Below are 72,089 nucleotides of genomic sequence, written 5' to 3'. Positions count from 1 at the left end.
TAACAAAGAGGCAGATATATGAGCAGCATAAAACAAATTTTCTACTCAAAGTATCATTACAAAAAAAATTAGAATTAGTTACGAACGTCGTCGCTAATCTGTCGCTAAAACGCTCGTAGCTTGCAGAATTTTTTAATAATCTGTCGCTAAATGAGATTAGTGACGAATTTTTTTGTTTAGCTACAGAATTTATCCGTCGCTAAAACCTGATTTTTTAGTAGTGTGTGCGGTGTGTTTACTGCAACTCCAGGCTCTTGAGATCCGCTGGTCGGAATTCTGGATTTTTCTGCATAACTTTTTATGTTAATTATGTACTTAGTACAACAATAACAAATCCGATATAATCCCACGAGTGGGATCTGAGGAGGGTAGTGTATACGCAGACCTTACCCCTACCTTTGAGAGTAGAGAGCCTGTTTCAGATAGACCCTCGACTCAAGGAAAAAAAAAAAAGCAGTAACAACAGCAATACCAACAACAAGATAATAAGAAACAAGCAATAACCATAACAGGATAATAAGAGAGAGCGCATTATCAACAACAATATAATAAGAAAACATGTAGTAACCAAGGCCGTCAATAACCGAAAAACAAGGATGACTAACTACTACTACCGGTATGGGGAAGACACACACTCAACTACATACTAACATTCTACCTTAATTCTCGAACTTCACAACTTCCTATCAAGGATCATGTTACTCATGTCCTCAGTGAGCTGAAGCAACGCCAAATCCTGTCTAATAACCTCTCCCCAGTACTTCTTTGGCCTACCTCTACCCCCCTTCAGACCACCCAAGGCCAACCTCTCACACCTCGTCACTAGAGCATTTGTGTTTCTCCTCTTCACATGCCCAAATCACCTAAGCCTTATTTTTCGCATCTTGCCCTCCACCGAGGCTACTCCTACCTTATCCCGAATATCTTCATTTCTAATCTTATTAATCCTGGTGTGTTCGCACATCCATATCAATATCTTTATTTCCGTCACCTTCATCTGAGAAGAGAGTTTTTCACTAGGCAACATCTGTTCCGTACAACATGGTAGGTCTGACAACCACTCTGTAATACTTACCCTTAAGTTTAGGTGACACATTTTTATCACATAAAACACCGGATGCACGTCTCCAATTCATCCACCCCGCTCCAATATGATGAGGAACATCCTCACCAATCTCCTCATTTCCTTGGATAATAGACCCAAGGTACTTGAAACTAGCTCTCTTATGGATGCCTTGCGTATCAAGCCTCACTTCCACATCCGCATCCTCAGTTTTGTCACTGAACTTACACTCCAAGTACTTAGTCTTGGTCTTACTCAACTTGAAACCTTTGGACTCTAAGGTTTGTCTCCAAACCTCCAGTCTCGTGTTAACTCCGCCTCGCGTCAATCAAAACAATACCATCCGCAAATAACATACACCAAGGTGCATACCCTTGAATGTGACTCGTTAGTGTGTCCAATGCCAAGGCAAATAAGAATGGGCTAAGAGCCGATCCCTGGTGTAACCCCGTCACAACTGAAAAGTGGTCGTAACCCCCCCTCCCCCCACAATCCTCACTCGTGTCTTGGCTCTATCATACATGTCCTTAATAACTCTAGTATAAGTCACAAGAACACCCCAAGCCTCCAAACGCCTTTATAGGATCTCCCTCGGGACTTTGTTGTATGCTTTCTCTAGATCAATGAACACCATATGTAAGTCTCTCTTCCTTTCCTTATACTGCTCCACCAACCTCCTTATAAGGTAAATAGCTTCCGTAGTCGAACATCCCAACATGAATATGAACTGGTTTCAGAAATAGCCATGCTCTTCCTCACCCTCACTTCCACCACTATCTCCCATACTTTCATAGTGTGGCTCAGCAGCTTGATACCCCTATAATTGTTACAATTTTAGATATCTCCCTTGTTCTCATATACCAGAATTATCGTACTCCACCTCCATTCCTTAGGCATTCTCTTTGTCCTAAAGATGGTGTTAAACAACCCCGTGAGCCATTCCAAGCCAGCTCTACGTACGCTCTTTTAAAATTCTACCGGAATTTCATCTGGCACAGTCGCTCTTCCCCTACACATCTTATGCATAGCCTTCTCGACCTCTCCCATTTTGATACGCCTACAAAAAGCAAAGTCACGACAACTCTCGGAGTGCTCCAATTCATCTAACACAATACTCATATCCCTCTCTTCATTTGGGAGTTTATAGAAGTATGACTGCAATCTACGTCTAATATGCGCATCATCCATCAACACTCTGTCATCCTCATCTTTGATGTACTTCACCTGATTTAAGTCACGGGCTTTCCTTTCTCTCACCTTGGCTAACCTGTACAGCTTCTTATCTCCACCCTTGTCACTAAGTTCCTCTTACAAACGTCCAAATGTTGTCATTTTAGCCGCTGTAACCGCTAACTTCGCCTCTTTCTTTGGCATCCTATACCACTCCTTGTTCGTCCTCTTCTCCTCTTCGTCCTTTCTCTCCACTAGTTTCAAGTACGCTACTTTCTTGGCTTCTACCTTTTCTTGGACCTCGACATTCCACCACCAATCCCCCTTGTGCCCTCCAAAGTAACATTTCGAGACCCCTAGCACCCATCTAGCAGTTTTCCTAATGCAGTTCGATGTCCAAGTCCACATACCACTCGCGTCCCCACTACTCCTCCATGCCCCCCATAGCCTCCAACTTCTCCACTAGCACCCGAGTTGTGTTCTTAGTCAAGGCTCCCCACTTGATCTTGGGTAGACCGAACTCAATCCTCTTCTTCCTCTTCCTCCCGATCTCCAAATTCATCACCAAGAGCCTATGTTGCGTTGAGAGATTCTCGCTTGGAATAACCTTGCAATCTGTGCAAAGACCTCTATTGCACCTTCTAAGGAGTAGGTAGTCAATCTGGGTCCTGGCAACGGTACTCTGAATGTCACCAAATGTTCCTCCTTCTTCCGAAAACCTGAGTGCCACATATTGGTTGAGAAAATGAATTATTTTCTTCTCTCTATATAATTTTAGACAATTTTTGAGTTATTTGTGGGAGTGTTAGAATGTCCAAAGGAATAAATTGTTATCTCGATATACAATAATCTTTGACAATTCTCGCCACATAAACCATCTTTTAAGGTTGAGTTTGTTAGAGAATATAATAATAATTGAAAGAATATTTAGCTTGAAGCATATTAAGGAATAATTCAGCAATTTCCTATCCTATAGTTATAAACTGGCTACAAAAACAGCAGAATATTAAGAAACAAAACCCAGCTAAAAGAGAATACACTAAACGAAACTGTGTTTTCAATTTATTTAATTTAAAGAATTTTACAAACTTGGTTGACACAAATATCACATGCAGATTCTCCGTATCATATTTTAATTTCCAGTAAAGGTTCCGCAATGTTTGAATTCTAAAGTTACTTGATAAAAACTGTGTGAAGGAATCCTTAGAATATAAAGCGACTAGCTTATGTAAAAAATTATTCTCGTATTTTTTTTTTCACTACAGATTCTTAATGAAGCATGCATATATTAACAAAGCTAGTGAAAAAGACGGTGTCTAATCTTGTTGGGCAGCAACTTTCGAAGAGATTTTACTTTGCCAACTGTTTGATTTTCAGATTGGATATTGAACCTATTGCAATGGCCGTTGCAAATAAGTGTCGGCCGTGCTATTTGGCATTGCGGCCGCTGATTAATTATCATTCGTTATGTCTCAATTTATGTAGCACCCACGGCCAAATTTTCTTAATTTTGATTGAATTGAGACTTAATTTTTTTTTTTAAATAAAATTTATATATTTAAAAACAATCATCAATAATTCAAAATTATAAAAGGCATATGAAAGGGTGAAAATAAATTGAGATGAGAGAGTATTACTTCTAGTTCATGTTATCCGTCTTTTAAAGTTTCTGTATCTCTCTTAATAAAGATATTTTATAAATTTAATTATAACTAAATGTCTCATTTTGTTAACACTCTACTAATTAAATAACGTATGCATGTGAATTTGAAGGGAAAAAGTCCTATTTTTCTAAAAGATCAAATATGTATGCAAATTAAGTTTATCAAAATGATTAATATTTGGGACCAAAACGATTAACATTTTTTAGTTAAGTCAAGAAGGAGTTATTATCTGAAAAGGTTTGTTCCCGTTTGAACATGTCACTAAGATTATTAAACGTTGATTTAGAGTTACAACTTACAAAGCTTTGACTTAACTTGATTACTTCTTTTAAGTCAATCAAATTGACAAAAATATTTCGGAGCCTCTTTAATCAAAAAAACCTACAGGCCAGTCCCAGATCATAAGAAAGACTGTCCCTTTTAATTCTTTTTTCTTATTCTATTTTCTTCTTCGCTAATGTCCGTAGTGTTCACTGTTCAAGTCAAATTATCAGGTGAAATACTTAGAACATTTGAATAGACTATTTAGTTTGTTTTTTTTTCTTAAAAAAGAATTGCATCGACTGCGAATGTTTTCTGATTTGAGGTTACATGCACCTTTGCATACCTGTATTAATTAGTTGAATATACATTATTGTTATTATTATCCCTAATTAATCTTAATTAGTATCATGATAAACCTGCTTCACATATTGCAGCTTTATCGACCGCCAACTTAACCACTAAATTAAATCACTGATCCCGCTTCAAAATCTCATTATTCTCTCGTGAGAATGTGAGTTCATTTCTTTATACCCTTTGTCTCTCCATTTTTCAAATCAAAACATAATTACTTAAACAACTATTGGCTGTTCATATTGACTTATTAATTTTTACTTCCCAAAAAAAAAAATTGTGAAAACTAAATCATGTTCAACCTTTGGTGAAAGACTTTAACCTCGGCCGCTCGGCGTACAAAGTTGAAAGATTACGCAAAAAAATGATGCCTTATGACTCCAATTATCCGACCCAAACTTTATTGGACTTAGAAATCAATTAGATTATTAGTGGAAGCGTGTTATTATATGGTATTTTTTTAATATTAAACAAATGGTCCTTTTCCCATAATTACTTGACAATGGATACACGATGGTGTTCCTTGAAATCCGCCTGACTTTCATACAGAACCTTGATTTAATATGTTTCCCATTTTTTTATACTTTTAAATAATCACGTCGTCCCGTGCCTTTAATAAAAAAGAGCCCTGATTTACGACACATCTCGCGCTTGCGTAGAATTCGGACAAGGATCCTCAGGGGTCGTCCTATGACTCTAAATCTTAAATCTAATTTCGTTTCCATATAAAATTATGAGTTTAAGTGACACTAATAATTTGTCAGACAATCACACAAAATTGACCTATAATATAACTCTTCATATCAAGCCTCATATATGACTTAGAAAAGAAAGTGATAACATACTATAACAAGTTAAATTTGTGAATTTGAAGATAATCAAAGAGAATTTTGGTTTCCATTCTATGGAATACCCCATGTCGAAGTAAACGAAAGAAGAAACAAGAGATGAAAAATATTTGTGTATTGAAAAAATAATTGTTCAACTGTAAAATTAGCCTATCAACATCTATATATACTAATAAGGAATAAAGAATAGCTATGTAATGTAAAGTGGCTATCTATACAATAAAATTTACAAAGCACATGTTAGTAGTATAATACTAGTGGACCTGGGTCTATTTCTGTTGTCGAAATATGTGGGCCTTGAGTGCTTGGGCCATCTATTCCACCCCCTCCCCCAAGCTGGGGGGTGACAAAACCCAGGTTATAGAGAAGATGTTGATGCTGAATACCAGTGAGAGGTTTAGTAAAGATGTCAGCAAGTTGATATTGAGTGGGAACATAGTGCAAAGAAATCAGGCCACAAGCAAGTTTTTCCTTAACAAATGACAATCAAGCTCAATTTAATTGGTCCTCTCATGAGATACAGGGTTCTTAGCAATGTTGATAGCTGATTTATTATCACAATGAAGAGGAATAGGAGCAGAAATAGTGAGACCCAAGTCAGCCAGAAGTCTCACTAGCCAAGTAAACTCAGCCACAGTCTTTCGCAAAGCCTAGTACTCAGCCTCTGCAGATGACAATGATATTGTGGGTTGTTTATTAGACTTCCAACAAACAGGGTTGCCCCCAAGAGTGAAAAGATAACCACTAACAGATTTTCTTGAAGATGGACAGCCTGCCCAGTCAGAATTTGAAAATGCTTGAAGAGAAAAATCCTGAGTTCTGTTGAAGAAGATGCCTCTGTCAGGGTCCTTGACCAAATATCTAAGGACATGAATAGCAGCATGCATGTGAGCAATTCTGGGAGCATTGAGGAACTGACTAAGGTGCTGAACCGAGAATGAAATGTCATGCCTAGTATGCTGCAAAAAATTGAGCTTGCCTATCAGCCTTCTATAGGGAGAAGGATCAACCAAGGAATCACCAGAAGTGGGTGTAAGCTTAACAGACAAATCCAAAGGAGTCACCACAAGTGATGCAAAAGAGCAATGAAATGCTGATAGGATCTCTTTGAGGTACTTGTGTTGATTGACAAGCTGACCATGACGCAGGTGAGAAACTTCAAGACCTAGGAAATAATGCACAACCCCTAAATCTTTGATCTTGAATTGTTGATCTAGAAATGCGTTGAGAGAAGTCAACTCAGAATCATCATTCCCAGTCAATAAGATATCATCCACATATACATCAATAAGAACAATGGAAGAGCCAGTGAATATGGTGAATAAGGAGTAGCCATTAAGGCTGAACGAGTAACCCCTGAAAATAAGAGTATGTGATAATTTGGCAAACCATTACCTGAAGGCCCGTTTAAGGTCATATAAAGACTTCTTCAGCTTACAAACAAATGGAGGACCAGAAGAGGAGGAAGAAACTGTAAGACCGAGAGGAACCTTCGTATACACCTCCTCAGAAAGATCCTCATGCATAAATGCAATGTTAACATCTAGTTAATATATAGTCCAAGAATGCTTGGCATCCAGAGCAAGCAAAGATTTAATAGTAGTAAATTTGACTACAGGAGAGAAAGTTTCAAAGTAGTGTATGCCAGCCTGTTGAGTGTCCCCCCTAATGACCAACCTAGCTTTATACCCATTTGTAAGGAATGGCCTTTTTACCAAGAAGTAAATGGACTATATCCCAAGTCCGATTGGCCTCTAATACCTAAAATTCTTTCATCATAGCTTTCTGCCAGGTAGGGTGTGAAACAACCTGATGATAGAAGGCAAGTTCAGACAGAGATGTTGCTAAAGAGGTGGAGGAAGAAGGAATAGAGGGGTGAGCAGGAGGGACATCATAACAAATGTAGTCTTTAAGGTGAGTATGAGTGACAGTGGGTCTAGAAGATCTCCTCAAAAGAGGAGGTGAAGGAACAGAGGAATTAGGAGAGAGAACTGGTGGTGAAAAAGCAGGACTAGGTGGTGAATCGGGAGGATGAGAAATACGAGGAGGAGAAGAGGAAGAAGAAGTATGTACAGGACTGGAAGAAAGGTGATCAGAAAAGGGAGATGATGAAAAAGGAAAGAACCCAGAAGGAGAGGAGGTGGATGGAAAGATATGCTCAACAAAAGTCATATACCTAGAGTAGAAAATAGACTTGTTACTCAGGTGTAATAATTTGTAAGATTTCTTTCCAAAGGCATAACCCAGAAACATAGAAGGGATGACTCTGGATTGAAATTTATCTCTAGAAGGAGGAGGAACAGTAGCATAGGCTAAACAACCAAAAGAGCTGAGATGGCTATAAGTAGGAGGATGACCAAGTGAGACTTCATAGGGTGTCTTGTTAGAGAGAACTGTGGAAGGGAATCGATTTATTAGGTAAGTAGCAGTAAGAACACACTCCCCCAATACAGATTGAAATAGAAGGGCTCTAGCAGTTTCTAATAGATGTTTGTGTTTTTTTTTTCACTATGCTAGGCAGTCCCTTTTTACTCGTCGACATGGAAACTACTCTGTTTTTTTATTTTAGTATATATTGATTAAATTGTAATCATTGGTAATAATATTAAATTTAGCATATAAAACAGTTAATTTGGAGATAGAGGTGACAGAGGAAGAGTATCGGGAGAGGGAGCAAACTCTCGACATGCAGGCATATCTCGTTGAATCAGTCTTTTTTGTGGGGAAGTGTGAGGGCAAAAAGTTTGAGGGAAGATTCCAAGAGATGTAAGGTAAACAACATAAGAATGAGCAGACCCAAGCTCAAAGACATTAGCAGTTCTTATAGTTTGAACTGAAGTATGGAACTGAATTGATACCGTAACAATGAAAGCTTTGATAATGGAAAAGACATTGCCTTTGCATGAAAGGAGATGAGCCCGGGTAACCCTGCTATAATCATCTACAATGGTCAGTAAATACCTAAAACCATTGTAGGTGGCAGTTTGGTAAGGCCCCCAGAGGTCAATATGAATAAGTTGAAAGGGTTTGGTGCATTGTGTGAAGTTGTCCGGAAAGGGAAGTCGGCTCTTAGTGAAGTAGATGATAAAAGTGAAGTAGATGATAAAACATAAACATTTTGAGAAATATTTGTTGGGGAAGCATCAACTGCAGCAGCAGCAACAACACTGAATGGTAATCTCAGTATGTATAAGCCATGTTCAACCTTACCTATTTTCAATGGCCTCTTCAGAGAAGGGCCCTGTAACCAACAAAAAATGTCAGCAAGAAGTGCATTGCATTTGAGTTGAGTGAGAAGTTAATGTATAGAAACTAAGTTGTAATGAAAATAAGGAACCAACAAAATATTAGTTAAAGTAATGTTAGGAGATATTAAAAAAGAACCAAATAAATTTACTTTTACTTTGTAACCATTTGGTAGAGTAACAAGAGAATGAGACAATAATGGTTGTATATTATGAAGAAGGTATTTGTGAGGTATCATATGGTTAGTTGCCCCTGAATCCAAAATCTAAGAACTGTAATTTTCATGGGTGGCATGGCATATAAGATATCTATATAGTCTACTGAGAGGGTTATATGCCAACCTACAAAGTTGGCATATATTGGAGGATCCTGAGAAGTAGACTGTTGAGCTGAAGAATTCATCTGCACTTGTTGAAACAATGACATGAGATGAGCATACTGCTCCTTAGAAAACCCATGTAGTACATATTCATGTTAAAAGGAATCATGAATGGATGGAGACTGGTCTGCAGAATCAACTTGAACACAGGTTGCGGTCCTTTTTCCTTTGGTGAATTTGAAGTCTGTTGGAAAACCATGGAGCTTGTAACATTCATCTACAGTATGGCCAGACTTCTTGCAATATTTGCATGACAAGTTAGACTTTTTAGGTTCAAAGTTCACCCGTTGAGTAACATTCCTCATATTGTTGTTGGACTGTCCAATACCAGGATTAGAGTGAGAGTTCGCTATGAAGGATGTGGAGTCAGGAGAGAAAGGTTGTGAGCCAGAATAAATCTCTCTTTGCTTCTCATCTCTAATTAAGAAAAAATATGCCTTCTCCACATTTGGCACAGGACTCATCAAGATTATATTACACTTGACAGTAGAATAGATTTCATTGAGTCCTGAGAGAAACTGAATAAGCTTCTATGCTTCACTGAGCTCATGCATAGCAATAGAAGTACATGATCTACCCAAGGATATTGTGGACAATTCATCCAAGAAATCTTTGAGTTTGATATAGTATGTAACTATCACGTCCCCAAACTGGGGTGAGACATAATTGGCACTCAACCCTTACCACTCGTTGAGTGAACCCTGTACTATATATATCAAATATTAAGTTCAATAGCAAAAAAACTAATATGCTTAAATATTAATTTTAATCAAATTGCAGTTCTTAAGCTGACTGATAAAATATAATAAATAAAGGATAAATCCCAAAATATTTTAATACTAACCCACTAACAAGTCATGAGCCTCTAGAATTTGAAAAATAAAATTTAAAATACATAGCATACGGGGGCATCCCCTGAAAATAAAATAAACATAAAAAAAAGTTATAAATAATAGTCTGAAAAGGGTCTGCTGCCGCTGGGATGAATCAACGGAGTCTGTAAACTGAATCTAGAATATCTCCTTTAGCCACGTGCCTCGTTACCTGCGTCCTCAATACCTGCCACACGATGTAGCAGGCCCAAACGGGCTAAGTACCACCAAAGGATACCTAGTAAGTCTCATAGGCTACCTCCTAAAAAGGCAGAGCGAGACCTTCTGGAAAATATAAGAAAGAAAAGGGATATACGAAAAATCATATAAATCATATAAAATTTTACAACCAAGTAATAATCTGAAACTGAAACTGTAAGATAAACTGTAAGCTAAAACTGAAACTTAACATAGAAATTGAGCCCGTAACTGATGTCTTAAATAAATAAATATATATATATATATATATATATATATATATATATATATATATATATTTTGCAAAGTTAATTGTTACGCATAATGGCCCTGCGTACATGAGCCTCTGGGAATATGTACGGGGGAGTGTCGGCCTATCTCCCCAACAAACAGTTTGCACCTGCGAGCGTAGAGTAGGTAACCCTGACATCATGGCACTCACGCTGGGGGAAGTTGGCCACTTCTCCCTACTGAATGTGAATATCATAATTAAAGGCACATAACAATTGGTAATACATAACCATATATGCATGTCACATATAATGTCGTATTGAATAAGAATAAGTGAATTGAGCATTGGATCACGAGAAGACATGACTTAGCTTTAGCTAACATATGGAGCACAAGGGTTATAATGGAATTCCCTACTAGGAAAGTAAACCTCAACTCACCTCAATTACAAGCTCAACTTTGCCTCCACATATCTTCCATGGAATCCCAAATCACCAATTTCTCTAACTACATGACAATTGGGTTCAATTTAAATTAATACATGTCCAAAAAATACAACTATATACACAATTCTCTTATTCTAGGAAAATCCCACTTAGGTTCTAAAATACAAATTAGTCCGTAATAACTCAATACATCGATTTGTAATGTTTAATCCCACAACTCATTAAAACAAGCTATAACTACGAAGTTTTCTATTATTTTTTTTTCTTCCAAACTTCATCATTGCCCAGTAATGGGTAATCATGATTCCAATAATAAATTCATAGTAATACATCGAAGGCTCTTACTATATTGTAATAACATTATTGAATAAATCCAAAGCATTTATAATCCTTTTATTTTTTTTAAAAAAAATCTAAATCTCAAAATCCTACCCATATCTCAATTGATAGTAGATAAATAATTTTTCACCAGAGAAGAGTATATGGGTACCTCCGAATGAGAGTCAATCTGCTACTTTTGATTACAAAATTCTCGTGAAATCAAATTCTCAAGATAACCCAAGTTGTTGCAGACTTGCGGTGAACAAGTTTGATAAAACAAAAACTTTGTTTTCTTTCTTTCTTGAAAGTAGCCAGCGAAAGAGGCATACAATTGCCACTAATCTAGTAGACTTATTTTTCTTAAAGTTTTTACTATTGGGCACGTGGGACATGGCTAAATAATTACCCAACTTTTTATTTCTTTCTAGTTGTTTTACTTGACTTCTCTCACCATATTTTAAACTAATATATAAGCTATTTATCCTTCATTACACTAGATAATAAGAAATTATTCAATACACTCAGATACTAAAAATTTACAGCAACTTTGTTTTCCAACTAAAAGTCAGGTAACTTAGTTTATTCTTAGGTATCCGTCCTACCATATTAGTTCATATCCTATACACATATTATCCCAAATATTTCTCTTAAACCGTGCAAGTCCTTATACCCTTCGAGCACTTTAATTACGTTATGAACTCCGAGATTATTAAAATTTTAGGCTAGAAATTTATAGGGCTTTACATTCTTCCCCGTTTAAGAATATTCGTCCTTGAATGTTGTGTCGTAATTGTTCTTTAGTCTAAAAGAAAGATCTTAGGACCCCAAAATTTGACGAACTCCTAAAATTTCTAAAAGTTTCGACAGAGTCTCCCTTGTAACTGGAGCTTTCCATTAATTTTCAACATGTCCAACAACCCAATAACAATAACTCTTTGCACCTCTAGCCACTCAATCCACTAATATACAACATCAAGGCACACCCATATATCCGCCTAAGCCATTTTACATCATTATAAGCACAAATATCACATAACTTGACAATCTAAATATTTTAAAGCTTAAAATAAATTATGTACCTGAAATCTCGAACAAATAAGGATATGTTTTCTTTATGGCTTCCTCGGGCTCCCATGTAGCTTCCTCGGCTGAGTGGTTGCTCCATATTACTTTCACTGAAGCAACGTCTTTGGTTTGAAGTCTACGAACCTGCCTGTCTACTATAGCTACAAGGACCTCCTCATATATCAGAGTATCATCTACCTCTATCTTTTTTCTATCAAGTACATGACTCAAGTCGTGAAAGTACTGTCTCAGCATGGACATATGAAAAACTAGATGCACAGAAGATAACTCTGGAGGTAAAGCTAAAAGATACGCCACAAGCCCAATCCTTTCAAGAATTGAATAAGGCCCTATATATCTTGGGCTAAGCTTCCGTTTTCTACCAAACCTCATGATACCCTTTATTGGAGACACTTTTAAAAATATATAGTCACCCTCTTTGAACTCAAGATCACGGCGTCTTATATCAGAGTATGAATTTTGTCGGCTCTTAGCTGTTTTAAGTCGTTCCAGAATAAGCTTCACCTTTTTCAAGGCATCATGTACTATGTTTGGCCCAATGAGCTTCATTTCACCTATCTTAAACCACCCTACGGGCAAACGACATCGCCTCCCATATAGGGCCTCGAATGGGGCTATCTGAATGCTTGCTTGATAACTGTTATCATATGCAAACTCAATCAAAGGTATATGATCATCCCAGTTTCCTTTAAAATCAAGAACACAGACTCGTAACATATCTTCTAAAGTCTGAATTGTCCCCTCGGCTTGTCCCTCCGTTTTAGGTTGAAAAGTTGTACTCAGATTAACTCGGGCACCGAGACTTCCTGAAAACTCTACCAGAACTGGGCAGTAAACTGTGTACCCCTGTCAGAAATAATAGACATGGGAGAACCATGCAACTGAACAATCTCTTCTATGTATAATGATGCATACTAAGGTACCGTGTAGGTTGTTTTGACTGGCAAAAAGTGAGCTGACTTAGTGAGTCGGTCTACTATGACCCAAATAGAGTCATGTTTCTTAAAAGTTCGCGGCAAGCCAATCATAAAATCCATATTTATTCGTTCCCATTTCCATTCTGGTATTTCAATGACTTGAGCTAAGCCACTTGGCCTCTGGTGTTCAGCTTTTACTTGCTGACAGTTAAGGCACCATGATACATAATCTGCAATATCTCGCTTCATATTATTCCACCAATAAAAATCCCTCAAATCATGATATATTTTGGTAGAACCTGGATGTATTGAATATCTGGAGCTATGAGCTTCTACCATAATTGCCCTTCAAAGATATTCTACATTAGGCACGCATAAGCGGCCATCAAGTCTCATATCACCATTCTCATCAAGTGTAAAATTCTTAATCTTGCTACTGAGGACACCTTCCATCATACTTCTCATCGAGACGAACCCCTTGGCTAGCTATTTGTTGGGATTCCTTAACTATTGGACGTTCGACCACACACAACTCGGTCAAACTCCCCATGGATCTTCTGCTCAGAGCATCAGCAACCACATTCGCTTTATCTGGATGGTAAAGGATATTACAATCATAATCTTTAAGCAACTCTAACCACCTGCGTTGTCTCAGATTCAACTATTTCTGCTTGAATATATACTGCAAACTTTTGTGATCTGTATAAATGTCACATTGCTCTCCATAAAGGTAGTGACGCCATATTTTTGGATCAAAAATAACTGCTGGTAGCTCAAGATCGTGAGTAGGATAATTTCTCTCATGATTCTTTAACTGCCTAGAAGCATAAGCAATTATCTTGTCATTCTGCATAAGAACACATCCTAATCCTACTCGGGAAGCATCACAATAGATCACAAATTTACCTGTAGGGGTAGGTAGAGTCAGGATTGGGGTTGTTTTCAACCTGTTCTTGAGTTCTTGAAAACTATTCTCACAAGCTTCATACCATTGGAACTTCACATTTTTCTAAATTAACTTTGACAATGGGGCAGCTGCTAAAGAGAACACTTCTACAAAACGACGGCAGTAACCTGCCAACCCTAGAAAACTATGAATCTCTGTAGGGTCGTCGGCCTAGGCCAACTCTTAACTACTTCTATTTTTTATGGGTCTACTCTAATGCCTTCTTTCGAGATCACGTGTCCCAAAAATATAACTGTATCGAGCCAAAATTCACATTTGGAAAATTTGGCATAAAGCTGACGGTCCTTGAGTATTTGAAAAACTATTCTATAGTGATTCTCATGCTCTTTCTGGCTACGGGAATATACCAAAATATCATCGATAAATACTATGTCAAAGGTATCTAATAAAGGCTTGAAGTCTCTGTTCATTAAGTCCATAAAAGTTGTTGGTACATTGGTCAACCCAAATCTATTTTTCGGGATATTTTCGGGATGTCTGCTTCTCTGATTTTTAACTGATGTTATCCCGTTCTCAGATCTATTTTTGAGAAATACTTGGCACCCTGCAACTGATCAAATAAGTCATCTATCGTGGGCAGTGAATATTTATTTTTGATAGTAACCTTATTCGGTTGGCGGTAATCTGTACACATCCATAGAGAACCATCTTTTTTCTTCATGAACAATACTGAAGCACCCCAAGGTGAAACATTAGGTCGAATAAAAACCCTTATCTAAGCGGTCTTATAACTGCTTCTTGAGTTCATCTAGCTTAGATGGATCCATTCTGTAAGGAGGAATCGAGATTGGTTGAGTTCCTGGCAATGTTTCTATGCCAAACTCAATCTCCTTATCTGGTGGGATCCTTGAGAGATCATCCGGGAACACGTCTGAAAACTCTTTCACAATCAGTACTGATTCAAGCATTGTGGAGCCAACTTTCATATCCCGCACATGTTCTAGATACGCCAAACACCCGTTGTTCACTAGTTTTCTAGCCTTAAGGTAAGCAATAAACTTACCCACTGGCGTACCCACTTCACCTATAATTATAATTGGATCTTCCCCAATAAATGAGAATTTAACCATCTTCGTGTGGAAATCAACTATAGCATGACAAGAAGATAACCAGTCCACCATATCTAACAAGTTCAAATCGGCTAATATTTCTCGGCCCTAAACTGTGATGATGCAGTTTCTGAATATATACTCAACTTTAACAGATTCACCTATAGGTGTGGAAATCTCAAACGGAACCCCTAATTTTTTTGGTGCTTTTCATAACTCGACCCAAAAATAAGGAGACACATAGGAGAAAGTTGAACAAGGATCAACTAATACATAAGCAAGGCGACCACAAACCGATAGAATACCTATATTAGACGCCTCAACATTCTGCCTGTCTAGAATTGCATAGAATCTAGCTGGTCCGCCTCCTCCCTGAGCTCCACCTCTGTTGGCACCACGCCGAGTCTAAGTATTAGATGCCCGAACTGGAGGAGGTGTAACTATAGAATTACCCATGGATGTTGCCTATCTGGTTGGAGTTTTCCCTGGAGCTTGTCCAAGAAGTGGACAGTCTCTCTTAATATGATCCAGATCATGGTAGTGGAAACAACTTTTCTGACCCAAAAGGCATTTCCCTGGATGTCTTTTGCTGCATAAAGGATATATAGGATAGGAGAACCTAGGTTGGCTCTAACTAGTTAAACTTTACCCCTGAGGGGCCTAACCCTTACTCTGTTGGCCATGTCTGAGTGGAGCTTGATAAGGAGCTGAGTGAGTTGTTGATTGAATGTGAGTTGAATGATTCATATTCTTACCCCTAACTGAAAATCCACTATAAATACTTGTTGTTCTAGCTTTGTTGTTGTTATCTCTAGCTTCCCTGTAATTTTATCAAAAGCCTCCTCACGCATAGCGATATTGACAACCTGAAGATAAGTCTTGTCATCCTGATGTGAAGTCATATCTTTTTCCATATGTAGATTCAAGCCTTCAATGAACCTTCTCACTTTTTCTCTCTCTGTCGGTATCAAATTAGGTGCATACTCTACTAATTTTGTAAATTCCATATCATATTCAGTCACTGACATGGTACCCTATTTAAGATGTTCGAACTGACGTTGGAGCTCATCCATCCGACTGCTAGGCAAAAACTTGGCCCTGAAAGCTTCTTTGAACTGGGGCCAAGTAAGTGGCAGTAATGTAGAATCTCTGTCCTTCTTGTAAAGTGGGGCCAATCCTGCTGCACCCTTCAATCGAAACCCAATCAACTCTGTGGCTTGTGTTTCAAGACAACCCAAAGAAACAAATATTTCCTCTATCTATTCCAAAAATAACATTGGTTCATTTGGTTTATCGGTACCTCATCACGCCCAACTATACCTTGTAAAAAGGACTAAGCGGTCGCTGCAAATATAACTCGGTTCAAGTCCGGAATCGAATCTCATATGGAACTAATCTATTTACTACAACTTTAAATAATGCTAATGATAAGCTCAGACAACTTCCGGATGCAAGAGTTTTATAAATAATTTGTGGAATTTATTTAGGTAAGGAAAAATGACAATAAAATTAGCAATAATCAAGACTAAAATTGAATTCAAGGGTAAAAGGATCTAGGGCTATTGATTTCCCCAATTGCCGATTTAATTCTTAACTCTTTAGCTATAATCTCGCCGTAATACTCTATGAGGATTACGAGTTTCGGGCTACCGTAATTACCTCTCGATCAATTACGATAATTTACTAGAAGCTTTCTCCCGAACTACTCTAGTTAACAATTTATGCAACTCAGAATTGTCCTACCAAAGTTTCGTTATTTCTAACCCCACTTTTAAATTCAAATAATTAATCTCTTAACTTACCCAAAAGTGGTGTTGTTCAACAACAATCTAACCAAGTGTTCTTTCTCAAGCAACACAAGGTAACTAGACATGATTAATCAAGGGCCATTCCAATTAACCACAATACAATACGTAGTTGAACAATCATAGAACAAACATGGCTCAATTATAATAAAATAGAGTCAAGACTTCATCCAATAATTGGTTCCATCAACCCTAGATAATAGATTTAGCTACTCATACTAATGGAAAACAAATCACTAAAATAATTCATAATCAACAAATAGAAGTATGAAGAAGAAGAAGAAAACTCTTAGGAAATTATCCGTCTTCTCTCCCTCGTTCTTACCTCTAAAAATCTTCTAAAACCAGCTATATCCCACTTCTGGGCGAGTTTAGTTTTCATATAGGTTTAGGTTAGTTGCCTATGAAATTACATAATTAACCCTGCGTGTTTGGCTTTCGTCCGCCCGTGCGCGGCCGCGGATTCGACTTCGGATCCGGTCATGAATTTCCACTGCCTCACTGCCTTGAGTTCGCGGACCAATTCGCGTCCGCGCACCTAGAGGGGTCGTTTCGTTTGCTTTTCTCACTGCTTTTCGACCGGGCTAACCTTCGATTGGCCTTTCACACTTCATGTTGACTCCAAAACACTCGTTAGCTCCCTCCTAGCTCAGAGTAGCTCCTGCAAAACATCAAATTCTTAATTAGAGCATTTAGTTATCTTTTAGCATTCAAATATAAATAAAGTGCGGCTAAATTAGAGTGTAAGTAGTGTCTAAATTGCATAAATATAGCCTACTATCAACACCCCACACTTAAATCATTTCTCGTCCCCGAGCAATCAAACCACACTCTAAGAGGCCTAACTTCACTGAGCAACTTCCCTACTCATCACACCAAGAATATTTCACATAAATTTAGAATATTAGTGCAACATCTACACCTCAAGAGTTGACTCCCTCTAGCTACGCAATGTTCCTAACCGGCTTACTTACTCTAATTCATAGGTCTAGACTTACCTCTCCTTCATGAATCAAGTGCCTGCTCACAACAAAAGAGACTCATTTCACAATCAGTAAAATTCACACACACTGAGGAACTTTAAAAGGAACAGAATTCACTAACCCTCAGAAATGACATTCTTGTGCCACAGAAAATGCACCATATGCTTGCCCATAGTGTACGACTCTACTAATTGATCTCACTCAGTATAGGATCAAGTAGGACTTTATTTGGATGTAATGTAGGCTACAGGTTGGGTAGGATATATTTGGATATGATAGTGATTACACCTCCCTAAGCACTTTAATACATTTATTTTACAATCAAGTCTACACCTAAGTTAAACCAATATTTTCATCTTTAACACCACATATACCACCCCACACTTCTTCTTTGAGCACAATCACCCTAAAAGCCACCAAATAATTATTACTAATTAACATGATACACTATTAACAATATTCTTTTTTTTTTCACAAGTGGCTTTTCCAACAAGATATACCTTTCTCCTTATTTACCTAGTTCCACTCAAAAGCTCCACCAACTACCCCACACTTTATCCTTTGCAAATTCATAGTATTTCAAGTGCTTACGAGAGGTAAAGGGTTCAAAAAGATGGTCAATTCAAACATGGGATAGGGCTTGTAATGTGGTTGCCAAGGAAATAGGATTATGGTTAACTATGGTACATAGCAAATATGTGGGTTGAGTATGTATATATATGGTTCAACAAAGAAATGCCTATATCACTTCCCAGACTAAACAAGACTACCATTTCGCTTTGCATACACACGAGGCAAGTTCTAGGAGTTAAATGTCGTGCACAGAATATAACAAGCCTCACACACACATAGCACATGACTCATTCCAGATTAGATCGTCAAACACTCAGATCAGGGTACTTAAGCCAAATTAAGAACATACATTTTAAGGACTTCTTACAAGAGTCAACAAATGAGCTTAAGCGTCACACTAAAATAACTGCTATATTCAAGGCATTACGAAATTACGGGATCCTATTCTAATTCTACCCATATCCCATAAGTTCCTAACTAAAAATAAAAAGCTAACTACACTCGGTTCAAACAAAACCCTTGAAAAAGAACCGTGGTTTGAAGAAAACCCAAGGGGGAATTGATACACTACTACAAAAGAATTTGTTTTTGGTTTTTTTTTCCGATTTTAGTACCTCAAGAAACCCATAGAATGATATCCATCGTCGGGCCAAGTCGCAATTGATTTATACAAATAAATTACGAAACTATCTACATACAACATACAACAAAGTATCCCCCACCCCACACTTAAAAGGATGGCATGTCCCTATGTCATACAAAGTAAAGTACTGTGAGGTAAAGGAACTTCCCTGGTGGATCAGTCTTGATCGGAGATAGTGCCAGGGTCGAGATAACATGCTCTCCCCAGTGTACGCAGCCAGCCCATGATTTTCTTTTCTGACTTCGCATTTTGGTTTGCCAAAGCATCAACTCTGGTCCCCAATTCCGTGACGGAAGTGTGCAGTCCTGCCGTGTCTTGTTCTAGGGTTGTCATTCGCGCGCTCCGTCTACCCTGGGATGGTCCTTCTTGCACTGCAACTTGTTCATGTGGGGGTGAGGCAGGTTCAACCTCCTCTTTCCATTTATCGCCCTCTTCCGACGCATTAGAATCGTCACTATGAGTTGCCCCTGGTGCCACCGGGTCTTTCCCGATGGTCACTTTGTCTGCCCGAAACTTTGCTTCTTTCTTTACCATGTCATCCGCATTTGGGTTCTCATGCACCCTTGCTGCCCGGCACAATCTAGTTATTAGAGAGGGGAAAAATAACCCATACCTCTTATGTGGTGAACGGACGAACATCTCAGACTGAATAACCTTGGCCACATCGAAGTCGTGGCCATTCACGAAGCACCATATCAAGGCAAATCTTGGACCATTTAACTTCGTGGTGTTGTGGGACGGAAGCAAGCGACTGTTGATGATGTACAACCAACACTTTCCTTCAAAAGTGAGTAAGGAAGAGTGTAGCTTCGATCCTGGCACAACCCACACTACCTTTTTTTCTGGTGCATAGATAGTTCTAAAAAACATGTTCAATGTGATGGGTTCTCTCATGTAAGTATCATAGAAATCCCCCTCCCCATTGAATTCAGGTAATCGATACACTCTCCTGATGGCTTCTATCGAGGCATCCACCCTCGTGTGTCACACAGTGCATATTCTATCCTCATGTTCGGGGTAGTTGGCATAGAACTCTCGAACAAGCATCAAGTTACGCTCCTCCAGCTCTTTGAAAAAACTATCTAATCTGCGCCTGATCAACTCCCGATACATATTAGGGAACTCATCCTGGAGGGACGCCCTGTCAATACCCCTTTACGGTACAGGTTTTTTAGTGGCCTTCAAACTGAAACGGTCTTGGGCAGCTCTGAGACAAACCTGGTACGATCAAACTGAGCTGCACTGGTCGGTGCCCATCCCCGAGATGAGCCTCCATGACGCCTTGATGAGGCCCCGGTAGCGCGTCTCTTCCTTGAAGGTTGCATGTTACCTACACAATAAATACTACTATCAGTAGAGAGAGGAATACATGCCCCAATGGCATTTATTCAGACTTCACTCGCACAATTGGTCACAATTTATATTCAACACTCATTAAGGCAAATCAACAAACAGGTAGTGTGCATATGTTCCCCCAAGTCACCCAAATACCCAATTAGACTGCCATTCCTCACATATCCAATAATGGCTTCCCCCAAATCAACCAATTCAAATAGCCTCCATATACCACATATAAGCCACAATTCAAATCCCAGACAAAAGTACCTATGATTTTACTACCCTATACAGAAAAAGAAAAAGAAAAATACTAAAAAAGAGGAATAAAATCATGTACTTACATGGAGATATTGAGAATAACGGAGGTGTGGTTGAGTGGAGAAAACAAGGAAGGAGAAGAGTCTTGTGTTGAAAGGAAAATATGGGGGAAGGGAGGGGTTTGGGTACTTGAAGTTAGGGGAAAGAAGAGAAGTGGGGGAAGTGGGAAGGGAAGTGGGTGTTGTGGGCATTTAAGTTAGCGAAAAATAAGGGGGGATAAAAAAAATGGCAAAAATAAAAGAAGAAGAATCTTACCTAGACATGCCCCAAATCCGCGGTCCAATTCGCGGCCCAATCCATGGTCGCAGATTCGGGACAGAAATTTTTGCCCTGCACACTAGTAGATCGGTCAAAGTCGTTCAAAATCAATTACAACAACCAAAGTAAGAAAATAATGGGTTGCCTCCCAAAAAGCGCCTAAGTTAACGTCGTGGCCCGATGATTTACAACAAACCATGGGTTGCCTCCCAGGAAGCGCCTGATTTAACGTTGCGGCAGGACGCAGGCTTTCATTATCACTCCTCGTTCGCGTACTGGGGCTCTTCCAAAGTTATTACCACTCTATCCCCTTTCTCTTCGACCATTCCAAGGTAATGTTTTAGCCTTTGCCCATTTACCATGAACTTGTTTGTCCCATCTTCGGATTCAATCTCTACAGCTCCACTTGAGAGCACTTGCACCACTTTGAAGGGTCCTGACCATCGGGACTTCAACTTACCCGGAAACAATCTCAATCTCGAGTTGTATAACAACACTAGATCTCCAGGCTTGAAGTTCAGATCTAAGATGTGCTTATCATGGATCATTTTCTTCTTTTCTTTGTATAATCTAGCATTATCAAATGCATGGAACCTGAATTCCTCGAACTCATATAACTCAGTGACTCTGCTGGTGCCTGCGGTCTCTATATCCATATTCAACTGCCGCAGTGCCCAAAGTGCTTTATGTTCGAGCTCTACCGGAAGGTGGCATGCCTTTCCAAACACCAACTTGTATGGTGACATACAAATTGGAGTTTTGAATGTTGTGCGGTACGCCCATAATGCATCATCCAGCTTCTTCGCCCAATCAGTCCTTGTTGTATTCATTGTCTTTGTCAGGACACTTTTAATTTCTCTATTGGACACTTTAACTTGCCCGCTCATTTATGGGTGGTACGGTGTGGCTACTTTGTGGCGAACTCCATACTTTTCCAACAGACGTGCGAACGCTCTATTACAAAAATGGGTTCCACCATCACTAATTATAGCTCTCGGGGTGCCAAAATATGTGAAGATATTTTTCTTTAGGAAACTTGTTACCCCGTTTGCATCATTGGTTGGGAGAGCCACTGCTTCGATCCACTTGCAGACATAGTAGACCACTACCAATATATATTTGTTACCATACGAGATGACGAACGGCCCTTTAAAGTCGATCCCCCATTTGTCAAAAACCTCCACCTCTTGAATTGTGGTCATCGACATCTCTTGACGGCGAGATATGTTGCCTATCTTTTGGCACTCATCGCAACTTTTGACCCAAGCATGGGCATCCTTGAACAGAGTAGGCCAATACAATCCCGATTCCAACACTTTTGCTGTTGTTCGGATTCCTTCAAAGTGTCCACCATATGGTGAAGCATGGCAAGCCTGCAAAACAGAAGGTTGATGTTTCTCGGGGATACACCTCCGGATCATATTATCTACACATATTTTAAACAATAGAGGTTCGTCCCAATAATAGGCTCGACAATCGCGGAAGAACTTTTCTTTTGAATTGAGGAGAGTTCATAAGGTACAATACCGCTTGCTAAATAGTTAGCAATATCAGCATACCATGGCATCTCCTCCATTGTCATAACAAGTAACTGTTCATCTGGGAATGTCTCTGTTATGTCATCAACCTCCATTCTCTTTTCAACTCCTTCCAATCTTGAGAGGTGGTCTGCCACTTGATTGTCCGTCCCCTTTCTATCACGGATTTCCAGATCGAATTCTTGTAGCAATAGAACCCAGCGAATCAAGCGTGGCTTTGACTCCTTCTTTGCAATCAAGTACCTAATTGTTGCATGGTCAGTATAAATAATAACTCTTCAACCAATTAAGTACGGCCTAAATTTGTCGAAGGCAAACAATACAGCCAGTATTTCCTTTTTCGTTACAGTGTAATTGAGTTGTGCACCGCTGAGCGTTTTGCTTGCATAGTAAATCGGGTGCATCATTTTATCTTTGCGTTACCCCAAAACTGCTCGTATAGCATAATCACTGGCGTCGCACATGAGCTCGAATGGTTGCTCCCAGTTGGGTGCCACTATGATGGTTTCAGTCACCAATCTCTTTTTCAGCTCCTTAAAAACCAACCTGCAATCATTAGAAAACACAAAGGGTTGATCCTTTTCAAGCAGCTTACATAAGGGGTTAGCAATTTTGGAAAAATCTTTAATGAATCTCCTATAGAACCCGGCGTGCCCAAGGAAACTTCTCACTACCTTTACCGAAGTGGGCGGTGGCTGCTTCTCAATCACATCAACCTTAACATGGTCGACTTCAATGCCCTTGCTGGACACTCGATGCCCAAACACTATTCCTTCTTGTACCATAAAATGGCACTTTTCCCAATTCAGCACCAGATTTGTCTCTACACATCTTTTGATCACTCTTCTTAAGTTGTGAAGACAATCTTCAAATGAATCCCCTACCACGGAGAAATCATCCATAAACACTTCTATAATATTCTCCACCATGTCAGTGAAAATGGCTAACATGCACCGCTGGAATGTAGCCGGTGCATTGCAAAGTCCAAAGGGCTTCGAAAGGCAAAGATGCCATATGGACAAGTGAAGGATGTTTTCTCTCTGTCTTCCAGGGCTATTGAGATCTGGTTATACCCCGAGTATCCATCCAAGAAATAGAAGTGGGACCGCCCAGCTAACCTGTCCAACATTTGGTCAATGAAAGGCAATAGAAAATGGTCCTTTCGAGTGGATGAGTTTAGTTTCCGATAGTCCATGCAAATCTGCCACCCCATGACTGTAGGAGTCGAGATCAACTCGTTATTCTCATTTTGTATGACTATCATTCCTCCCTTTTTTGGCACACATTGGACAGGACTAACCCAGTTGCTGTCAGAGATGGGGAAGATGATACCCGCATCCAGCCACTTGATTACTTCCTTCTTTACTACTTCCTTCGTATTCGGGTTCAGCCGTCGTTGATGCTCCCTAGAAGGTTTGTGCCCCTCTTCCAAAAGAATCTTATGCATGCAAAAGGCTGGGCTGATTCCCTTTATATCTGCCATGGTCCAACCAATGGCAGTCTTACATTCTTGCAATACCTGCAATAGTTGCTCTACCTGCACAGCTAGCAAACCAGATGATATAATAATAGGAAAAGTAGAATTAGGCCCCAAGAAGGCGGTTTCAAGTCCAGTTGTGGTAGCTTCTCTATTGATGATTTTGCAGGTGGTGTTGCTCTCTCTTCTAAGTGTAGGGGCTCGAACTGAGGTTCCCTTTTCCAGAATCCTTGACCTTCGAGAGCCATGACCCATGCTGCTAACCCTTCACCGTCCATCTCTTCCAAATTCATCAAGCAGGCTTCTAGTGGATCCTTGACATTAAGGGTCTCATCCTCTTCTTGCAGTATCATATCCACGGCCTCCACTAGTGAGCAGTTTGCAAATTCACCGGGTCTCCTCATGGATTGTTGAACGTTTAATATTATTTCTTCATTGTTCAACCTCATTTTCAACTCTCCAGTCTTACAATCAACTAATGCTCTCCTAGTGGCTAAGAATGGCCTTCCTAGAATGATGGGTATCTCTTCATCCACCTGACAGTCAAGAATAACAAAGTCTGCAGGAAATACAAATTTCCCCACTTTCACAAGCACATCATTAAGAATTCCTGTCGGTCTTTTGACTGTACGATCAGCCAGTTGCAGCAACATTGAGGTTGGTCTAGCTCTGCCAATGCCCAATTTTGTATAGATTGCCAAGGGCATCAAGTTTATGCCGTCTCCCAAGTCACACAATGATTTAGCAAAAGCGCAACTCCCAATAGTGCATGGGATAGTGAAGTTACCTGGATCAGATTCCTTTTGGGCCATAGGTCTTATCACTACCGCGTTGTAGGTCTATGTCAAAGTTACAGTGGACAGGTCCTGGAAGTCAAATTTCCATGACATCAGATCCTTCATCATTTTTGTATATCCTGGCATTTCCCTCAAAGCATCCATCAGTGGAATATTCAATTGAATCTATTGAAGCATTTCCATGAATTTCTTGTATTGATCATTTTTCTTTTGTTTTGCCAATCTCTGAGGGAATGGTGTAGGAGTCAACCTCTGTCCACTACTTGATATCTTTTCTTTGTTGGAAGCTTCTGGCATAAGAGGTGCCACCTGTTCTGAGACTTATTCACCGTCCTTCTCCTTACCCTTGTCAACCTGTTCTTGTTCAATCACAACCTCGGTGAGCTCTGCTGACTCATCTGCCTCTAATGTAACTGGCGTAGTTGGCGTAGTCTCTCTCGTAAATTGAGCAATTCTTGCTCTCTGTCTAAATCTCTTCCATTCCTGAGACTCACTGTCATTAGCTGATTTGGGTTATGTTCCTTTGGGTTAATATTTGTATCTGCGGGCAATGTTCCTTGGGAGCGATTGTTCAAGGCCATAGACAGCTGTCCCAGTTAAGTTTCAATGCCTTTGATTGCTGAATCATATGCTGCTAACTTTTCTTGCATCTTACCATTTGTTCTAATGAGTTGTTGCAACATACCCCTGATTTCTACCATGTTGTTGTCATGTTGTTGATGAGGTGGTTGTTATGCCAACTGTTGTTGGTGCTGCTGATTATAGCCATGCTTCCTTTGATAAGGCACAACTTGACCTTGTGGTCGTGCGCCTCCAGAATTGGGGTTGTATTGTGGTAGGTTGGGTCTGTACTACTGGTTTGGTGCTGGTCCCCATTGTTGCCCACCTTGCCTCCGGCCTCCAAAATTATTGACATAATTCATGTCTTCTTTGAAGCCCTGATTATCATTATCTCCACTCCACGAGCACACATATGATTGGTTTATGCAAGGAGTGCACAATCCTCCATTCGTTGTATCAACAATGTGCACTTGCTCTGTACCCATCTCATCAATTTTCTTAGTCAGTATGCTCATCTGAGTCATGAGAGTGGCTATGTTCTCTACATGGGAATTGTTCGGGTCAAGAGCAACAGAGTGCATTATTGGTGTAAGTGTCGTACCTCTAGCCATCCAGCCTGAATTTATGAGCCATCTTGTCAAGAAGAATTTTGCACTCTCTGAATGTCTTGCTCAAAAATGCACCCCCAGCTGAAGCATCTACATTGGCCTTCAAACTATCTGCTAAACCCATGTAGAATCTCTGTCCCAGCATCTGATCTGGAATGCCATGGTGTGGACACATCACTAGTATACCCTTGAACCTCTCTCAGGTTTCTTGCAAGGTCTCAGTTGGTTTCTGCCTGAACTGCAATATCTCATCAATTTGCCTTGCAATCTTGTTGGGAGGATAAAAATTGTTTAAGAACTATTTGACTAATTCTTCCCAAGTGGCAATGGAGTTTATTGGGAGCGAATTCAGCCAAGTTTGAGCCTCTCCAGTCACAGAGAATGGAAACAGTAATAGCTTGATGGGTTCAGGAGTCACATTCGGCTGTCTTTGGGTCACACATATTGATAGGAAATTCTTCAGATTTTGTTGTGGGTCTTCAATGTATGACCCGGAGAACAGTCCCTTATTGTGCAACAAATGCAGCATGTTGTGCAACAGATGCAGCATGTTGTTGGTGATCTGGAATGTCTCCGGTTGTATTTGAGGTACAGCAATGGCGGTGGCTAAGTTATCAGCAGTTGGTTGTGCCCAATCATAAAGAACAGCTTCTCGCACAAGAGGTGCCACCACTCCATTGTTTGGGTCAACCCGATTATTCCGATTATTTTCGTTGACATCGTCCACGTTGTCCATTTCAATTTCGAGTTTATGTTTTTGTTGTAACTATTTGTTCTTCTTGTTGGCTTGATTTAACGCCTTGAATGCTTTCTCAGGTTCTAAGAGTGCTTCAAAAAGTACACCAGTCCTCGAAGAGCTTCTAGGCATACACCTGAGTCACGGGAGAATTCAAACGTGAGAATTTCAATGGAAAAATTTAATCACCGTAAGAAATTGACCTAAACTAAGAACCCTAGAAATTCTTCTAAGTTGTAATAAATAACACAGTTCCCCGAAAACGGCCCCAAAATTTGATCACGCTCAATTATGCCTTATAAAATGGACTAAGCGGTCGCTGCAAATATAACCCGGTTCAAGTCCGGAGTCGAATCCCATAGGAAACTAACCTATTTATCACAACTTTAAATAATGCTAATGATAAGCTCAGATAACTTCCGGATGCAAGAGTTTTATGAATAATCAGTGGAATTTATTTAGCTAAGGAAAAATGACAATAAAATTAGCAATAATCAAGACTAAAATTGAATTCAAGGGTAAAAGGATCTAGGGCTATTGATTTCCCCAATTGCCGGATTAATTCTTAACTCTTTAGCTATAATCTCGACGTAATACTCTATGAGGATTATGAGTTTCGGGCTACCGTAAGTACCTCTCGATCAATTACGATAATTTACTAGAAGCATTCTCTCGAACTACTCTAGTTAACAATTTATGCAACTCAGAATTATCTCACCAAAGCTTCGTTATTTCTAACCCCACTTTTAAATTCAAGTAATTAATCTCTTAACTTACCCAAAAGTGGTGTTGTTCAACAATAATCTAACCAAGTGTTCTTTCTCAAGCAACACAAGGTAAATAGACACGATTAATCAAGGGCCCTTCCAATTAACCACAATACAATACGTAGTTGAACAATCATAGAACAAACACGGCTCAATTATAACAAAATAGAGTCAAGACTTCATCCAACAATTGGTTCCATCAACCCTAGATAATAGATTTAGCTACTCATACTAATGGAAAATAAATCACTAAAATAATTCATAATCAACAAATAGAAGTGTGAAGAAGAAGATGAAAACTCTTAGGAAATTATCTATCTTCTCTCCCTCGCTCTTGCCTCTAAAAATCTTCTAAAACCAGTTATATCCCACTTCTGGGAGAGTTTAGGTTTCATATAGGTTTAGGTTAGCCGCCTAAGAAATTACATAATTAACCCTGCGTGTTAGGCTTTCGTCCGCCCATCCGCGGCCGCGGATTTCCACTGCCTCACTGCCTTGAGTTCACGGACCAATTCGCGGCCGCGCACCTGGAGGGGTCATTTCGCTTTCTTTTCTCTCTCCTTTTTGACCAGGCTAACCTTCGATTGGCCTTTCACACTCCATGTTGACTCCAAAACAATCGTTAGCTCCCTCCTAGCTTGGAGTAGCTCCTGCAAAGCATCAAATTCTTTATTAGAGTATTTAGTTATCTTTTAGCATTCAAATATCAATAAAGTGCAGCTAAATTAAAGTGTAAATAGTGTCTAAATTGCATAAATATAGCCTACTATCAGTACCATAATAAGTAGGAGGGTTTAATCTCAGAAAGGCATGTGGATCATTTTTTCTTATTGGTAACTGCACTGTCTGGGCTATATTTGCAAGGACAACTGGTGGTGGTACCTCAAGAGGAGCTTAAACATCATCTCATATAACCTCTTCATCTGAATCATGAGGGTCCTGTGGAGGAGCATGAACAGGTGTAGCCCGACCACCAGTCGGAGGGGCTATGGACTCCAGAAAGTCCAAAATTTTGTCATTTCGATTATCTTGCTGACATGGTGGTACCCAATCATTAACAACCTGCTGAGGTGGAGCTTGTGCTTATCTTGTGGCCCTACCACAAGCCTGATTACCTCTAGCATTTTCATATGTACCGCTAGCATTTTGACATATACCTCTACTTCTGCCACATCCTCTAACTGCAGCTGCTGCTATTAGTGCGGCTTGCAACTCTGGTGCTGCTTCTTGATGATAGCAGCTGGTATCTCAACATTGTTCGTAGTAGAGGATGAAGTTGATCTTGTTCTAACCATCTTGTTTATGCTGAAACGAGATATAAATGAGTATTAAAATTCTGAAACGTTTAGCTCTAATGCACGATATAAGAATTAAAGGAGAGAAAGAAAAACAATTCCTAACATGTCCTGCAGCCTCCCAAATATAAGTATGCTGCACAACATATGCATATTTGAGACTCTGCTAGACACGGCTCATGACTCCCTAGAACTCCGTAAACATGGTTGCTCTGATACCAACTTGTCACGCCCCCAAACTGGGGTGGGACATGATTGACACTCAACCCTTATCACTCATTGAGTGAACCCTATACTATTTGTATCAAACTTCAAGTTCAATAGCAAAGAAACTAACATGTTTAAATATTAATTCTAATCAAATTGGAGTTCTTAAGCTGACTGATAAAATATAATAAATAAAGGATAAATCCCAAAATATTTTAATACTGACCCACTAACAAGTCATGAGCCTCTAGAATCTGAAAAACAAAATTTAATACATAGCCTACGGGGGCATCCCCCGAAAATAAAATAAACGTAAAAAAAAGTTATAAATAATAGATTGAAAAGGGTCTGCTACTGCTGGGACGAATCAACGGAGTCTATAAACTGAATCTAGAATATCTCCTCTAGCCACGTGCCTCGTTACCTGCGTCCTCAATACCTGCCACACGACGTAGCAGGCCCAAACGGGCTAAGTACCACCAAAGGATACCCAGTAAGTCTCATAGGCTACATCCTAAAAAGGCGGAGAGAGACCTTCTGCCAAATATAAGAAAGAAAAGGGATATGCGGAAAATCATATAAATCATATAAAATTTTACAACCAAGTAATAATATGGAAACTGAAACTGTAAGCTAAACTGTAAGCTAAAACAGAAACTTAACGTAGAAATTGAGCCCATAACTGATATCTGAAATAGAAACTGAGTTTTATATATATATATATATATATATATATGACTTTGCAAAGTTAATTATTACGCATAATGGCCCTGCGTACGTTAGCATCTGGGAACACGTACGGGGGAGTGTCACCCTATCTTCCCAACAAATAGTTGGCACCTGCGACCGTGGGGTAGGTAACCATGATATCATGGCACTCACGTTGGGGGAGGTTGGACACTTCTCCCTATTGAATGTGAATTTCACAATTAAAGGCACATAACAATTGGTAATACACATAAGGACGTATTCATGTCACATATAATGTCGTACTGAATGAGAATAAGTGAACTGAGCATTGGATCACGAGAAGACATGACTTAGCTTTACCTAACATATGGATCACAAGGGTTATAATGGAATTTCCTACTAGGAAAGTGTCACGACCCGAAATTCCCACCTTCGGAACATGATGGCGCCTAATATTTTACTTGCTAGGCAAGCCAACGTTGGAATAATATTATCCATTTTTAAAACAATTTTAAATTTATTAATAACAAAGAAACAAATGCGGAAGCAAAGTTTGAAATATAGTGAATAATCCATAAAAACAACGATATCTAAATACCATCCCAGAATTGGTGTCATATGTGCACGAGCTTCTAGAATAATACAAATAAAGGTGTGAATAAAATAAAATTGTCTGAAAATAAAAATACAACTAAAGTAAAATAGACAGGGACTTCAGAACTGCGGATGCCATGCAGTTATACCTCAAGTCTCCTCCGAGCAGCTGAAATACGAGCAAGTCTATGGCACGCCGCTGGGACCAACTTCGAAATCTGCACAAGAAGTGCAGAGTGTAGTATCAGTACAACCGACCCCATGTACTGGTAAGTGCTGAGCCTAACCTCGACGAAGTAGTGACGAGGCTAAGGCGGGTCACTTACATCACCTGTACGCAATATTAATAACAACAACGATAATAGAAATAAATCAGGCAACTCATGTATAATAATTGAAGCCAACTCAGCAGTCATCACCAATTATTATTTCTATTAATTTTGTTGCAGCGTGCAACCCGCTCTCACAATATATTCACATTCAATTCTGTTGCAGCGTGCAACCCGCTCTCACAATATATTCACATTCGGTTCTGTTGCAGCGTGCAACCCGCTCCTCCAATATATTCATTTTAATCAAGTCTGTTGCGGCGTGAAACCCGATCCACCAATATATATGTAGACTTTTAAATAAGTCTGTTGCGGCGTGCAACCCGATCCTCCAATATGGACTTCTAATAAGTCTGTTGCGGCGTGCAACCCGATCCTCTAATATGGACTTTTTAATAAGTCTGTTGCGGCGTGCAACCCGATCCTCCAATATATTCAATCCAATCAATTCTGTTGCGGCGTGCAACCCGCTCCTCCAGTATATTCATTTACTAATTCTTATAGAAGGAATTTCCCCAATAAATGCAACAATTAATATAAAATTATAAGAAAACAAGCATACAATAATTATGATTTAATCATGAAATAGACAATGTCAAATAGCAAATTATTATAAAAATCAGGGAGAAAATAGGCAGTTTAATATTTAATATGCTAAATGTCAAGTAACAATTAAGACACATAATTCAAGTAGCATGTAACAATTAATGCAGGAATTCAAGAATTAATATTTGGCAAAGAATATGAGAGAAACAATTATTATAATAATTAATTTATAATTTAAAATAATTTATGATTTTTCAAGTAATTATGCAAACAATTAATTTGACGACGTATAGACACTCGTCACCTCGCCTATACGTCGTTCACATGCATTTCACATAACAAATAATTTAAGGGTTCTATTCCCTCAAGTCAAGGTTAACCACGACACATTCCTCGCTTTGCAAATTCCAATCAATTACTCGACCACAACTTTTCCTTTTAAATTTATCTCTAAAAGCTTCAAATCTATTCACAAACAATTCGATATACTCAATACGAATCATAGGAATTAATTTCATATGAATTTATTAATTTTTCGGATAAAAATCTGAAATTTATTAAAATATTCGACAGTGGAACCCACGTCCCAAATCTAGAAAAAAAACTTATGAAATCCAATCACCCCTTCCGATACGAGTCCAACCCTACAAAATTTATCAAATTTCGATATCAAATGGACCTTCAAATCTAAATTTTTGTTTTTTGGAAAGTTTTACAAAAATTTAAATTTCTTCCATCTAAATCCGAAATAAATGATGAATATAGATATGGATTTGTGAAATATAATCACTTTTGGTTAAAGAACACCTACCCAATTCAAAGTCGTGAAAATCCCCCTTGAAATCGCCCAAATCCGAGACTTGAAACTCAAAAATGAGTAAAAATGGCGACTTCCGAATTTATGGGTTCTGCCCAGTCATTTTCGCATCTGCGGATAAAAGTTTCACATTTGCGGACACGCATTTGTGAGACAAAGATCGCATTTGCGATGCCAGGTTGCCAGGTGAAGTTCCGCATCTGCGGACACTCCTGTCGCACATGCGACATCCGCTTCTGCGCAAAATGGTCGCACCTGCGAAGACCCCAGGCCAGCCCAGTCCCGCATCTGCATGATTTGGTGTGCATCTGCGGACACGCTTCTGCGAGAAGTTGTCCTCTTCTGCGATCGAAGCCTTGACACGCCTGGGCGCATCTGTGAGCTCGCACCTGCGGGCAAAAATTCGCAGGTGCGATTACAACCGAAGGAAAAAAAATCAGATTTTGCTTAAGTCTGATTCTTGATCCGATTTCAATTCGTATCACTCTCGGGGTACTCGGGACCCCGTACGAATATACCAACAAGCTCAATAACATAATACGGACATACTCGGGGTCTCATATCACGTCAATTAATGCTGAAATTACAATTCACACCCCGATTCAAACTTTGAGTTTTAAACTTTTCAATTTGTAAACCTCGTGCCAAAACATATTAAATGAATGCGGAATGACTTCAAATTTGGCACACAAGTCATAAATGATATAACGGAGCTGTTCAAATTTTCCGAATCGGATTCCGGCTTCGATATCAAAAAGTCAACCCCGTGGTTAAACTTGGAATCTTTAGCCTTTAAATTGCTAGTTCCGTTAAATGGTCATAAATTGAGCTAGGGACCTCCAAATTAAATTCCGGGCATACTCCCAAGTCCCAAATCACGATACGGAGCTACCGAAACTGTCAAAATACTGATCCGGGTCCGTTTGCTAGAAATGTTGACCAAAGTCAACTCAGTTGAGTTTTAAAGCTTTATTTCACATTTTAATCTATTTTTCACATGAAAACTTTCCGGAAAATTTTACGGATTGCGCACGCAAGTCAAGGAATGATAAATGGTACTTTTTGAGGTCTTATAACACATAATTACTTATAAAATTTAAAGGTGACATTTTGGGTCATCACATTCTCCACCTCTAAAATAAATGTTCGTCCTCGAACGGAGTTAGAGAAAAAATACTTGAGCTGGTGAATAAGAGTGAATATTTACTCCGCATGTCCGACTCGGACTCCCAGGTAGATGCCTCTACCGGCTGACCTCTCCATTGCACCCGAACTGAAGGATAACTCTTAGACCTCAACTGTCGGACTTGCCGGGCTAGAATAGCCACCGGCTCCTCCACGTAAGTCAAATCTTTGTCCAATTGGACTGAGCTGAAATCTAACACATGGGACGGATCACCATGATATTTCAGGAGCATAGACACATAGAACACCGGATGAACCGCTAATAAACTAGGTGGTAATGCAAGCCTATAGGCTACTTCACCCACCCTTTCAAGAATTTCAAAGGGTCCGATATATCTAGGGCTCAACTTGCCCTTCTTACCGAACCTATTTACACCTTTCATAGGTGAAACCCGGAGCAATATTCTTTCTCCAACCATAAATGCAATATCACGAACTTTTCGGTTGGCATAACTCTTTTGCCTAGACTGAGTTGTGCGAAGTCGATCCTGAATAATCTTGACCTTATCCAAGGCATCCTGTACCAAATCGGTACCCAACAACCGAGCCTCTCCCGGTTCAAACCAACCAACTGGTGATCGGCATCGCCTTCCGTATAATGCCTCATATGGAGCCATCTGAATGCTCGACTGGTAGATATTATTATAAGCAAACTCCGCAAGTGGCAAGAAATGATCCCAAGAACCTCCAAAGTCTATAACACAAGCACGGAGCATATCTTCCAATATCTGAATAATGTGTTTTGACTGTCCGTCTGTCTGTGGATGAAAGGTTGTGCTCAACTCCACCCGCGTGCCTAACTCATGCTGTATAGCCCTCCAGAAATGTGAGGTAACTGCATAACTCGATCTGAAATAATAGACACGGCCACATCGTGAAGGCGAACAATCTCACGAATGTAAATTTCAGCTAACCTCTTTAAAGAATAGGTAACTGCCACTAGAATGAAATGTGATGACTTGGTCAACCTGTCCACAATGACCCAAATAACGTCAAATTTTCTCTGAGTCCGTGGGAGCCTAAAAACAAAATCCATAGTGATACGCTCCTACTTCCACTCAGGAATTTCTAACTTCTGAAGCAAACCACTAGGTCTCTGATGCTCGTACTTAACTTGCTGACAATTCAGACATCGAACTACATATGCAACTATATCCTTTTTCATTCTCCTCCACCAATAATGTTGCCGCAAATCTTGATACATTTTGGCAATAGCTAGATGAATAGAATACCTGGAATTGTGTGCTTCTTCAAGAATTAATTCACGAAGCCCATCCACATTAGGCACACAAATACGACCCTGCATTCGCCGAACCCCATCTTTCCCCACAGCAACCTTTTTGGCATCACCGTGCCGCACCGTGTCCTTAAGGACAAGTAAATGAGGATCATCATACTGGCTCTCTCTGATGCGCTCATATAAAGAAGACCGAGCGACTGTGCAAGCTAGAACCCTACTGGGTTCTGAAACATCTAACCTCACGAACTGATTAGCCAAAGTCTAAACATCTGCAGCTAATGGCCTCTTACCAATCGGAATATACGCAAGACTGCTCATACTCATAGCCTTTCTACTCAAAGCATCAGCCACCACATTGGCCTTTTCGGAGTGATACAAAATGGTGACATCATAATATTTCAACAACTCCAACCATCTTCTCTGCCTCAAATTAAGATCCTTTTATTTGAACACATACTGAAGGCTACGATGATCAGTAAATACCTCACATGAGACACCGTAGAGGTAATGCCTCCAAATCTTCAACGCATGAACAATGGCTGCCAATTCTAAGTCATGAACAGGATAATTCTTCTCGTGAACTTTCAACTACCGCGATGCATATACAATTACCTTGCCATCTTGCATTAATACTGCACCAAGCCCAATGTGAGATGCGTCACAATATACCGTATACGATCCTAAACATGTGGGTAATATCAACACTGGCGCCGTAGTCAAAGCGGTCTTGAGCTTCTCAAAGCTCAACTCACACTCGTCTGACCATCTGAATGGGACACCTTTCTGGGTAAATCTGGTCAATGGGCTTGCTATAGATGAAAACCCTTCCACGAACTGACGATAATAACTTGCTAAACCCAGAAAACTCTGGATCTCTGTAACTGAAGTAGGTCTAGGCCAATTCTGAACAGCCTCAATCTTCTTAGGATCCACCTTTATGCCTTCTGCCGATACAACATGCCCCAAAAAGGAAACTAAGTCTAACAAAAACTCACATTTTGAAATCTTGGCATATAACTGATTATTCTTCAAGGTGTGAAGCACACTTCGAAGATGTTGCTCATGTTCATCTCGACTGCTGGAGTAAATCAAGATATAATCAATGAATACAATCACAAAAGAATCTAAATAAGGCTTAACACCTGATTCATCAAATCCATAAATGTTGCTGGGGTATTTGTCAATCCAAATGACATCACTAGGAATTCGTAATGCCCATACCGAGCTCGAAAAGCTGTTTTAGGGACATCATATGCCCTAATCTTCAACTGATGATAACCAAACCTCAAATCGACCTTCGAAAATACCTTGGCATCCTGAAGCTGATCAAATAAGTCATCAATTCTTGGCAGCGGATATTTCTTTTTTAATAGTGGCCTTGTTCAAGTGCCGATAGTCTATACACATCCGGAAAGAGCCATCTTTCTTCTTTACAAATAATACTGGTGCACCCCAGGGCGAGACACTGGGTCTAATGAATCCCTGATCAAGCAAGTCTTGTAACTGCTCTTTCAATTCTTTCAACTCTGGCGGGGCCATACGGTATAGTGGAATAGAAATGGGCTGAGTTCCCGGAGCCAAATCAATACAGAAGTCAATATCTCTGTCGGGTGGCATCCCCGGCAATTCTGTAGGAAATTCTTCTGGAAATTCACGAACAACTGGTACTGATTCCATAGAAGGAACATTCGCATTCGGATCACAAATATAAGCCAAATAGGCTAGACACCCTTTCTCTACCATAAGCCGAGCTTTCATATAAGAAATAACCCTACTAGCAGAATGACCAAGAGTTCCTTTCCACTTTAACCGAGGTAACCCCGACATAGCTAGAGTCACTATCTTGGCATGACAATCCAATATAGCATGATAAGGTGACAGTCAATCCATACCCAAGATGACATCAATATGTACCATATCAAGAAGTAGAAGATCCACACTAGTCTCAAGAACCAATAATAATCACACACGAACAATAGACATGATCTAGTACAACAGAATCTCCTACCGGTGTAGATACATACACAGAAGCACTTAGAGAATCACAAGACACAACCAAATATGAAGCAAAATAGGAGGACACATAGGAATAAACTGAAGCATCTCTATGAAAAACTGGAATAATACCTGTGATCACAGCATCAGATGACTCGGCCTTAGGTCTAGCTGGAAAAGCATAAAATCAGGGCTGGGCCCCACCACTCTGAACTGCGTCCCTGGTACGACCTCTAACTAGCTGGCCTCTATCTCTAATGGCCTGACCTCCACCTCTAATGGCCTGACTTACACCTCTAATGGCCTGACCTCCACCTCTAGCTATCTCTAGCTGGTTGAGCAGGCGATGAAGCAACCGGTGCCGATATGATGGCACGAGAATCTTGTCGAGATCTGTTACTCGCCAATCTAGGGCAATACCTCCTGATGTGACCAATGTTTTCACACTCATAACACCCATCCTGATGTCGTGGCTGCTGAAGCTAAAGTTGACCTAAATAGGCCTGATAGCCGCTATAGTAACTCTGGAGTGGTGATGCACTGATAGGAGCTGAATGTGCACTGAATACTAGCCGCCCAGAGTAAGGCATAATAGGACCCTGACTCCCTGAAGCACCAGGAGATACATGAAGTGCTGAATGAAACGGTCTGGGAGGATGACCCCTACCAAAATTACCTCTGCCTCCCGACGAGGCACCACTGAAACCACCGAACTGACGAGGCCTCTTATCGGACCTCTGTCCTCTCTCCTGTGCAAGAAACATCTCGATCCTTCTTGCGACATTAGCAGCCGCCTGAAAAGAAATCTCACTTCCGGTCTCCTTGGCCATCTGAAGTCTAATAGGGTGAGTGAGTCCCTCAATAAACCTCCTCACTCTCTCTCCCTCCGTAGGTAGTAAAAGGAGAGCATGGCGGGCCAAATCCACAAAACGGGACTCATACTAAGTAACAGTCATACTGCCCTGTTGTAGACACTTAAATTGCTTGTGGAATTCCTCTCTCAGTGTGATAGGGAGGAACTTCTCCAGAAATAGCTGAGAGAACTGCTCCCATGTAAGTGCAGGCGATCCGACTGGTCGGGTCAATGTATAATCTCTCCACCAGCTCTTGGCGGAACCTGTCATCTGAAATACAGCAAAATCAACCCCATTGGTCTCAACTATACCCATGTTCCGCAGCACCTCATGGCAGCGTTCAAGATAATCATGTGGGTCCTCAAAAGGTGTACTACTTAAGTGAACTGGAAAGATCTTAGTAAACTTATCCAGTCTTAATAAGGCCTTAAAAGACATGGCAGGCCTATCATCGGTCTGTGCCGCAATTACTGGCTGAACTACCCTAACTGGCGGGGCTGTTGGAGCCTAATTCTGGTGAGCCATCTGCTCCAGAGCAGGAGTAGTGGGAGTTTATTCTCCTCCTCCAGCCTGTGAGATGGCTGGTGCCACTGAAAATGTACCATTCTGGGCCACGCCCTCTATAAGACTTACCAAACGGACTAGAGCGTCCTGAAGTACTGGAGTGGCTATGAATCCTTCCGGGACCTGAACTGGTCCAACTGGTACATTCTAAACTGGAACCTCCTCCTGAAGGTCCACCTGAGGTTCTTCAACAGGTGCAGTTGCCTCTGCCTCGGCCTCTAGCACGACCTCGGCCTCGACCTCGACCTCTACCCCTGGACATAGTTGACACCGGGGGTTCTGATCCGTGTCCATCGATAGAGGTATTACGTGTTCTCACCATCTGCGAGAGAATAAGAGTAGAATGGTTCAAGCATCGATGATAGAATAAAATCGCAAAACATAATAAGAAAGAAGTGATATTGTTCCTAAACTTCATAGCCTCTGAGAGATAAGTACAGACGACTCCGTACCGATCCTTCAGACTCTACTAAGCTTGTTCGTGACTCGTGAGATCTATGTAACCTAGTGCTCTGATACCAACTGTCACGACCCGAAATTCCCAATAAAGTTGTGTGAAAATAAAAACATAGCTAAAGTAAAATAGACGGGGACTTCAGAACCGCGGATGCCATGCAGTTATACCTCAAATCTCCTCCGAGCAGCTGAAATACGAGCAAGTCTATGGCACGCCGCTGGGACCAACTCCGAAATCTGCATAAGAAGTGCAGAGTGTAGTATCAGTACAACCGACCCCATGTACTGGTAAGTACTGAGCCTAACCTCGAAGAAGTAGTGACGAGGCTAAGGCGGGTCACTTACATCACCTGTACGCAATATTAATAACAACAACGATAATAGAAATAAATCAGGTAACTCATGTATAATAATTGAAGCCAACTCAGCAGTCATCACCAATTATCATTTCCATCAATTTTGTTGCAGCGTGCAACCCGCTCTCACAATATATTCATATTCAATTCTGTTGCAGCGTGCAACCCGCTCTCACAATATATTCACATTCGGTTCTGTTGCGGCGTGCAACCCTCTCCTCCAATATATTCATTTTAATCAAGTCTGTTGCGGCGTGAAACCCGATCCACCAATATATAAACCCGATTATATATATATATATATATATATATGTAGACTTTTAAATAAGTCTGTTGCGGCGTGCAACCCGATCCTCCAATATGGACTTCTAATAAGTCTGTTGCAGCGTGCAACCCGATCCTCTAATATGGACTTTTTAATAAGTCTGTTGCGGTGTGCAACCCGATCCTCCAATATATTCAATCCAATCAATTCTGTTGCGGCGTGCAACCCGCTCTTCCAGTATATTCATTTACTAATTCTTATAGAAGGAATTTCCCCAATAAATGCAATAATTAATATGAAATTATAAGACAACAAGCATATAATAATTATGATTTAATCATGAAACAGACAATGTCAAATAGCAAATTATTATAGAAATCAGAGAGAAAATAGGCAGTTTAATATTTAATATGCTAAATGTCAAGTAACAATTAAGACACATAATTTAAGTAGCATGTAATAATTAATGCAGAAATTCAAGAATTAATATTTGACAAAGAATAGGAGAGAAACAATTATTATAATAATTAATTCATGATTTAAAATAATTTATAATTTTTCAAGTAATTATACAAATAATTAATTTGACGACGTATAGACACTCGTCACCTCGCCTATACGTCGTTCACATGCATTTCATATAACAAATAATTTAAGGGTTCTATTCCCTCAAGTCAAGGTTAACCACGACACTTACCTCGCTTTGCAAATTCTAATCAATTGCTCGACCACAGCTTCTCCTTTTAAATTTGTCTCCAAAAGTTTTAAATCTATTCACAAACAATTCGATATACTCAATACGAATCATAGGAATTAATTCCATCTGAATTTACCATTTTCCGGATAAAAATCCGAAATTTATTAAAATATTCGGTAGTAGGACCCACGTCTCAAATCTTGGAAATATTTACGAAATCCGAATAACCCTTCCGATACGAGTCCAACCATATAAAATTTATCAAATTCCGATGTCAAATGGACCTTCAAATCTAAAATTTTATTTTTTGGAAAGTTTTACAAAAATTCTAATTTCTTCCATTTAAATCCGAAATAAATGATGAATATAGACATGGATTTGTGAAATATAATCACTTTTGGTTAAAGAACACTTACCCAATTTAAAGTCGTGAAAATCCCCCTTGAAATCGCCCAAATCCGAGACTTGAAACTCAAAAATGAGTAAAAATGGCGACTTTCAAATTTATGGGCTCTACCTAGCATTTTTACATCTACGGATAAAAGTTTCGCATTTGCGGACTCGCATTTGCGAGATAAAGATCGCATTTGCGATGCCAGGCTACCAGGTGAAGTTCCGCATCTGCGGACACTCTTGTCGCACCTGCGACATCCGCTTCTACGCAAAATGGCCGCACCTGCGGATTAGTATTTTGACAGCTCCGGTAGCTCCGTATCATGATTTGGGACTTGGGCGTATGCCCGAAATTTAATTTGGAGGTCCCTAGCTCAAGTTATGACAATTTAACGTAACTAGCAATTTAAAGGCTAAAGATTCCAAGTTTGACCACGGGGTTGCTTTTTTGATATCGGAGCCGGAATCCGATTCTGAAAATTTGAATAGCTCTGTTATGTCATTTATGACTTGTGTGCCAAATTTGAAGTCATTCCGCATTCATTTAATATGTTTTGGCACGAGGTTTGCAAATTGAAAAGTTTAAAACTCAAAGTTTGAATCGGGGTATGAATTATAATTTCAGCGTTGTTTGACGTGATACGAGACTTCGAGTTAGTCTGTATTATGTTATTGGACTCGTTGGTATATTCGTACGGGGTCCCGAGCACCCCGAGAGTGATACGGATTGAAATCAGATCAAGAACTGGACTTAAGCAAAATCTGAATTTTTTTCCTTCTGTTGTAATCGCACCTGCGGATTTTTGCCCGTAGGTGCGAGCTCCCAGATGCGAGCCTTCCATCGCAGATGCGCCCAGGCATGTCAAGGCTTCGATCACATAAGCGGACAGCTTTTCGCAGAAGCGTATCCGCAGATGCGCACCAAATCACGCAGATGCGGGACTGGGCTGGCCTGGGGTCTTCGCAGGTGAAGTTCTGCATCTGCGGACACTCCTGTCGCACCTGCGACATCCGCTTCTACGCAAAATGGCCGCACCTACGAAGACCCCAGGCAAGCTCAGTCCCGCATCTGCATGATTTGGTGCACATCTGCGGACACGCTTCTGCGAGAAGATGTCCGCTTCTGTGATCGAAGCCTTGACACGCCTGGGCGCATCTGCGATGGAAGGCTCGCATCTGGGAGCTCGCACCTACGGGCAAAAATCCGCAGGTGCGATTACAAGAGAAGAAAAAAATTCAGATTTTGCTTAAGTCCAGTTCTTGATCCGATTTCAATCCGTATCACTCTCAGGGTGCTCGGGACCCCGTACGAATATACCAATAAGTCCAATAACATAATACGGACTTACTCGGGATCTCGTATCGTGTCAAACAACGCTGAAATTACAAATCACATCCCGATTCAAACTTTGAGTTTTAAACTTTTCAATTTGCAAATCTCGTACCAAAACATATTAAATGAATCCGGAATGACTTCAAATTTGGCACACAAGTCATAAATAACATAACAGAGCTGTTCAAATTTCCAGAATCGGATTTCGGCTCCGATATCAAAAAGTCAACCCCATGGTCAAACTTGGAATCTTTAGCCTTTAAATTGCTAGTTCTGTTAAATTGTCATAACTTGAGCTAGGGACCTCCAAATTAAATTCCGGGCATACTTCCAAGTCCCAAATCATGATACGGAACTACCGAAACTGTCAAAATACTGATCTGGGCCCATTTACTAAAAATATAGACCAAAGTCAACTCGGTTGAGTTTTAAAGCTTTATTTTACATTTTAATTTATTTTTCACATGAAAACTTTTCGAAAAATTTTACGGACTGCGCACGCAAGTCGGGGAATGATAAATGGTGCTTTTCGATTTCTTAGAATATAGAATTACTTATTAAATTTAAAGATGATATTTTAGGTCATCACAGAAAGTAAACATTAGCTCACCTCAATTACAAGCTCAACTTTGCCTCCATGTATCTTCCATGCAATCCCAAGTCACCAATTTCTCTAACTACATGACAATTGGGTTCAATTTAAATTAATACATGTCCAAAGAATACAACTATATACATAGCCTTGTTTTAGGAAAATCCCACTTAGGTTCTAAAAGACTAATTAGTCCGTAATAACTCAATAAATGCATTTGTAACGTTTAATCCCACAACTCATTAAAACAAGCTATAACTACGAAATTTTCTATTATTTTTTTTTTCTTCCAAACTTCATCACTGCACATCAATGGTTAATCATGATTCCAATAATAAATTCATAGTAATATATCTAAGGCTCTTACTTTATTGTAATAACATTATTGAATAAAGCCCAAGCATTTAAAATTCTTTTTTAAAAAAAAAATTCAAATCTCAAAATTCTACCCATATCTCAATTGATAGTAGATAAATAATTTTTTACCAGAGAAGAATATATGGGTACCTCAGAATGAGAGTCAATCTGCCACTTTTGATTACAAAATTCTCGTGAAATCAACTCTCAAGATAACCCAAGTTGTTGCAGACTTGCGGTGAACAAGCTTGAGAAAATAGAAACTTGGTTTTCTTTCTTTCTTGAAAGTAGCCAGAGAAAGAGGCATACAATTGCGACTGTTTTAGTGGACTTATTTTTCTTAAAATTTTTACTAGTGGGCACGTGGGACATAGCTAAATAATTGACCAACTTTTTCTTTCTTTCCAGTTGTTTTACTTGACTTCTCTCACCATATTTTAAACTAATATATAAGTTACTTATTCTTTATTACACTAGCTACACTCGGATACTAGACAATTTCAGCAACTGTGTTTTCCAACTAAAAGTCAGGTAATTTAGTTTATTCTTAAGTATCCGTCCTACCATATTAGTTCATATCCTATACGCATATTATCTCAAATACTTCGCTTAAATCGTGCAAGTCCTTATACTCTTCGAGCACTTTAATTACGTTATGAACTTCGAGATTATTAAAATTTTAAGCTAGAAATTTATGGGGCTTTACAGTAACTATGTCAGAAGACCCTTGAGCAGTTGAGAAAATTGACTGTTGAAGACTATAGTACTGAGAAATATTGGCAACGCCATAACGCTCTACTAGGTTATTTCAAGCTTCTATAGTTGTATTATAGTAAAGAATTATTTTAGCTATGTCCTTAGATAGTGAATTCATTATCCATGCCTTAACCATGTTATTACAATATTGCCAATGAGGATATAGTTGAGAATTAGGTATAGGTTCAATAAGAGTTCCATCAATGAGTTGGACTTTATTCTTTGCAGATAGTAAAATTAACATTCCTTTCTTCCAATCTCCAAAACTTGTACCACCAAATGGTATTGAAACTAACATAGTCCCTGGTGTATCGGAAGGATGGAGATAAAGTGGGTGAAAAGCATCAAGGGATGAAGCGGCAGAAGTACTAGATGATTCGGTCGGAGATGAAGTATCACTATTGATAGCCATTATATTACAACAATATTTACTGATAAAATGACTAAGTAATCAACACAGAGAACTCAGAAAGATAGGGTAAGAAAGATATCACCAGAAATGTCGGTTCACGGCGACGAAAAAACTTAGATTTAAGCTGAACTTCACGGCGTGATACTTGTCCAATTACTCGATGAACGAAGAAGAATATTCACCAAAAATACAGTTGAAATCAACCTCTGATTGAGAATTTCAAAACCTCAATCGATCGAAAACGAAAATTCCATTAATTTCGTCGGATCAAAGACAAATACGAATTGTTGAGATTTCTCATATGAAAACTCAGATAATGGCGAAAACTACCAGGATTTGCTCTGATACCATGTGAATTTGAAGATAATCGAAGATAATTTAGGTTTCCATTATGTGGAAAACCCTAGGTCGATGTAAATGAAAGAAGAAACCAAAGATGAAAAATATTTGTGTATTGAAAAAATAATTGTTCAACTATACAAATTAGCCTATCAACATCTATATATACTAATAAGGAATAAAGAATGGCTATGTAATGTAAAGTGTCTATCTATACAATAAAATTTACAAAGCACGTGTTAGTAGTATCAGACTAATGGGCCCGGGTCTATTTTTATTGTCAAAATATGTGAACCTTGAGTGCTGGCCATCTATTCCAATAAAATTACAATTTATATATATATATATATATAACTGCGGAGTATTTGTTTTCAGAATATTTGCAAACATTAAGTATCCATTGTCTAGCATGATAAAAAATGTAAGTCAAACTTTACTATAGCAGTCTTATTGTCTAAATCATTTTTATCTATTAGAGTGGTTGGTTGTTTCACACATATAATAATATTTCACATGTAGTTTTATTTAGTTTTTATAAATAAATTGTCCAGAAATATCATTTTTTTCAAAATTTTATGTTACAAGAGATAAAGTAATTAAATTTAAGCACTTGAAAATTAATATATATTTTACTAATTAAATTATTCTATTTAATATATATATATATATACACAATATTAACAAATTCATAACAAGTTGTATATGTACAACGATTTAGTAGGCGTTTGGACATAAAAATTATAATTTTTAAAAAAAAAATAGTATTTGGAGTTAAGTTGAAAAATGATATTTGAAATTTGAAACTATATTTGAACATGCATTTCACTTGAAAAAATATTGCAGTTTTGTGAGCGGGACAAAAATTTTCCTGAATTCTTTTGAAAAACTCATTTTTGAAATTTTTTCAAAAATTTCATGGACAAACACATTTTTAAAAAAAATATTATATACAAACAAGGCCTTAAACTTTTGGGCACACAAAGTTTAAAACTAGCTACGTTTGTTTTTAAAGAAATAGCTTTACATTTAAATCTCATATGAAATGACTGATAATGGGCAATGACAGAATTGGCTAAATAAATGTAAGATTGAATGGTTGAAAAATTAGCAGAATACAAAAATTACATATACATAACATATCGGCAATGCTACTCTTACATATAACTTAATTATATATGGTGCGATAGCTCGACGTGGTTACCAAAAGTCTAAATGCAAGCATGCACATTCTCAAATTTGAATAAGGCAAATGCATTTGCATGCTAGGTAATGACAAATTTCATATAGTATTTCTTTTTTCTCAATATGTGGAGGCACAACAGAAACACTACACACATTGACTTTGAGTGGGAATTAATAGTGGCATTACTTTATCTTCCACCAAAATGCTATCTCGTTAAGTGATTGAAACCAATAATGTATATAAGTTGGGTTGACACAAGCGAAGCAATTTTTTTTATTTTTTTTCTATGTCCAATTAGTATCCATGTGTTTCCTAAATGGTTACTTGCATTGCATCTTACTCTTTTCCTTCACTTTTTTCTCATTGTGGGAGGAAAAAACATTAGCAAGTTCCACACAACACATTATATACATATTATTAATTTATCCACGTCCTTTAAAGACTTGAATCACATCTTGGTAGTACACCATGATGAGAAAGTTCCTTTTTTCTTGTCATCCAAGGGAAACAAACATATATACAAAATCGTAGCTATTTAGGTTTAAGTAATATATACCATTTGTGTAAAAAAAAATGTACACCATCATGTCATCTTTATATGATATAGCTAGTAAATTTATTTTATTTTCAAGATTACAGATCTCATATTTTAAAGAGACTTATCTATATATACCATTCGGGTGACCTGATAGTATAAAGAGTTATTTACAATGATGGTGGGGAGTTCTTGGAGGGAGGGAGCTGAGGGTCTATCGGAAACAGTCTCTCTACCTTAGGGATAAGGTCTGCGTACAAACTACCCTCCCCACACCTAACTAGTGAAATTATACTGGGTTGTTGTTGTTGTTACAATGATGGTGTACATAACTTAAAATGCTTTCCTAAATAGTTAGTATATATTTGCAAAATTCTCGTAATCAACTGCTTTCTTTTTCACCCCACATGCGTGTATCTACGAGTGAGTATAATTGAAACCTTGAGAAAATGGCAAAGAAGTAGTAGAATAATTAAAGAAAAATTTATCTCCTTTTCATATGGACATCAATCAGCAGCTTATGGCGTCTTAACCAAGTTCTACAACACGTGTATGATGATGAAAATCAAACCTAACTCACCTTAAATTTTTACAATAATAAAAATAATGAATGTTTCATTAGCTAGCTTCATTAGGTTAATTAGCACTAGGTAAATTAGCTAAAGGCTAAAGAAGTAGGCAAGGAGGGTTACGTTGACACTTTCTAATGGAGACATGCTCTTTTTTTTTCTTTAGATTAAATAAATCAAATTATGTATAAAGGTGTAACGGGGATGATAAAAGTCTAAGAAAGTGGGTAATATATATAATAAATAAACAAATATAATACATAATCTTTTTTTAGGGAGAGGAAAGTGGGTAATATGAAGCATGGAAAGGACTTGCACCTTTTGTGCTGCACTTTTTTGTATTGGGTTTGTAGATAATAACATCAATAGTTTTTTTTTTCTTTTAAAAAAGGGGAAGAAAAAGAGAAAAGCATAAAAGAAAATGTAAAATAGTGGGGGGCTAGAAAGATAGAGAGGGTGTAGTTTAGCTTTCCAAGCGTGGATGTTTTTGTTGGAGAATCCACAAACCAAATGGCTCCAATGGGGTCTCATGCCCCACTTATAATCTCATTTTCCCATCTGAATGCTCTCTCCACACGCAATTTCTAATAAATTTAACTCATATACACACCAACAAAGGTTAGTAATAGTCATAAATACTCAATCTATCTTTCATTAGGGGTCTTGAAATGGAGCCCTAAATGTAATATTATTTTTGGTAGAGAGCAATTTATCTTTGGAATTTTTCGGTGTTAATCCAAACTAGTCGGGCCTTCGGATACCGAATGGGAAAAAAAGAAAAGAAAAAAAGAAAAAAAAAAAATATATATATATATATATAGTGGCGGAGCCACATACACCAAAGAGGTGCCAACCGACACCCCTTTGCCGGAAAATTACACAGTATGGCTAGGTAATTTTTTAAAAAATATATATATATACTATATAATGAGACCCCTTACTTCTTGATGAGTTTATTTCTTTATATTTTGACTTTCCTTAATGAAAATCATGGCTCCGTCACTGTATATATATACACACTAACATTACAAAAAGATTTTACATTACCAATATAATTTAACATGTTATAGAAATTTCGTGTCTTACATGAAATTTGTCTTTTTGCTTATTAATTATGATCAGTTACTTCGTAATTATTTTTTAGGTGATCTGATAATATAATTTATTTATTTATTTATTTGCATTCTAGTAAAAAGAAGTTAAAGAAACACACAGAAAAAGAAATACCCAAAAATATTAACAAATAACTCTTGCAGATGTATAATTTTTCTTTAAGGTGTCATAAGACATTGGTTTACCAACAAATTTGGAAGGGGAATCTGGATTGTAATATTCTCTCCTTTCATTGTTACCAGGTTCCAGAAGGCAGTAGAAATGTCAAAGTTACCAGCCAGAAACTTTGAAAATTATGAACTCTAAAGCAAGAAATTAAATGTATAGTTATTTACAACTTTAGTTGCTCCATTAAACATGAAGAGTAAACTCAATTCGCTTAGCCATAATTTGCCACTAGAGAATGCCCGTGACATATTTTATGAGTTGTTGAGTTGCCAACGTATATATAATTGACTATCTTGATCATGACATAAAGATTGAACATTTATGCCGCATGTGTGCCTCATTTATTCTAAGTTATTTTCCAAATACATCCACTTTAATTCGTTATGGGAAAATGATGAACAAGAAACCATTATTTTGATTTTTGAGGTAAATTAAAGTTTGATATATAATAACGCCATTCTAGGCTTTTAGACACTCTGTAATATTAAATTAAGTTTATACTAAGCATGGTGCAACTCCTTCATCCTCACATAAATCTCAAGTGTGTTAAGCTGATCACAAATCATAACTAGCAAGTCAGATTTAGTAGGCGTTAGGACATTAAAATTGTAAAAAAAAAATTAAAACAAAGTAGAATTTGGAATTAAATTGAAAAATATTATTCGAAATTTAAATTATGTTTGGATATACATTTAAAATTATAAAATGTGTCATGCATCTCCCTCAAGTGGAATCAACTGATGCATCACGCATATTATAATTATGGCCAATATTTTGGTTAATGGAGTCCATCTCACATAAGCATAAACATCTTGGCAATATATAGACTTTGTTGACAATATTCTTTGGGACCTAAAAATATTACATTGTGTGGTGGACATCATTTGCACAAGTTGTATCTCTTCTTTTACACCTAAGAGACCAAGACTTTTTTGCCTATAAAAGAGAAGGCCATTAGTTCATTTTAGACACACCAACAACATTTGAGTCTTCATTTCTTGTTTCTTCCTTTCCTCTTTTATTAAGAGTGTTTTGTATGAGAGTTAAGTGTTGGGAAGCACTTGTGTGAACCCTTTCTTTGGAGTGATCTTGTGAGGTTATTCTCTTAGGGTATTTGGGATTAATTAGAGTATTTACTCTAATTTTGTACTCTCTTTTGTACTCTTATTAGTATAGTAAAATTGCTGCTCTCCGCTTGTGGACGTAGGTCACTTTGACCGAACCACGTTAAATTTGTATCTTCTTTATATGCTTTAATTATCATTGTGATCAATTTCCATTGTCTTTGTTATTGTCATTATACCGTTGTTTGGCTAAATTTCATACTACCCGAGTTTTCGATCCTAACACATTGGTATCAGAGCGGATCTAACCGGGTTAGTCCTATGTTGAGAAATTTGACCTAAGTGCAAACTTCAGAATGTGGTAATTAAAGATAGAAGCTATCCTGATTCAGGATGGCTTAGACTTGGCGTTGCAAGGAAAGGAGAAGAAGCCGAATAAAATGACGGATGAGGAGTTTGTCGTCATAGACAAAAGGGCAAAAGCAAGTATCATTTTAAATCTCTCAAATGAGGTTTTACGTGAAGTTTCTGTAGAAATCACAACCAAAGGCATGTGAAAAAAATTGAAAACCTTATATATGAAGATGACGGTGGAAAATAGACTTTACCTGAAGCAGAAGCTTTATACAATTCGTATGGGTGAAGGTACCTCTATTCTCTCTCATCTTGACACATTTGATTTCATTCTTATGGATTTGAGTAATATAGATGCTGAAATTAAAGATGAGGATCAAGTTGTGTTACTGCTTTGTTCTCTACTCCCATCTTTTAAGCATATAAGAGATGTTATGCTTTATGCAAAGGATAATATCTCTTATAAGGATATTAAATATATCTTAAAATCAAAAAGACAGATAGATAGTGATATTAGTAGGGAAGCTAGTGAAACTCAAGCGGAAGTTGGCTTGTTTGTTAGGGGCAAATCCGACTCCATATCTAGATACAAAAATTTAAAGTGTCGCTATTGTCATAAGAAAGGTCACATTATCTCTGAATGCTATAAACTAAAAAATAAAGAAAAGCATAAAGAAAGAAAAAATGAGCACAAAAATACTAACATCGTCGAAACTAGTGTAGCAAGTGATGAGATTGAGGGAACTATATTTTTAACAACTGAAACTAGTTTCAGATCAGACAATGAGTGGATTTTAGATTCCGGTTGTTCATATTATATGTGTCCTAGCAGGGACTTATTATCTACATATGATTCAGTTGCATGTGGAGTTGTCCAATTGGGTAACAATATGTCACGACCCAAACCGATGGGCCGCAATGGGCACCCGATACCTTGATCAACCAAGTACAACCATAACGTATCTTTTCGTATCATACTATCATGGATAACTAAGCCGGAGAGGCTGCCGTGAGATAAGTAGAATACAACATGAAATACCAACTTATACATAAGACATACGGGCCTATAAGACCAAAATAACCACTCGTAGACTGAACATAGGCCGACAAGGCCATACAATCTTTTACGTACATGACATCTGTCTACAAGCCTCTAAGAATACATAATTGTTATAAAGGTCAGGACAGAACCCTGTCATACCGAACAATATACATCTAAATCATACTGACTAAACAAGCAACTCCGAAGCAAACAGAGCGTACCAACACCTTTCGCTGAGCTGATAGACTACTTGGAGGACTCTCGACCTGTCTATCGGGATCTGCGGGCATAAAACACAGAATCCCCAGGAAAAATGGGTATCAGTACAAATAATGTACCGAGTATGTAAGGAATGAAAATCAGTAAATAATAGACATGAGAGAAACATGGAGCAAAAAACTCAACATGTAAGTCTGAACAACTCTGTGAATTATTAATACTTATAATGTCATGCATATGCGTATAAATATCATACCATGCATGGGTACATGCGTTCATAACATCATCAAGCCTTTGAGGGCATCCCATTATATCATCTCGGCCATTATGGCCAAATCATCAATGTATACCAGCTGATCAGGTGGTGGTGCATATATAACGCCGTAACCTTTTCCCATATATATATATATATATATACATACGTATATAATGCCATCTAGTCATGGGTCAATGTACATATATAAATGCATGAAATGCATAAGAAATACGTTAATAAGATTTCTCGGAATGTCATAAAAATAATATGCATGTCGGATAAACTTTATCAAATATGTATTTTTCTGTAACCCATGAACAGAATATATAATAATAATTCACATGGGGAATCAAAAATATAGACATCCCTAGTATTTCTATGAATAGAGTCATTTATGAAAGTTGTGCATTTGCTCGTTTCATTTGTATCATATGGATCATGCCAAAAGGAAAGATGGGATAGCCTTAACATACGTGTGTCGATTCTTTTGACAATTCCTCTAACACAAATCAATTGTGACAAATCACGTAACGGCGGATCGAAATAGGAAGAAATCCGTATGATATTCTTGATAAAGATTGTACCGTACTCCCTTAGAATCAAAATCTCACGTTGCGATAACATTAGGTAGACTTCGTATGAAATCTTTGAATTAATTTCGTAGCTATTGCAACATTAGCTTTGCTGAAGCTTGTTACGTTGCTATGAATATATCTCTCTTTTGTGAATTTATCAAAATCTCATATGACTTTGTTGAATTAGAGAAGTCTTTCATGACTTGGTTGAAGCAGAACATTTCCCTTTTTCCAATTCTTTGTAAATTTGAGTCTTTTATGGCTTTAGACAAGATTCCCTCTAAAGGTGCCACCTAGCCTCACAACATGGTTAGTCACCTTAGGCTTAATTAAAGCTTCACACATGCTGCCACGTTTTTGGCTATATCCAAAAGCTTTAATTAATCACCCATCAATTTTTAATTAACTAGTTAATTTCTCATTAACTAATAATTAACTAATTCCCCACATAATTAAAAATTATCTCAATTTACTTAAAATACTGCTCACTTTTAGCACACTTTACACACCTCACTATCATGGCCATGTGGTACCTTGTATGGTATTAGTCCATAAATACCGGGTATGTTAGCTTGGGCCGTATTTTATCCCAAAATATCAAACTTTGATGAAATTTATTTTCTTCGATTTGCTTACCCTCTCTCCTTCACGAATTTACTCATCACTTGTTTGAAATAGTAAAATACTTATAATCTTAAAATAATCATATTCCCGAACTTATGTCGATTAACTTACGACGAAAATTTAACGTACGAAAATACGGGATGTAATATCTCATTTCCGAACTTTCATCAATTTACTTATGGCGTATTTTTACGTATAAAAACATGAGGTGTAATATCATTCCCCCCCTTTGGAACATTCGTCCTCGAATGTTGACTAATGCACTTATCATTTTCATAACTTATGTCTTCCGAATACTTTAATATTCTCCTTGCCATTTAGGCAACTGTTCTTTGAATAAATCCAAAGGACAGGGCATTCCTTCCTTTAAGCCTCTTTCTTACACTACGACTTGTAGTCGGAATCCTTCTAATCTCGTAACTGTTGCTACCTTCTATCATGCAGTCTGTACGACTCTAACTTTGTATGTGCGCCTATGTGACTCTTCTCTTCTCTTTCCTCCAGCTTTTAGCCAATCTCTAGGCTTCACTTTGTGTTCATATTTAAAATTATGCCAAGCTGTCCCTTTGGGCGTCATTAGCTTTACTTCATCTAAGTAGGCCATACTATACCATAATTCTTACTTCGATTTATCGTTACTGAGGTCTGCTACCAAACTTCAAGTTACTCTCGTTGCTTATCCTATATACATAAAGCTAAATCTTTTAATGCTTCTTCATTACTGTTTATCTTAAGACTGATGGCCTAATCTCATCTCGTACTTTGCAGCTTTTACCTATCCATTGTTGATTTACCTCAATGTTGATCTACAATCTTCCATTGATAACTTGAAACTTCTTACGTAATATATTGCCACTAGGGCTTACGCTGCATCGTGGAACATTTGAAGTGATTTTCCTGATCCACCTGGGGGCGATACTATACTTTCATAACCATATTTTATAGCATCCCAATGTGATTTTCTTCACGTGAGTATTTTAATCATGTACAATTCATGAAATCATTACTCAATCGAATGCCCAAACGTCATCCTTCATTTATCACAATTACACCCTCATTCTACTACCAGGGCAGCATTCCATCTCTTCTAAATGTTACTAGTCTTAGACTCCTTTGAGTTCACTCAGGCTATAACTGAGCTTTCTATAACTTAGAGAGATCATTAGCTCCCTTGTTTTCATGGGCTTAATCCTGAGGACTTATCCATTCTCGTCACCTTCTCACTCGCCCTTTCTTATCCTTACTCCTGCCTTCCTAAAACCTTGTCGCTTTACCATACTTTAGCTTGTGACCTACACATATCTATTTATATTACTCGCAACCTTCCTTCAACTTGCTTGCACCATAGATTTCCTCGTGTTACTCTGGAACATCAACCGAGACATCATATCTTCTCTAACTCTTCTTTACTCTTTTAACTATACCTCTCGATACATAGAAACCATAGGCCGGAAAATATGCCACTGATGATGCCGTTATCATTCCTGGATACTGAGTCTCAGCGTTTCTGGCCTTCTATCTGAAGTATGGACTATTTACAACCTTCTGTATTTGAGTATCTCGTACGTTGTTCACCTTTACCTTACTTACCTTAAATCTTTCCTCGCATCTTCTATCTCTTTTATGACCTCCCTTCCACATAGGTATAATTCACATCCACGACTTGAAGCTCTATTATAATACTTGCACCTCTAGTGCATACACAATCCGGTGGGAGCTTCATACTGACTTCTTATGAGGCTAGTACTTTTCTAACTGGCTTTATCGTAGAGCCGTTATAGAATATGGTTGTTATACTATCTCTCTTGTACCTCTGATATTAAGAGTGATTCTGCAATGTCCTCAATCACGATTCTGTAATTTCCTGGGTCTAATAATCAGACTCCTGATTTACTTTGTTGATGTAACTCTTTAGTTTCCTCTTCCTTCTGATCAGCCTTTATGTAGGCGTAAGCTATTTTTCGATCTGCGGCTCATGGTATGAGTTATTACTTTAGACTTTCATAGATGCTATGGAATATCTATGATACCATCATTTAATAATTCAATCCCTTGTCTATGATCTGGACTCAATTATTTCTTTTAACTTATACCAGAGTCTTCTACAACTGTATGATTATCAACATATATGTTGCATGGATAATACTCTGAAATCTAAAGTGCATTCATAACGTAACTCACTCTGGATCACTGATCGAATAATTCCTTTCGTTCCTTCTCAACTTTCTTTAAATATAAGCAATTACTTTTCCTGGTCGTTTTTCCACTTGTTACATGCATACTTAGCTTATCTTAGTTCCCACGCATGCCGGAATTTTCGTGCAACTCATATGATCTCGAATATTACTTTTGATTTTTCTTCCCATTCCTTAGCCACTGTAAGTGCCACTTTCTCATGGAGTGCATACAATGTTGTAGTGAGACTGTTGTTTTTTTACCCATGACCATTTCCTTTTTAGGTCACTGTGCTTAGCTTGAAGCCTCCTTCCTTATTTCCTCAGCTAGTCTTTTGTTGTAGTACTTAGGAAAGACCTTCTGACTCTTGTAAAGCTGCGAGCTTATTACATCGTATACTTGACGGAAATTTTGATGTTCTTCCTCGCCTATAATTATCCGTAATTACTTATTTTCACGCCCTTGTGCTTGTAGGGTTTCTCCTGAACTGAAGTTTTGACTGTCTTAGCAGTGAGACTATTTTTTATTTTCATAACATTCATACGGTAATTTTAACTATCCCAACTCTTATCTGAATATTTCCCAAGGGTCACGCTGTCGTATCTGCGAGACTGAATTCCCATGTTGGGGTTCACTATATTTATCTTGTACGATCTGTTGATTTGTCTGTAACCTCTTGTCTAGTCATAACTAGACTCTTCCTGAATTAACTACTAACTGCTCGTTGGTCCATTCCCATATTAATATTTTGTGTAATCTTTCTTGGATTATTTCTTTTGTCTTAACTTACGTCTCGCACTGGCTCCTTATCTATTAATAACATCTCTAGCATGAATCCTTACTTCCTCTCCTTGACGTCGTGTTTGCATAATGTTCTGGAATCATTGCATGTCTGTAGGATTTGAATGAGTGCAATCTCATCCCTTTCTCATTTTTATCGCATTCTCCATTTACCATTCCGTAGTTACTAAAACTGCTTAATTCTGACTTAATGCCACATCACTCCATATTCCCCCCTTTTAGGGGAGTACTAATATTTAGAGCTATGACGCCTATAGATGTTTTACCTCTTCATTTTTTGCATCCTTTCACACCATCGATGACCCTTACCCGCCTTCCGGTAATCATTATGTACCAAGGATAACAAAATTCCTTACTCACGAGGGTGACACCTAGTATAACTGGCACACATAGTCCCTTAAGCTTAACTTTGCTCACATTGTTTACTTTAGGGAAGTGTCTTCCTGAATTTCTCATGAATCTTCTTCTATTGTCCATTCTATTATCGCCAGAACGCAATCTGAAATCCTCATGATGCCGACCATTATCAATTTACTCAGTCCCTAATTCATGTTTAGTTTATCTTGTTCACCAGCCTATACTGATTTCTATTATTCTGGGGTCTAACTTTTCCTTCTGGTAGTCGCGTTAGAGTCACGAACTTATTTCTCGAAATGAGGATATGACTTTATGTCCTATACTCTTTTGGTGTCTCAAGGCATGTCACCTCTCGTCGTTTCCTTTACTTGACTATAGACTATGTAATATTGTCATCTTTTGATCTACCGTTGTCATCCATGTATCATATCTTTCTCATAATGCTTCATTAACTCTTTTCTTATTTCCCGCTAACATTTTTGTCTATCACTTTATTTTAAAATTTTCAACAGGACATTCTTTTGCTTTTAGCTCCCCTTGCTCCATCTTCTGGCTCTTCGAGTTGCCTAACATTCTTTCTTTACTAAGGACGGGAGCCACACTAAGGTAATATTTATCTCTTTCAAGGCTTTCAGTGCCTATCTTTGTAGTACTCATATCTAGTTGTACTATTTTAGAGTGCACCATCTGGGTGTCTCACAAGGAGATCTATTATCACATTTGCAATATCCTTCGAAAATGTCAGCTAACGCTAACAATCCATCCACCATTTTGGGTTACCCTAACCCCAGCTAGATCCTGATATCCTGCCTTCTCTTATACTACTCAAAAGGCTTATATTCCTCTGCGATAATCTTCATTAGCTGGGTAGCTCGTACCCTTTTTCATCTTGCTTCTTTTACTTGCTGAAACTTGTATCTACCTTCTGATTCTCTTATTTTTTTTACCGTAAAAGTGGATAGACATTCTTGCCTTAGGGATCCTTATCAAGAAGTTCACACATCTTAGTATACACATGATCTACTGAATACCTCATATTTATCCATCATAAGCATGATGCAAAAATTGAGTTCCTCTAACTCAACTCTTCCATAGCCACATTCAATCTCTTACCAACTATCTTTTTAGATGTAGGCATCATCGTATTCTAAATAAGATAGAGTTTAGAAAATTGAGTTCTTACAACTGAGCTCTACCACACGATCTAGAGTAAGAAGAAAGAGTGACAGTCCTAAATGCCTTGTAGCCTCCTGCTTATAAGTGTGGTTCATAACACATCCATAAACAAAACTCTACTAGTCACGGCTTGTAGACTCCCTAGGACAGATTTGCTCTGATACCACTTTTGTCACGACCCAAACCGATGGGCCGCGACGGGCACCGGTACCTTACTCAACCGAGTCCCAACATAACGTATCTTTTTGTATCATACTATCATGGATAACTGAGCCAAAGAGGTTGTCGTGAGATAAGTAGAATACAACATGAAATACCAACTTATACATAAGACATACGGGCCTATAAGACCAAAATAACCACTCGTAGACTGAACATAGGCCGACAAAGCCATACAATCTTTTACGTACATGACATCTATCTACAGGCCTCTAAGAATACATAATTGTCATAAAGGTCGGGACAGAGCACTGCCATACCGAACAATACACGTCTAAATCATACTAACTAAACAAGCAACTCTGGAGCAAACGGAGCACACCAACACCTTCCGCGGAGCTGATAGCCTACTTGGAGGACTCTCGACCTGTCTATCGGGACCCACGGGCATGAAATGCAACATTCCTAGGCAAAAGGGATGTCAATACAAATAATGTACCGAGTATGTAAGGAATGAAAATGAGTAAATAATAGACATGAGAGAAACATGGAATAAAAGACTCAACATGTAAGTCTGAACAACTCTTTGAGTCATTAATACTTATAATATCATGCATATGCGAATAAATGCCACACCATGCATGGGTACATACGTTGATAACATCATCAAGCCTCTGAAAGCATCCCATCATATCATCTTGGCCATTGTGGGCAAATCATCAATGTATACCTGCTGATAAGGTGGTGGTGCGTATATAACGCTGTAACCTTTTTCCATATCCCATATACATATATATACGCGTATATAACGCCATCTAGTCATGGGTCAATGTACATGTATAAATGCATGAAATGCATAAGGAATACGTTAATAAGATTTCTCGGAATGTCATAAAAATAATATGTCTGTCAGATAAACTTGATCAAATACGTATTTTTCTGAAACCCATGAATAGAAGATATAATAATAATTCACATGGGTAATCAAGAATATAGACACCCCTAGTATTTTTATGAATAGAGTCATTTATGAAAGTTGTGCATTTGCTCGTTCCATTTGTATCGTATGGATCATGCCAAAAGAAAAGAAGGGATAGCCTTAACATACCTGTGTCGATTCTTTTGACAATCCCTCTAACACATATCAATTGCGAATAATTACGTAATGACGGATCGAAATAGGAAGAAATCTGTATGATATTCTTGAGAAAGATTGTACCGTACTTCTTTAAAATCAAAATCTCACGTTGCGATAACATTAGGTAGACTTCGTATGAAACTTTTGAATTAATTTCGTAGCTAATGCAACATTAGCTTTGCTTAAGCTTGTTACGTTGCTATGGATATATCTCTCTTTTGTAAATTTATCAAAATCTCATATGACTTTGTTGAATTATAGAAGTCTTTCATGACTTGGTTGAAGAAGATCGTTGCCATTTTTCCAATTCTTTGTAAATTTGAATCGTTTATGGCTTTAACCAAGATTCCCTCTAAAGGTGCCACCTAGCCTCACAACATGGTTAGTCACCTTAGGCCTAATTAAAGCTTCACACATGCTTCCACATTTTTGGCTTTATCTAAAAGCCTTAATTAATCACCCACCAATTCTTAATTAACCAGTTAATCTCCTATTAACCAATAATCAACCAATTACCCACATAATTAAGAATTATCTCAATCTACTTAAAATACTACTCACTTTTAACACACTTTACACACCTCACTATTATGGCCATGTGTACTTTGTATGGTATTAATCCATAAATACCGGATATTTTAACTCGGGCAGTATTTTATCCCAAAATGTCAAACTTTGACGAAATTTATTTTGTTCGATTTGCTTACCCTCTCTCCTTCATGAATTTACTCATCACTTATTTGAAATAGCAAAATGCTTATAATCTCAAAATAATCCTATTCCCGAACTTACGTCGATTAACTTACGACGAAACTTTAACGTACGAAAATGCGGGATGTAATATCTCATTTTCGAGCTTTCATCAATTTACTTATGGCGTATTTTTACGTACGAAAACATGGGGTGTAACACAATATTACTTGTAACATTATTGGCAAAGGTATAATTCGGATCAAAATGCATGATGGTGTGGTGAGAACTCTCACCGATATTAGATATGTTCCTGAGTTGAAGAAAAATCTCATATCTTTGGGCACTTTAGAACTCCTTGGGTGCAAATTCACTGGTAAGGTGGAGTTCTGAAAAATTTTCAAGGTGCTCTTGTGATCATGAAAGCACACAGATTTGGTTCGTTGTATACTTTATTGGGCTCAACTATTATAGGTCATACTACAGTTTCGGTATCAGACAACTTGTCTGATTTTGATGGCATTAAATTTTGACATATGCCCATTGGGACTTTTGCGGAGAAGGTGGAGCAAACTTACTATATCAACCAAAATTAGGCCAAGGTGGACATTTATAATTATGGCTAATATTTTAGCTAATGGAGTCTATCTCACATAATCATAAACATCTTTGCAACGTGTAGACTTTGTTGGCAATATTCTTTGGGACCTAAAAATATTGCATTGTGTGGTGGATATCATTTGTATAAGTTGTATCTCTTTTTATACACCTAAGAGGCCAAAACTTTTTTGCCTATAAAAGGGAAGGCCATTAGTTCATTTTAGACACACCAACAAGACTTGAGTCTTCATTTCTTGTTTCTTCCTTTCCTCCTTTATTAAGAGTGTTTTGTATGAGAGTTAAGTGTTGGGGAACACCTGTGTGAACCCTTTCTTTGGATTGATCTTGTGAGGTTATTCTCTTAGGATATTTGGGATTAATTAGAGTATTTACTCTAATTTTGTACTCTCTTTTGTACTCTTATTGGTATAGTGAAATTGCTCATCTCCGCTTGTGGACGTAGATCACTTTGACCGAACCACGTTAAATTTGTGTCTTCTTTATATGCTTTAATTGCCGTTGTTATCAACTTCCATTGTCTTTGTTATTATATTATACCGTTGTTTGGCTAAATTTCGTACTACCCGAGTTCCCGATCCTAACACATATCATCTTATCTTGGATTCGTTTTTTTTTTTCGGTTGTAACTTCTTAGGGGGTAAATTTTAGAAACGATTTTGTTGTAAAATAAGATTACAGAAGTAGAATTATTGTTTTTTAAAAAAAATTCTTAAAACTATGCCAATTTGATATGTAATGTGGGTGGTTAAGCTACTAAAATCAAGTACCTCCTAAAAGCTATGACTTCCAATTAAGTCGTCAATCCACATCCACCAATCTTGAGTTACTTCTTGACGCGTATCACATGGAAAAAATTATATTTTAATATTGTTCAAAATAGAAAGAAAAACAAAAAAAAAATTAATTAAGTACCGATTATTGGACAAAAAGATTATTAAAGCTAGTATGGAGGGTGATTAAATTAGAGTCAAAACGTGACTCGAGGAATCCTTTGCTTTACATCTCATTTACAATAGCATATACATAAATAAATAAAATGGTGTATTGCATAGGATTTTACAACACTAGTCATTTTTATATGTTATAACATGTAATGTAATGTAATCTGTCTTATTTTCAAGATTTATAAATCTCATCTATAAGCAATTTTACTTAGCTTATATATATATTTTTAATTGACCTGAGAACATAGAAAACATTTATTTGGCGTTGTATATAATTTGAATTCTTTTTTAATAAGTGCTACGAAAAAGGAACTTGGGAATTAAGAAATAAAAATGAAACGAACTTGATTGGGCGTGTGATTATTGTTCCCCCAACTCCAAACAATAGGGCATTTAATTTATCAAGCAATCCTCTTGTTATCCATATTTTTCTCTTAGGGTTTATAAATAATTGGCTTCAATGGATCTTCTCATCTGTGCACAAGATTTGTTTCAGGTGATTAAATCATGGTCTACAGGTTATTTAATTATTTTTTCCCTTTTTATCTGTCCAACCATACCTCATTAGACACTATACATTGTACATTCACTTTTCATTTCTTTCATTAATTAATAATACTATTTCTTTATTCATGTGTGCTTTGTCTTGCTCTTTCTCTAGGATTTGTTTAATCAAGGTTTGGTTTAGTAAGCAGTAGGCTTTATTTTGTCTTTGTTGTTTTAAGTAGCAGCTCTTAACCACCAAATCCGATTATTAAGAGGAAAAATTAGATGGGGTATTCCATTTACGTCACGTATTGAGTAATCAAGATTGATTTTAGGTATAATCAGAGCAATAGTCAAAGAACCGATCGGTTGAGGATTTGACTGTCGTTATCGATAATCACGTACTCAATTAACTTAATCAGAATACTATCAATTGAGCTAAGCTGATATAATAAAATATGTAGAGGAGGAAAAACAATTTCAATCAAGAGAGAATATATTCGCTTCACATACAAATGAATAATTAAGCACTAATTAAGCAACTGACAAATATACAGTTGAATTTTAGTTCTAGAATTTCACGTAGGACAATTTCTTAATATTATTGTAAGTTATGCCACTATGAAGTGGGTGATGTATATATCTAGAAAAATGAAGTGATGTTGATGCACATTGTCATTGTTTAGAATTGAATTTTTAAACATGAACTTTAATCATAATATGAAAAGATTAATACTGTAGATTTTTTAAATAAATGTAGTGTCCGAATCATTTCGTAGTAAATTTTTTTTTATAATCGTGATATCCGAATAAGTTTATGGACACCTCAACTAATTTCACGAAGTACGTATTACTGTCAGCATAGGTACCAACTTAATATCGTATATGGCAAAATATGATGCTCATAATTGTATACTATAATCATGTATTTCAGCACTTGAATATTCCAAAAATGAAAGTAAGAGAAAGGAAAAATTAAGGGATAAAAAGTTGATAATAAAGAGTAAAGTGAGGGTAGTATTATTGATTAAATACTTGTTACAAACTGCAAAAGTGCAAGTGAGTGTAGTATAAAGTTTGTTTCTTTTAAAAATATTATGATAAAAAGGGAGTCTTTATCCTGGTTCTGGGGTGGTATCCATTGATGGCTCTCTTGATGGTTCAAGTAAAGCCATAAATCACATCAATGAAAAGTATTATTGTACTCTTTTGTAGGCCATGTTTCACTCCATTCTCTTCTTTTTTTCTCCTCTTCTTGCCTTTTAACCTCAGTCTTAAAGTAGAGTTATTGATGGTTTGAACTTAGAAAGTAAAGTCCATATCTAACTGGATAAACAGTGACTGCATTGATTTATTTATTTATGTTCTATACGTGGATCGATAGTAATAGTAAATCCAAGAATTTTATCAAGAATATTCAAAGTTGAAAAAAAATAAAAAATAAAATAAAAAATTCTCCAACAAGAGATGTTCAATATATATTATATATCTTTAAAATATAATATTTTACATATATACACAGTCTAATTTTCATGATGAAGGGTTATCAATTAATCACCCTTAGGACAATGTAGTTTCGCCCTGATCGATAGTGCAAATAATTTTTATATTGCCAAATTAAGTTGACATACAATATGTAACGTAGTTCTTTATATCAACTCTGATATGTTAATCTGAAAAATACAATACCGACCTATTCTAACCAATTAAATTGTTGATAAGGCAAAAACTATTTACATTGTAAATGTGTATAAGTTATTCTTTTTTTTAAAAAAAAACATTGTGTGAATGTTGGGAAACTTTTGTATCAAGTAGGAATAGCTGGTTAGATGGGGCCATATTGTGTTTGGATGATTCATGGTTTGAATGGTCAAGCTTCAAATGATTGGGCGTTCTCTTGTAAGACATAGGATACCATCCCCTTTCTGTACTTCTATATTTTTCTTTTCCTTTTTGAAAATTCAAAAGTTTTGGTCTTGGAGTTGATATAATTAGGGCTTGACCAATGACCAGCTTAGATTTTACCCAAAATATGGACCATGATAAGAGAATTTTCTTAACATAGTAATTAAAATAAATCTGAATTCATAAGTTTAAAAGGGGGAATGTAATTCAAGAATCACGAAGAGAAGAATGTCTTAGTTTTTCTTGCATTATAATTAAGTGAAGAGGCCTGAAATTAAAAGGCACACAAAATAGTGACATTCCTAAAATAAACGGAAAAGGGCCAAATATATCCATGTATTTTCGAAAATGGTCTAAAAATACCACTCGTTATACTATTGGGCTATATATACTCTTCTCGTCATACTTTGAAATAAATATACCCTTATTTTGGATGGAGTGCCACGTGTCAGCACCAGATAAAAACGACTCATTTCTTTTTTTTACCCGATCCGTTTTACAAAACCCACCACCCGACCCGTTTTAAAATTCAGTTTTTTTAAAGCATATATTTTGTAAAAACTAATTTTTTTTTTGTAAAAACTGAAAAAAAAAAAATTGCAAAATATATATTTTTAAGTCTTTTCAGTTTTTTTAAATTATATTTTTTGTAAAAACTAAAAAAAAAATATTTTTTTAAAAAAATGCTTTAAAAACTGAAAAATATATATTCTGAAAAAACTGGAAAAAAAAAGAAATTTTCAAATTATATATTTTTCAGTTTTTTAAAGTATTTTTTTGTAAAAATTGAAAAAAAATGCAAAATATTTTTATTTTTTTAAAACTAATGCATATGTAGTCCACTGCTTTAGGAGAGTCTTTTTTTTCAGTTTTTTAAAAAAATATTTTTTTTTAATTTTTACAAAAAGAATACTTTAAAAAAACTGAAAAGACTTAAAAATATATATTTTGCAAATTCCTTTTTTTTCAGTTTTTTACAGAATACATATTTTTCAGTTTTTAAAGTATTTTTTAAAAAAATATTTTTTTTTAGTTTTTACAAAAAAAATACTTTAAAAAAACTGAAAAGACTTAAAAATATATATTTTGTAATTTTTTTTTCAGTTTTTACAAAAACAAATTTCAGTTTTTACAAAATATATACTTTAAAAAAACTGAATTTTAAAACGGGTCGGGTGGTGGGTTTTTTAAAACGGATCGGGTAAATAAAAAAAAAAAGAAATGGGCCATTTTCATCTGGTGCTGACACGTGGCACTCCATCCCAATAATATAACGAGGGGTATTTTTAAATCATTTTCGAAAGTACATAAATACATTTGGTCATTCGCCGTAAAATAAATCACTAAAAATAAAGAATCACAATAGAAACCAACTTGGTCCTTTTCAGTGATATTGCTCTTTCCAATATCAGAAAAATGATGCGTTTTCCCTTTCTTTTAAAGTGGGTGTGGAGTAGAGTGGGTATGTAGAGAGAAAACGAATGGAGAAAATAAAAAAGAGCAACAATATACTATAGAAAAATGTGTTAAGGAGTACAAACCTAAACCAAAGAAAACCAAACCACACGGGTCAACAAACCCAACCCAAAAAGAAGAAATAGAGAGACGAATTGGAGAAATCATGATACAACCACTCACGGGTCCACTCCACAATCTCTTAGGAGTAATAACAGTTATTCAGTGATGACACATACAAACATTACGAAAAAAATACTTACTCCAACTCTCTCTATATATATGTATCAAAAAATAATAATTGTATGATATAACATGCGAACGTGTATAAACTTTATCACTTAATTATGATTAAAAATAAATTCATATCTCAATTTGTTACTTAGCTATGATAAACTAGTATACTTTTGCAACCTAGTATTTCATTGTTCTTGTCCAAAGTATATCTAACACCATCCTAATACTTAGTGGCGGATTTACGTATAGTTAACGGGTTCAACTAAATTCAATATTTTCGACTTAAAAACAAAAAATATGTGAACCTCTAATTTCAAATATACATTGAGTTCTGTAATAATCACTTAAAGGTTGAACACTTACAACTCAACAACAACTATGCTTCAGTCCCAAATAAGTTGTGATTGACGATATGAATCGTCATTCTTTTCATTAAACTCAATTTATATCATCTTCATTGCCAAAATAAAATAAAAGTGCAAGTGAAAAGACTTATATATATATATATATATATATATATATATATATATATATATATATATATGCCATACGTAAAAATACGCCATAAGTAAATTGATGAAAGCTCGGAAATGAGATATTACATCCCGCATTTTCGTACGTTAAAGTTTCGTCGTAAGTTAATCGACGTAAGTTCGGGAATAGGATTATTTTGAGATTATAAGCATTTTGCTATTTCAAATAAGTGATGAGTAAATTCATGAAGGAGAGAGGGTAAGCAAATTGAAGAAAATGAATTTCGTCAAAGTTTGACATTTTGGGATAAAATACTGCCCGAGCTAAAATATTCGGTATTTATGGATTAATACCATACAAGGTACACATGGCCATAATAGTGAGGTGTGTAAAGTGTGTTAAAAGTGAGTAGTATTTTAAGTAGATTGAGATAATTCTTAATTATGTGGGTAATTGATTGATTATTGGTTAATAGGAGATTAACTGGTTAATTAAGAATTGGTGGATGATTAATTAAGGCTTTTAGATAAAACCAAAAATGTGGAAGCATGTGTGAAGCTTTAATTAGGCCTAAGGTGACTAACCATGTTGTGAGGCTAGGTGGCACCTTTAGAGGGAATCTTGGTTAAAGCCATAAAAGACTCAAATTTACAAAGAATTGGAAAAATAGCAACGTTATGCTTCAACCAAGTCATGAAAGACTTCTATAATTCAACAAAGTCATATGAGATTTTGATAAATTCACAAAAGAGAGATATATTCATAGCAACGTAACAAGCTTCAGCAAAGTTAATGTTGCAATAGCTACGAAATTAATTCAAAGATTTCATACGAAGTCTACCTAATGTTATCGCAACGTGAGATTTTGATTCTAAGGGAGTACGGTACAATCTTTCTCAAGAATATCATATAGATTTCTTCCTATTTAGATCTGTCGTTACGTGATTTGTCGCAATTGATGTGTCTTAGAGGGATTATCAAAAGAATCAACACAGGTATGTTAAGGCTATCCCTTCTTTCCTTTTGGCATGATCCATACGATACAAATGGAACAAGCAAATGCACAACTTTCATAAATGACTCTATTCATAGAAATACTAGGGGTGTCTATATTCTTGATTCCCCATGTGAATTATTATTATATCTTCTATTTATGGGTTTCAGAAAAATACGTATTTGATAAAGTTTATCCGACAGGCATATTATTTTTATGACATTCCGAGAAATCTTATTAACGTATTTCTTATGCATTTCATGCATTTATACATGTACATTGACCCATGACTAGATGGCGTTATATACGCATATATATATATATATATATATATATATATATCTCAAATCTAGCTGGTTACGTTGATAATTTGGGAAAAGGTTACGGCGTTATATACGCACCACCACCTGATCAGCTGGTATACGTTGATGATTTGCCCACAATGGCCAAGATGATATGATGGGATGCCCTCAGAGGCTTGATGATGTTATGAACGCATGTACCCATGCATGGTATGGCATTTATACGCATATGCATGATATTATAAGTATTAATGACTCAAAGAGTTGTTCAGACTTACATGTTGAGTCTTTTACTCCATGTTTCTCTTATGTCTATTATTTACTGATTTTCATTCCTTACATACTCGGTACATTATTTGTATTGACATCCCTTTTGCCCGGGAACGCTGCATTTCATGTCCGCGGGTCCCGATAGACAGGTCGAGAGTCCTCCAAGTAGGCTATCAGCTCCGCGGAAGGTGTTGGTGCGCTCCGTTTGCTCCAGAGTTGCTTGTTTGGTCAGTATGATTTAGACGTGTATTGTTCGGTATGGCGGGGCTCTGTCCCGACCTTTATAACAATTATGTATTCTTAGAGGCCTGTAGATAGATGTCATGTACGTAAAAGATTGTATGACCTTGTCGGCCTATGTTCAGTCTACGAGTGGTTATTGTGCAATTTGTGATATGTTGTAAGATTTGGGCACCTGATGTGCAATTTGTAATATGTTGTAAGATTTGAGCACTTGATGTGCAATCTATGATATGTTGTAAGATTGATCACTTGATGTGCAGTCTGTGATATGTTGTAAGATTTGAGCACTTGATGTGCAATTTGTGAAATGCTGCAATATTTGGCACTTGAGTTGCAAGTTATATTATGCTATGATATTTGGGCACTTGAGGTGCGATTTGCGAAATATTGTAATATTGATACGCATGCGGTGAGATAAGAGTGGCTTGAAATGCGTGGCTAGTAAGGGAACTACTAGAAGTAATGCGGTGATATAAGGTCAGGGTGTTGAAATGCATGCGGTGAGATAAGGGTGGCTTGATACGCATGGCTAGTAGGGGAACTACTAGAAGTCATGCGGTGTGATAAGGGTGGCTAAAACCGTGGTATGCTATTTCGGAAAAAAAATGATTTCTTTAAAATTAAATATGAAAGCTCCCGCCGTGATATAAGGAAATGAGATATTGTGAATTTATTTATGATTTGGTACTACGAGGAAGTACCTCAGGAGTGCCCTTTTGTTGATATTTCTCTATGGATGCACTTGCCTTTGGTTATTTTATTTTTCCGAAATTTGTAAATTCTTGTGTTTTCCGTGATGTATTATTTCACCTAATATTAAGTGTTTTGTATTTCTTGAGGTATTGTGTTGACCTCCACTTTTTCGTACGAGACTTTGTATTTTTGGGTTATACTTGTTTTGATGATTGAGTTGTTTAAATTTGCAGTGCATGTACTCAATCTTTCTTCTACTTATCTTAAATACTTACTCTCGAAGGTGCTGTTATATAGCTCAAACTTCTGGTTGATGCCCTCACTAGTTTCGTCAATTAGTACAACACCATTAACAAATACAACAATAACAACAACAACAACAACAACAACAATAACAAACCCAGTGTAATTCCATAAGTGGAGTTTGGGGTGGGTAGTGTGTACGCATACCTTACCCTTACCTTATAAAGGTAAAGAGGCTATTTCTGATAGACCATCGACTCAAGAAATAATAAAAATAAAGCAACAACAATATAATAGGGTAACGTAAGCGAATGAGACAACATGTAATAATAAAGAATCAGGAACAAGGAAATACAAGAATAATACTATTACTACTGGTAAGCCTAGGAGAAAATTGCGACTACCAGTCAACATTCAACTCTAATTTTAGACCTCCACACCTTCCTATCGAGAGTCATATCATCGGTAAGCTGCAACAATGACATGTCCTGCCTAATCACCTCTCCAAGTACTTCTTAGGCCTACCCCTACGCTTCCTCAGACCCGCCATGGTCAACCACTCACATCGGCTGACCGTGGCATCTATGTTTCTCTTCTCACATGCCCGAACCATCTCAACCTCGATTCCCGCAACTTGTCCTCCACACAAGCCACTCCCATATTGTCCCTAATAACTTCGTTCCTACTTGTGTCTTTCCGGGTATGTACACACATCTAGGGGTGCTTATCGGGCGGATCAGACGGATTATTACGCTTAACGGTTCGGCTTATCGGTTATCGAATTATAAATGTAATAATTCGCTAGCCATCCAATAAGGCAACAGACGGATTGGTATCGAATTAACGATTATCGAGCGATTTATTGGCTAAATCAAATATAAAAAAATTGAACCTAGTTCTTTTGGTTGCATATCTAAAGAATAAACGCTTGAACTTCTCAAGTCCAATTTGGAAAGAGCCAAGGGTCATCATGATACAAACTGGCATAATATATTATCTTGATCACCTTGTACTCTTTGGTAATAGGATGAAAACCAAATCCAAAGACCAATTCTTGCACCTGAAATTCTACTAGGCAGCTCTTTGCAATCGCTTGTAAAAGGATTGTACACATAAAGTGCATTACTAAACAGAGGATCACATATACACAGTAGTCCGTGACACGAGCCGAATCCAATTGTACTTTATATACATTGATGTAAAAGTATAAATATAAAAATTTTTAACGGATTAACGGTTTATCCGATAAGAAAAAATTAAGTAATTCGCTTCCAAACCGTTAAGGCGTTAATTATAAAATCTCAACCCGTTCACAACCATTACCCCAATAATCCGATACCAATAAGTTAATAAGCCATCGATTCGGTTCGGTTAACAGTTACGATTCGGTTTTGAATAGCCTATACACATCCATCTTAACATCCTCATTTCAGCTACTTTCATCTTCACGGCATGTGACTTCTTGACAAATGCCAACACTTAATCACATACTATGTAATCGGTCTAACTACCACTCTGTAAAACATGCCCTTATCAGCGAATAGTATACACTATACACCATAAAAAATCATTTTCACATTTTGCCTTAAAATTAGAAAATTAGCAATGAAAATTGGGGCTTTTGCCAACGTAACAAAAATTGAAAATCGGCTTCCTCTATATCTTCCTCCGTCTCTAATTACTCTTTCATCACCAAGATCCCTTGGACCTTATAATCAAAGCGTCTCAAATCCTTTGAAATCAATCCACAAGCTTTCCTATACAGCTTTTCCTTTTTTAATATTTCGGCGGCTCATTTTTGCCTTTTCTTACGCGTGCATAAAATTCCTTATTTACACGTAACTAAAATAGTATTAAACGCACTTACATACAAGTATAAGAAATTATTAGACTTTTTGGAAAGCCATGCGTAATTACTCGGTTGCGTAATTATTAGAGTAGTAATTACAATGACTTATTTATTTATCATAATATAATTACAGTGTAATTACCGGTGTCATGTTTGATTGTACTAGTGTAATAATATAGTTAAATATTTTTTTTTAGATTAACATGTAAATAAATTTTACTGTAATAAAATACTTATGTAATAACAAATATTAAATATTATTTATTATTATGTATTAAATACATATTTTTTGTAAGAAAATATATTAAATAATTATAAAATAGTAAATAATATCATACTAAAATAATTGGAATTCTCCATAGGAATAATTTTATAACTTGAGAGAGAACAATGAAAATATAGCATAATTTAATAATAAAAACGTATGTCAATTTCAACAACAAATAAGATAAGCTCATTTGGTCTCTTATTGAAGGTAATAATTGGTATTCTCCATAGGAATAACTTTATAACTTGAGAGAGAACAATGAAAATATAGCATAACTTAATAATAACAACGTATGTCAATTTCAACAACAAATAAGATAAGCACATTTGGTCTCTTAATTGAAGGTAATTGTAGCAATTATAATGAAAGGAACAAAACTTGGAGAAACTGTATAAAGCATGGCTGGTCCATTGAAGGTTTACAATCCATGGGAAGAAGCTAGCATTGATATCCCAAATGAAATTAATGAATCAGCTAGCAATAGACTAATTATATGCAAGGACAACGTCACATTACACGGTAAAAAATATAATTACTTGATCAAATAAACATATAAAGCTGTGTAATTATACCTAATTACACACAAATCTAATTCCCTTGTGGCTTTTCAAACATGCTCTTACTTCATTCACAAAATTTAAGTGTGTAATTAAAAGATTCGAATAAATTCAGAAATGAATTTATGTATTAACCTTTTTTCTTTTCTTTATTACCAATACACACACCATGATTTTATACAAAAACCAAACGTGCGCTTAGCACGTACGAAAACCAATTAATTCTTTGCGCAACCAAAAATTGAATACTGGAGTATGATTTTCTTTTTTGGTTCTATATAGTCTCACCCTCCGTGCACTCCCCTCATCTTTGACTGTATTCTCCTTATCTCTCACTTCCATTAACACACACACACACACAGTGAAAAAACACACACTTTCAGCTCCCTATCTTTTTCACTGCTTCATTCAATCTCTTCAAAATCCTCTTCCTTTTCTGGGTTTCTAAGGATAAGCAATTTCATTGTTGTAAGTCTCTATTTCTGATTCTTTTTTGTCCCCATTTTTGTATATAATTTGAGTTTATTCTTGCCTTTTCTTTTAATCCATTTGCTGTATCTCATTTTGATTAGATGGGTTTCCCTTTTTGTGTTATATTGGTTTTTTGGGTTGTAAAGTTCAGATTTTTGGTTGTTTTCTAGCATTGTTGAATGGAGTTTTCACTGAGATCTTGTGTCTCTCCCTAATTGTGGAATCTAGTACAAAGAGTGTAATTTTTCTTTTTTCTTTTTTTGAAATATAAGAGGATACTGATTGACTATGCTATGAGATTTTTAGCTGCAATTTCTGAAATGCTTGTGTTTGGTAACTAGGAAGAATAGAAAACTAGTCACTGTAGTTTTACCTTTGACAAAGAAATTGTATTGTCCTATGTAAAAAATCTCCTATGTCTCAAGATTTTCAGCTTGAATCTAAGCAGCAAAAGTAAAAAAAAAAAAAAGAAAAAGTGTATTTTAGTCATAATAATACACCTCACACCTTAATGTTCTCAGTAATCAATCTTCTTTTATAAGATTCCTCTTTATCTTTAAAAGAGTGCTTTTCATTTGGTGTTTATGGGTTTAAAGCTGATGGTTGTATGTGGAAATCTTGTCAGCAGCATAGAATTGGTGAAACACAAGAAAGAACAAACAACAACCGTGGTGAATAGAGCAAAGTAAAGAACAGCATGCTGTGGTGTAGTCTATCTGTTGACGTCTATCGGAAAGTCATCTCCTTGAACTTGTATTGCCGTGTCATTCTGTAAAATACCCTTTTTTAGAAAATCGCTTCTTTGTTCTAGATTACTGTTACTATTTCTCACCTTAAAAGTTAAGTCTTCATTTTAATCTTTTCCATGGGATCTACACGTTTCATTGTCGTACCCTGTTACGTTCTCAGCATTAGCTGAGAATTTAGTCACTTTCATCTTAGTCTTGGTTAGAATTGCCTTCTTTAGCATTCAGTCTTTGATTTTGTGGGGAGTGATTTTCGACAGTCCGCTAATTTGAGCGAATCTTTAATCATTTTCTAGAAGGGATTGTTCAGAATTCTTTTGTTTCTTGATTGTTCTGTTGGAAGATTGAGGTGTTTGTATTGAGTGAAAAGGGTTGGGAACAAGTAGTTATGGTGTGTCAAGCAGCTGGACAGACGAGATTTCGAGCATTGAAACATGAAAATGGAATTGATGGGTCTGCCACCATAATAGTTAGAGTCATAGCATGCTTTCAACCACTCCAAGATTGCCAGGTTAGTTATGGACATTTTGGTATTCTTGAATAATAAGATTCTCTTTATCTTTTTGTCTTCTGGAATCCTTGCTTAATCGAATAACTTTTACATGATGAGATGCCTTGTTCTTCCTTTGCTTGCTAAAAGACATCTAATTTACTTTTTGTTGTTGATATTTCAGGCTGAATACTTCCGTCATTTGCTTAAACCCGTCACGTAGATTGATCTTTCTTTTTACCGCGTTCAAGTTAAGCTGGAGTTTTTAGTTTTTTTTCGTTGTTTATCAAGAGTGCAAGAAATCAACAGCAATTCGTAGTTTCACAGTTATTTAGAACTGGTATGATTTGCAACCTCTAACTTATTGCTGTTTTTCTAGATTAATTTTGGTGACAATTCATCTGATTAGTTTGTCGGATTCTTTTTGTCTGATTTTCAGGTGATTGTTGAGGTTGAATGGAAAAGAACTTTGAATCTTCATTCCTTCACCAGTATTCAGATCTGCAGTTAGCCCATTTGAATTTTTCTTATCCTCGATTTGATATAGGGCAGCAGTATTCTTTTCCTACTTACATGACTCCTCAGTCAAATGAGGTTCCTATGAATGGGAATTCTCCCTTTTTCACATTTTCTGGGCTTCTACAGTCAAAGTCAAGCCAGCCAACTGAACCTCTCAATTGGTTATATTGTTCGCCTCCGTTCTACCAGGGAGTTGCTCGTGTTTCGACTTCTTTACCGGAAGAGAAGCTTGCTCCTCAAGCAATCGAATATCCTAATGCAGGCACCGCATCTGCTCAGAAGAGATTCCTTGTTTTTGATCAATCTGGTGATCAAACAACTTTGATCTATAGTTCTGCTAATGCTACTCCTGTACAATGCCCGGCTTCTTTGATTCCA

General features: G+C 37.1%; 3 protein-coding genes across 4 annotated transcripts in view; 1 reads left to right on the top strand and 2 right to left on the bottom strand.

Moving 5' to 3' along the window:
* Positions 1-14,748: 14,748 nt before the first annotated feature.
* LOC138910290 (uncharacterized) lies at positions 14,749-15,144 on the bottom strand. The gene has a single exon (XM_070201520.1). It carries the CDS (start codon positions 15,142-15,144, stop codon positions 14,749-14,751), a length of 396 nt encoding a protein of 131 aa, XP_070057621.1.
* Positions 15,145-43,047: 27,903 nt separating this feature from the next.
* LOC117279500 (uncharacterized) lies at positions 43,048-43,407 on the bottom strand. Its single transcript, XM_033659046.1, has one exon. It carries the CDS (start codon positions 43,405-43,407, stop codon positions 43,048-43,050), a length of 360 nt encoding a protein of 119 aa, XP_033514937.1.
* Positions 43,408-69,760: 26,353 nt separating this feature from the next.
* Positions 69,761-72,089, top strand: part of LOC104093053 (transcription factor bHLH143-like) — a 3,685-nt gene continuing 1,356 nt past the window's right edge. The window contains exons 1-4 of one of the 2 annotated variants that reach the window (XM_009598774.4): positions 69,761-69,953; positions 70,585-71,213; positions 71,377-71,532; positions 71,632-72,089. The exon at positions 71,632-72,089 is cut by the window's right edge and continues 1,356 nt beyond it. In XM_009598774.4, coding sequence (XP_009597069.1) covers positions 71,649-72,089 — 441 coding nt within the window. In that variant the 5' untranslated portion in view covers positions 69,761-69,953; positions 70,585-71,213; positions 71,377-71,532; positions 71,632-71,648. Of the gene's footprint in view, positions 69,954-70,581; positions 71,214-71,376; positions 71,533-71,631 lie in introns of both variants that reach the window. The other variant, XM_009598773.4, reaches the window with a different exon arrangement.

Source organism: Nicotiana tomentosiformis, chromosome 4 (assembly GCF_000390325.3).
Source record: "Nicotiana tomentosiformis chromosome 4, ASM39032v3, whole genome shotgun sequence".
Classification (NCBI taxonomy): domain Eukaryota; kingdom Viridiplantae; phylum Streptophyta; class Magnoliopsida; order Solanales; family Solanaceae; genus Nicotiana; species Nicotiana tomentosiformis.
The sequence above is the reverse complement of the archived record's forward strand: the minus strand, read 5'-3'. Positions and strand labels throughout refer to the sequence as shown.

Bases quoted from the DNA above. Each gene is read 5' to 3' on its own strand.
- LOC138910290 (XM_070201520.1), bottom strand. From the start codon at position 15,144: ATGGTGGACTGGTTATCTTCTTGTCATGCTATAGTTGATTTCCACACG.
- LOC117279500 (XM_033659046.1), bottom strand. From the start codon at position 43,407: ATGGCTATCAATAGTGATACTTCATCTCCGACCGAATCATCTAGTACT.